Raw genomic sequence first — 60948 nt, forward strand, 5'->3', positions numbered from 1 at the left:
GCCACATGTTTACTGGAGATCAAAACTCTTTCCACACTTTTATTTATTATTGTCAAGAATTTTGTAGCATTTGGCGACATATAGCTTTCCTGCTCAGCTGAGCCAGAGGACATCAATAAACATTCTTTTTCAAATGCACATTGTGTTGGTCGAGGCTTTCAAATGTTGTGCATGGAAATACAGTGAAGTGATTTGACTGCCAAAATAGTAAATTCTTAAAATATTTGAACACTGCGAGTGCCTTTGGCACTAGCAAAAGTGAGTAAAATTTCAATGCGTTAATTTGTTTTGCAACGAAAAATTCAAAGACAAATTAAATACAGATTGGTAGCACAGGTTACATAGTACAGCACAAAAACATCTGAAGCTCTGAAGGTTTAGCCGATCGCCTGTAATGAAACTGTAAAATTCTAATCTTTTGCAACAACCTTCATGTTCAAGATAAAAACTGCTTTGGTAGTTGGCCAAAAAATATGTGATACATTATTAGATAGCTCTACATGTCTGCTATGCATGCGTGAAGTTAAAGGAGAAGGCATTATTTTTAAATGTGAAAAATTCTTTTTTGAATTTTTGTCAGCACTGCTTTTTCTCGGATGTGGGCACAAGCTTGCCGGCTGGGAATGCAGACGACAAAGCTGGCGTTGTCTGCAACACAGATAGATGATAGAGAAGCGGTGTTGGCGTCTGTATCTTATTGCCAAGAGACGGACGCTCTAACGCAAGGAGGCTTGTGCTTGGGTAAACCGAACAGTCATTGCACATAAAATATTGATACGTGTTAAATTCGTGAGGGAGTCCTGCAGTGCTAAAAGATTTGTTTCATGCAGTTTACAAAAAGAAATATCTGCTATTACGTACACAGTAAATCCAGAAAAAGCGCTGATATTGTTCATGCAAAGCATTTTAAAAGATATGTCGCACTGAAAGGCAACATACAGGGAGCAGGAAACTGTGTCCTGCTCCCTGGAAACCAATGACGATGCAAGTAGAAAACGTCTTCATAATTAAAACTGAAAACCCACACGAGAACGAACAAATTCTTCTGGAGTTGCATGTTATCACTGTTTCAGAGCCGGAACATGCTCATCTATAGAAGTCATATGTGCCGTGTTCAGTCAGATATGGTCAAATGTCGTTGGCGACCACTTTTCGCGTTCACGTAAAAAAAATACGAGTAGAGACTGCGGCACTTGACGTCACCTGCCTTTGTAATGATAAAAAAGGCAGTCACAGTTTGTTGACTAGTTTTGTGGCTAATTATATTAACAATCTTTCCTTGCTAGATACAAGGCTTCATATATTGATGCTGTATGTGATCCACAAATGAACATTATAAAAATAATTTATCCCACGAAAGATACCTTTTCATAACTTGTCACATACATAGCAGACATCTAGGGCTATGTAATGATGGGTGACACGTACTTTCGCGCCGGCCACCAAAGCGAATTTGTTCACCTTTAACATGAAGCTTCTTGCAAAACATTTGAACTGTAGCTTTTTTATGAGATAAACTGAACCTCCGAGGCTTCAAATATTTTGTGCCTATCTGAGGTCAACTAGGCTGCGATTCTATATTTATTTTGTGCCTTCTGTATTCCCCTGCGTCCAGAGAAACAAATTCAAACTTTGAAATTTTGACAGTCACACCACTTCAGTCTCTTGACATGAACACCATCTCAATATCTAGATCATACAATTTTCCTTTGAAAAGAAGCCTGGATCAGTGCCTTCTTGCTTAGCTGGGCAAGAACAATAAATTTTTGCTGAAATTCTCGAAAATTTTTAGAAAGGAAAATAAATGGGGAAATAGAATTTGGAGCTTCAACAAACGCTTCGAAATTTTTTCGTACATATCGGTGATGGTAAATAAAGATGCTGATTTGTTGCCCTGGAATGACTCAGGTGTATGTGAAAGCAACTTTGTCAAAAATTTTCTCATTGTACCTACTTTTTTAACATCAAGCAAACTTGAAATGGTTAGCCATAATGGAACAGTTTCTGACACAACTCGCATGAAATGACTGCAGATACTTAAAAAATATAATAAGGAAACACCATCCTTGCTGGAAATATGTCAAAAACTGACATAAAATGTAGTGAAATATAACAAAGCAGAACACTTGTGTTGTGAATTAAGCAATCCAATGTGGGCTTCTCAGGAGACTAGCATAATTAACATAAATAAAATTACCATAAAAATGTCAAGGCATACAAAGGCACAGCATTTGTACGCTCGTATGAGAAATTTGAATTGGGCTCTTCAGGAGACTAACAGAAACATAAACGAACATAAAAATTCAGAGAGTTACAAAAGTACAACACTTGTGTTTTCGTTTGGGCTGTCTAACTTGGGCTCTTCAGAGACTTTTGGTCCCATGCGAGAAGTGTGGCCGGAGTTATTTACATAGGCAATTTGCGACACGTGAAGCCTGCAAAAACAACCAAAAGCCATAAGTTTTAAAAAGCAACTTCCACATAAGAGAGCGTGGCATACAGTATGCCTTGGTTATAATGAAATCGATTTATGTATTTGTCTTGTTTTACTCCAACTTTCCACGGGTACAGCTTCACAGCATTACCATTTCAACTTATTCAATGTGGCACACGACTCCACCAAGTCTCAAATGCAGAAAATGGAAAATAGTAACAACATACTGTAGCAAAATAACTTTATTAATATCCTCAATATCGAAGATGTTAACTTTGCTTGCTTAGAAACAAAATGGTGAAAAAACAATTTCCTGTTCCAAAAGAAACCTAAACTATGGCAATTAAAATCATTTCTTGTAGCTTTCATAATTATAATGTGCAGCACTTTACTGCACGTTTCCATGCTCCAAATACAAAATTACCATGTCACTAGAATTGAGTGTGGCTTTATTTGAAGTTAGGTTTCACGAGTTCACATTTAATTGGACTCCACTTCTCGCCTTACAGTGGCTTAGGACTGTCTACTTTAAAGAAAATACTGCTTACAGCGAAGTCTTTTCTGCCTCAACGACTTAACAACTGTTATGAGGATTACCAGTATTTGTGCACCAAGCTGGTTGCCATGACATATGCAGAATGTGACAGATGCGAAGAAATTCTCAGTATTCTAAGAGCCATACGGCAGAGGACTGACTTCTTAAACCCTTTGAGGTTCACTGCTGTACATCTGTGGCTGTGATGGAATATTTTGAAAAATGTGCCTTTTCAGAACAAAGTATTGGGTACCATCACCCTGGAGGTGCTGCAACCTTCTGGGACTTATAGAAAATATTCTTGTTGTGCTGTCACCCCTTGGGTTTATCCAAAACTGACTTTTCACTTAGCTCCTTGGTGTCATCATTGCAGTAGTTCAGGAGGTTGCCACTTCACCTAGTTTACTATAAAACAAGGTTTTGTAAGTTTCATTACACAAAATGTTATGCTGCTGTATCCTGCATATAAAAATAAAACATGTAAAACTGCAAATACTAAAAGGGTTTTGCCGCTTTTTTGTCACTTAAAATAATTATTTACCAGTTTTTTTCCGAAAAGTCACTCTGAAGAACTCAAATCTGCAATAAAAATATTAGGGATGCGCGAATAGTGATTTTTGAGACAAAACCGAATAATGCCAGAAGCAAATCGAACATTAGATAGCTTCTGAATAATGAACAGCTGATATCGCTATTAGCATAAAATTATGTTCACATCCTATTATTCTTAAAGTTAGCAAGTTTCTGTCATTGCACACTATGTTATGAAGAGCTGCACATTAAGGGCACAAACGAGGCAGCAAAAAGTTTTTTTCACATGCACAGGACTCCTCAGTAAGCATAAATGATTGCTACTGCCTCTAAAATACAGCTACTTAAGTAACGTAGCCTGGTCCGCTATTCGTGCAAGTTCTCACATTTTATGTCTATACTTTATGTAGAGAGGCACGGGGATCGATACCCCGCACCATCACCACTTTGGTACGGGCGAAGGAGACCGTTTATAGCCCTTACGGATGAAGGGGACCGTTTACATTAAGTCGCGAAGGTGAGCGCAAGAGCGGCCAGCTGGTTGATCAACTCAGCGTCGTTCTCTTCTTCCTTCCCCCACTCGGGACCGCAAGCACGTTCACCGGTCTTCGTTTTCTTCATGCGTAACATTATTATTGGAGGTGAAAATTTACCATACTTTGGCTCAAATTTTCTTTTATTGGTGTTTTGAAATGTTTGAATAATATTCGCATTTACAAATAGTGACCAAACAAAGATCAAATCGAATAGGACACTGATCAATTCGAAAGTTTCAAGTATTTGCACACCACTAAAATGTATAACTCCTAAATTGGAGAGGCATACTTCTGCCCAAGATGTGATCCTCAACGGGAAAGCTAATGCATCTTGATAAATTTAAGCACATAATCTACTTAGAAATGGTTCATAATAAGCCTCTAAACAGGCAAGTGAAGTAAGGAAGCAGAAAACAATTCCAACAATTTCAAAATGGGAGTATTGGACATATCTGATGGTCTGCAGGAAGCTTTATACAGTATTCACGAAAGGCCTATTCTCAATTTATTGAAGTACACGCGGAAAAGCCACATAAATGTTTTTTTTTTCATATCTTAGCATAGAAAGTGATAAAGTGCGCGTTAATAAATACGAGTCGTAGGTTACGCGCTTAGAATAAGTAAACGCCCACTAAACATAGTACTGTTGACAGCGATGCTGGCAACTCTGTCCCTGTTGTTTCTTTGATTTAAAGAACCAAAAGAAAATTGCCACACAACTCATGTTCCCTCTGCTGAAAGGCTGGTGTCTCGCATCCCATGCACCTCCTTCAAGATAGGAGCAACTTTAATTCAATGTGGTCTGTTAAAATTGGTGAAGCTAATGTTTCACATCCCAGAACCTGGAGAGCTGTTTTGATTGCTGAAATTTGGTGAACCTGCTGCTCCTCGAGCTGAGCAGTAACCACACTTGAGCATAGCTTCCCCGCAATTTGTATTAAAATAACACTTTTAGGCTACTTAAACATGTCGCCCATGCCACTAGACTTGGAGCGTGCTTCACAGACAACTATTCGTTGCAATGACAGCCAAGTAGTACTGCTAATGCACAAATGCAGCCTCATTTCATCTGGTGGAGCCGCCAAAAACTTCTGGCAATGAAGGCAACCTTAAAATTTTAGAAGCTTGTGAGTGTGGTGGCATTAGGCACTTAAGATCATATGAACAGTCATTCCAAATAGTAGGCTATTGTAGCCCACAACTGCACACATGGGCTACTTGAAAGTCGTTTGTTATGCCAATGGCAAGTTGCTAATTTTAGATAAAAACGTGAATGTAAAAATGCAACCACAAAGGATATATGGTACTTGCCTATAACAGCGTTGACCCTGGTGGGGTCAAGAGCCTCTTTTGCCCCTTGGTGTTATTTCCAAAGCGCAAATGGCCCATGAGCTCCTCCGCTGTGAACATATGGTGAAGCAAGGCCCTTGCAAACTTCCTGGTCCACCATTACAGGCCATGGTAAGCTGTGCCAGGATAACCTTCTCAATGTGCCCTCCTCCAACCTATGTGAACCTGCATGTTTAAGTAAATGTTAGCAAAGCAGTTTTAAGCCTTTCAAGCACATTGCCACAACAGCCCTACTGCAAATAAATTAAAAAAGTACCTGTTGCGAATCTAGAATGCTAAACTTGATTTCTCACTAGCTTCTCATGCTGTCTGGATGCCACGTGTTTCAGAAAAACAATCCAGCACAAACAATAATAATAACCAAAGTATCCAAAACATCTAGTACTTGAAAAAGGAGGGTACCAGCAAAACACAAAGGACGCGCACACGAGGAAACGGCATTAGACACGGACGGGCGTTGGGACGGACCAGCGTCCGTCCGTGTCTAACGCCTTTTCCGTGTGTGCGCGTCCTTTGTTTTGCTGGTACCCCCTTTTTCATGTTCATCATGCACCAACTGGCCCAAGAGCTTGCGCTAAGCATATCTAGTACTGTTTATTGCGATTGCCATTCTTAGGATACTTCATATTTTCAGGTGCTTGTCTCTATTTTCCCATCCATTTGTGTCAATGGGTAGCCCATGGTCTAATGGGGAGATTGGGCTATGTTGAGGGAAGAGTTCAAAATCAACCGTCAGAACAGCTTGGGTTACTGGGTGTGCGACCCTGGGCATATGCCACTTTTCAATGAATCTCTTTCACGCTATCTTGGGCAACTGCTGCTGCTTGTGTTGGCAAGCAGCATTAGGAGCTCGAAGAGGGACATGACTGTCCATCATTATTAAGATTACCACTACACATCAGGTTCGCTTGCTGTGCTCCAAAAGTAATATGTGAGATTCGACTCTACTGTATGAAACGTACATAAGCCGCAAAAACAGTATGTGCCAATAACCCCCTCAATTATGTTAATCGACTGCCAAAGCACAGGTTGCACAAGATGACGGAATGAATTCAGAAGTTTGTGGACAGTCAGATGATGTCCTAGCCAGGGACCTCTAAGGAGACTTGGTCATTTCCCCGATTTGCATCATCGTGCGCCCACACATCGTATTACAATTCTGTCTGTCTCATTGTGCCACCGTTCTAATAATCATCACGTATCACCACTAAGTAAAATATAAATAGACACACATCTACTGTTTAATAATTCTTTATGGAAAATACTTTGAGCACGAGTTTTTGCAGGGATCACGATTCTACAGCATAAAGGAGCACTAAAGTAAAATTAAATTAATTAAATTCTGGCATTTTAAGTGTCAAAACGACAATCTGATCTTGAAGCTCGCCATAGTGGGGAACTCTGGATTAATTTTTACCAAATCAGGCTGCACGGTACATGGGCAGTTTTGCATTTCACCTCCATCAAAATGCGGTTGCTTGATCCTGTGACCTCGTGCTTAGCAGCGCTGTGGCAACGCCCCTAAGCAACTACGGCATGATAGAACTGAAGAGAAAATTTATTTTAGATATATCTGTAAATGACTTTCCTACAATTCAAGAGATTCACTCGTACCGTGGCAAGAGGCTGAGTAAACTGTAAAAGCAGGAAGAGGAAACATTGGTGGCAGTGCTGCCTTGAAGTTACCACACCTGTTTGCTGTGACGTCATGGATTTTGATGATATCTGTTCAGGTGTAGCAATTTCTTTTAGAAATAAAGATGTTCATCGTATTTCGAAAACCCAAAATAAAAAGCGTCAGGAATTTTTCCAAACCAGTACAGCCCAAGTTTGACAAAATACTTGGAATACACGATGTGTCAATGAGGTGACAGCACGAAGATTTTGGGGGGATACTCAGAAAATTGAACTTTGAGCTTTATTTTCTCTAATAATCGGGCAACTACCAAGAAATTTACAGAAGTAGATATTTAAAATGATGCTTTATATTAAGTTGATTTAGGGTGTCATTAGTGTCCCCTTAATACAAAACAAGGAATGCACTTGGCTGCGCAATAAGTTAACATGCATCACTGGTTCTCATTAAGGTAGGATTATCCGTATAGCAAATGGCATGCACTGGCTGCTCCAGAGGGGAGCCCTGCCACCTCCCCTCAACCTCCCAATTTCCAGTTGCTTTATGAGCAGTGATGCAATTTCTGTACATTAAAGAGACATAATGCCAAGGAGGTTCACGTCATGCTGGCTACAGTATGTGGTGACCGGCAGTTCACACCGTCCAGCTCGGCATCAATCTTTTTTGGAATTTGACCCATGAAATGCAGAAAGCCCTGATCACTGCTCGTTCTTCAGCCAACTTTCTCAATGGGTGCTGCTGTTTCGGTTTGATACCCCTAGCAGTGCAGTTCTGTGTGACATAGGGTATAATACCTTCATTCTGGTAAAACTATAAAGATGTGCACTCATGTAGGCCACTAATGTCCACATTAAGTTTCTGAACGCCCCTCTTATATCAGGCATATACACTAAATAGGGCACATTCTGCGTTTAATATGTTCACAAAGACACTGAAATTCACTCCCAGTCCCAGAGCAGTTGCAAAGTCTTTCGGCTGAGTGCTTAATGGCACGATGTCCGCTAATGAAGGCACTCTGCACCAATTGATCACTGGAGGAAATGCCTTGCATTTGCATCAGCAATGTTGTTTTTTCTGCTTCCTGCAGTACATTTTCACGGCATCACTTTATTTGATCATGGTGGCGCTACAGAATGGATGGCTAAAAAATTCACCTTTAGCGTTCCTGTTGGGGCCTCTCCCAGCTCATCTTGAATCTGAAAAAAGATGTCAGTATAAAAACGTGAAGCCACGATGCAGCAAAAGCAGCAATCAAAAGAGCTACATAGACCATTAGGCTGACATAAATGGACGGATACAAATGATTAGTCATTGAATACACTAAAGTGTGGCTGCTCTTGCCAATGGCAGTGCGAGCTTGTCAAATAATTTATTTCTCATTCCTCTACATATTTTAAAAATTATTTCCACGCATCTACTTAACTGTTATGGTCACATATTAAAGGCAGCTCTTCCGTATAATACCACAGTGTTACATTCTTTTACTCCCTGTCTACCTGATGCTACTGAAGTTTGCTTACTCTCAAAGAAAGTGTTTCACAGAACTGCTCTATCGACAAAGCATTATACCAAGCTTATGGCAAACCGTCGTCATTTAGTTAACGATGAACTCCCCTTTATATCTGTTCTTTCTATGGTGCTCGGATTCTAATCCAAAATTGCTTTTCGACATAACTGCTTCTATGGTCACAAGAAACTTTGCTAATTATTATGTTTGTGTTGCCGATAACGCATACATGCCGCCTGAAGACACAGTGGGACGACAAGGCGGATATGCCAGGCATCTCGTTCCTTTACTGATTTTAAACCTTTGTTAAATCAATCAGTTACTGAAGTGCGAAAAGCTGCAACTTTACGACATTACATTATTTTGAATGTTTTATCCCAGTAAAATAGGACCTGGAATGCCATGAAATCTGCCTTTCCGTGAATGCAAAGAGCGCCTACGCGAGGCCGTTTGCGCGAAGCAATCGATGGCGTCGAAACACACGCGGTTGGCAAGGCGTATAACTCGCAGCACTCTGTGGCACCACACCCTATTGTATCTCACGTATCGCATCGCATGTACACCATTGAAATTCTTTATTATTATTGCTCGATAGCCTCCTGTGTTTTCTGATCGCGCGAACGTCGGCCGCACGGCGTGTCAGCGGCCTGGAAGCAACACGGGGTCACTCGATCGTGAAGGGAACACCGCAACAGAATACATTTTTGCCGATCCCACCGCCCCTCGTTGCTACAAGCCCACTCACACACCTTGTACTAGACAGCTTGGAGCAAACGAATTATCTTCGATTACAGTACAGATCGCATGCTTTCACGTCGCATTGTTTTGCGGTCATTAATGAGGCTAACTCAATCGGCGCTCGAACAACGTATCAGAAATCATGGCGTACAACATGCCCTGTTTTAGCTGGCACCACATAGCTGCCTTACGTTGCCACAAGCGAAGTGTCAAGTTAAACTAGGACAAAACTCCATGTTATATACCACAAATCTAGTGCTGTACAACCAATTCTCGACACGGAAGGATAGTACTAGGAATGAAAACTAGAAAAGAGGCGCGCGGAAGACACGCACAAGCGCTGAACTCATTTCCGGGCTTCCTTTCACCGCATCGCAATGGACGAACAAGGGGAATTCGAAACACTCACTCACCTTTGATGTCGCTGAGTCGGAGGCGATCATGGCGATCTTCGAGGCAAGAAGCCCATACAAAGCAAGAAACACGCAGGAATATTCCGAAGAAGTTTTAGCGAAGCACACAAAGAACGCAGAAATCCCAGGAAGCTCTCATGCAAACGGCGTGCTCGAACTCCCGGAATGCGCCAAGCATCAACTGCGCAAACGCGCAATCATACAACTACACTCATACAAATACGCACTTATATTATCATGAATTGTACCACTTGATAACAAATTTTTAATATCATGTTGTTGCTGAACAATTGCAGCGATTTGCAAGTGTATGAAAGTTTGCTGCTTCGCTTTTTTGATGAACTACTTTCTGTAGCGCAGTAACGCAGTGCACCGGCCGAAGCTAATGGCATGCGCGGGAAACGGCGCCAAATTCAAACGTCGCAAACGCCGCGCCAATGTATGCGCGCACAGTTTTCGTCGTTCGGATTTTTTTAAAAAAAGTGACGCGTGCCGCAACCATTCGAACTGATCTATTGACAAGAAAAGTACAGACATGTCGCTGTTTATGCTTCTTATTTCGACGTCATGGCAAACTGCAGGCGTTCTGTCGTCCCATTCTTTAAACATTTGTGCATGTGCTTCTACGCTGTGCGATTTGTCACCGTGAACATATAGCAGCGCAGATTGTGCTTGGTGACCAAGCAGATTCCCAGCACAGTCGCCAGCACCCCGTCTATGTCATAGGGAAGAATTTGGCCTCCATGTGAAATATGAGCACCATGTTGTACATACCGGCCAAGCTATTCGTTTCGTTTTACTGCGGGCTAACGGGTAACATCTAAGCGAAACGCACTCTGTAAAAACGACATTCACTGCTTTCTCCGCCGCACCCGCCGTGGCGGCGTAGCGGCTGAGGTGTTGCGCTACTAACCCGAGTGCTTGGGATCTTATGCCGGCCGCGGCGGTGGCATTCCCATGGGGGTGAAATGCAAAAACCCCGTGTACTGTGCGTTCGTTGCAGGTTAAAGGACACAAGATGGTCAAAATAAATATTGAGTTTCTTACTACGGTGTGGCTCATAAACAAAGCGTAGTTTTGGCACGTTAAACCCCAGACTTGAATTTTGTTAACTTTCGCCGCCACCTTGACCATATTTAACATGGAAGCATGAAATGCCGTTTCCTAACACACAGCCAGGGCACTGGCCCCTTATAATAGTCGCCGACAGAAATGCAGGATGTGTCCACTCATCGGTTGTTTGTCACTGCTAGTAGGCACGCTTGTCTTCTCAAACCGCATATATATATATATATATATATATATATATATATATATATATATATATATATATATATTGACACTTGTACTTGTTTGCCTTTATTGGGCGACATGTTTCGCTGCCTAACAAATGTTAACGCACAGCGCAGCACGCGCCTGCAAGTATCGGAAGTTTCTGGAATGTTATCGCTGCTTCCATCCGCTGTCTGTGACCGAACCTTCTGTAATCTAATTCCATGTGTACGCGACGCGAATAATGTAGAACTTTGTGGAAGGCACGCGCGTCCCAGCCATAACTGTGGAACATTCGATGACTGATGTATAAAAGCCGACGCGCTTGACCCGCTGATGAGATTTTCGACGATCGCCGACCGTGTTCGCAGCTATCGTTGTGCTATAAGTGTAGCCTGTTTTTGTGGGCACAGGTTCGCCCAATAAAAGTTAGTTTTGTCTTTCACAGTATTGCTACTGTGTTCTTCAACGTCACCACCACGTGACATATCGTGGAGGTGCTTGCAATCATATACCGGAAGCCCCCGACAAGCCGTCACCAAAGCTTGGACCGCAAAAAGAACACCAACGTATTCCCGGACCATCGAGCAAGCCGCCGTCTTCAACAGCTGCCCCGGAGCACGGACTTCTACCTGAGAAGACCAAGAAAATTGTGGCCAAGGCAACTCCAATGGCAGCGCCAGCGTCCCACCATCGTTCTGCAGCAGCCCAGGGAGCCTCCGACGTTCCGCGGTTCAACATTCGAGGACCCGGAAACCTGGCTTGAGACGTATGAGAGGGTCGCTGTATTTAACAGCTGGAATAGCGATGACAAACTGCGACATGTCTTTTTCGCATTGGAAGACGCTGCCAGGACGTGGTTCGAGAACCGAGAAGCCATCTTAACGACGTGGGACCTGTTCCGAAGCGGCTTCCTGCAGACCTTCACAAGCGTCGTACGCCGAGAACGAGCCCAAGCACTATTAGAAGCCCGAGTGCAGCTGCCTAATGAAACCACCGCGATCATTACAGAGGAAACGAGCCGTCTATTGCGTCACGCCGACCCTGAAATGCCCGAGGAGAAGAAAGTCCGCCTACTCATGCGTGGTGTGAAAGAGGAACTTTTTGCTGGAATAGTACGAAGCGCACCGAAGACCGTCGACGAGTTTTTTCGCGAGGCCACCAGCATCGAGAAGACAGTCGAGATGCGAAACCGGCAATTCAACCGCCGCACGAACTCTACAAACTACGCCGGAGTTCAGTCACTGGCCACTAACGATCTACGTGAGACTATCAGAGCGGTGGTACGGGAGGAGCTGCAGAAGTTCTACCCAAGGTCGCAGTCTCAAGTGGATCCAATCGCTGAAATCGTCAAAGAATAGGTTCAGCGATCGCTTGGAGTCCCTGAGGTGCAACCACGATCAGCGCAGGCTCTCAGTTGGAAGCAATGACCTACGCCGCTGTCGCCCGCCGTCAAGGTCCCCTTCCGCGACAACGCCACGGCCCTGTAATAGTATGCCCAGACTAGCGACAAAAACGCGCGCGACACGCCGCACGCGGCAAGCGCCCGCGCGGCAAACGCATGCAGGCCAGTCCACAGTCGCGTTTTGCGGCACGCGGCAACGGCCCGTGAAGTCCCGCGTTGTCTCGTTCCACTCTATACTTCTCGTGACAACGCGCTCTCCGTTCTGCTCATTTCGTGTTCCATCGGAGGTGTGTGTGTGTGTTTTTTTTTTGCGCCACTGCCGGCCACGCTCAGGCATGTCGGATACGGACGAGGAACTACTGGTAACTACGAACACTATAATACTTAGCTGTTTTTACTTGTGCGACGCTTACGTGCCAGAAAGCGGACGAGAAAGTTTTGGGTGCGGCACAGGCACGCTGAGGGCCAGGCGCACACTCTGCTTCCCCGCCTTCACCAATTACTCACCTGTCATGCCAAACTGCTGTCCAATAATGTGCCCACGGTTGGCACGCGGCTCCATGTCCGATGTTCGATTTCTCATAGAGGAACGAATATCCGCGGACGGTTTCCAAAAACGCCTCCATTGCGAGGCGACTTCTCCGTCGACGTCTAGGTGGCAGTATGGTAAGGCTTAACGAAAACAGCCCCCTTGACTGGAAATGGCCTCTGAGATTTTACGGCGTGCGTGTCACAGTTCAGTCTCAGAGCCCATAGATTATGCTTATTCGCTTATGAGACAGGTGGCGCCACAACAGCGCAGCACGTAAAAGCGGCTCGCTTCTTACTGGTGGTAGTTTTGCGGCTGCCGCGAAAAATGGGTCTCGCACCCATTCGCGCGTTTGCCGCGCGTTGCTGCCGCTTTTTGTGAGTCTTGCCGCGCGCGACAGCACCGCTCGCCGCGCGCGTTCTTGTCGCTGTGTGGACGTACCTTAACGCCGCAATTCCGTCGTCCACCGCCGCCGCCGTGAGCACTCCCACCCGTCGCCGAGCGCCGCTATGCGAGGAAGGCGGACATTAGGCGAGCCCGCGACCACCGCCCGCTCTGCTAACACTGCGGCGAAGCCGCCCATATGTACCGCGGATGCCCATACCGCGACCTGGGATTGCGAGGGTTCGCCGTCAACGCACCGCGCGCTCGGGAAGCTGAACGCCCTCGTGACATCGCCAACTACCTCGTCGCTACTCAGTGGAGCCCTCGACGACCGTCGCGTTCGCCGTCACTAGGCCGCTACCTGTCACCGCTGCGCCGACATACATACACTGGCCCAGCCCGGGGCTGGTTAGCGAGCCCATATCCGGAAAACTAAAAGCAGCAACCGATGGAGGTGCGCTTGCTGTTCGTCGAACTGACGAAGTTCCTCCGCCGCCGACGACGAAGACGCCGAAGAGAATATCTCGACGACATAATAACGATACGCCGGCGTCCTGACGAAATCGGGAAGCCAAGACTACACCGACGAAAGATGCCTTGAAGACACGACTTTCCAGCTTCAGTTCAACACGACGCAGCCGTGATCCGACGCCAAGATCTAGCTGCAATGACAGACAAAGAACCACCGACCTCGACGTGGTTCTCGAAGGCCACGCAGTTACCGCCTTAGTGGACACAGGGGTAGATCACCGCCCAGTTGAAGAAAGTTAAAACTGCATGGGAAGGCCCTCAAATTCGGACCGCTGGAGGACACCTCATCACGCCGACTGGAATCTTCACGGCAAGAATTACCGTTCATGACCGTACTTACCCTGCCACCTTCGTTATCCACCAACAGTATTGACGAGACCTCATTCTCGGCGTGGACTTCCTGAAACAACACGGCGCAATCATGGACCTGAAGTCGAAGTCGATAACGCTGTCGGAAGATCGAGCGATACCGCCGGAGAGCTCTCGTAATCATCACGTCTAAAGCGTGTTCGAAAGTCAAGTCGGCATCCAGCCTCGCTCCAGCGTTGTCATTTCCGTCGGCACCAAAGCACCTGCAGACGTAGAAGGCGTCGTCGAGGGTGACCAACGTCTACTGATAGACCGTGAAATTTCCGTTGCAAGAGGATCGCTCCACTGCATGGAGGGAAAACTGAAGCGCTGCTGACAAACTTCAGTAAGGAGTTGAAGCACATCCACAAAGGCACGACGATTGCGTACATCGATGAAAATCTGGAAACCAGTAATGCGTTTGTCCTCTCGGATTCCGCCGCATCTACCTCGACGACCATGGTTCCCCCAAACCAGACTACGACATTAATCCAAGTTTCCCCGAGATTAAGCAACAGCAGCTCAGAAGTCTCCTCCGACGATACAAAGGCTGCTTTTCCACGTCATCGAAGGTTCGACAAAGACCAGTTGCAAAGCATCGCATAACAGAAGAGTACGCTCGACCACTCCGCCAGAGCCCTTAGCGAGTTTGGACGCGACAACGTGAAGCTATTAGGCAACAAGTCGACGAAATGCTGCGCGACGACATCATCCAGCCGTCGAATAGCCCGTGGGCCTCTCCTGTAGTCCTAGTGAAGAAAAATGACGGAACCCTACGCTTCTGAGTCGATTATCGTCGATGAACAAGATCACGAAGAAGGACGTGTACCCCGTTCCACGGATAGACGATGCATTGGATCGGCTCTGCAACGCTAAATACTTCTAATCGATGAGCCTCAAGTCTGGCTACTGGCAAATAGAAGTCGACAGGAGAGATCGTCAAAAGACCACCTTCATCACGGCAGACGGCCTCTACGAGTTCAAGGTGATGCCGTTCGGACTGTGCTCCGCGCCTGCAACGTTCCAGCGCCTCGTGGGCATGGTGTTAGCAGGATTGAAGTGGCAGACGTGTCTTCTTTAGTTGGATGACCTCGTTCTCTTCGCCGGAAATTTCAACGAGCACCTTAGGCGGCTTGCGACAATTTTAGAGGCCATCAAGTCATCAGGGCTCACTCTGAAGCCGGAAAAGTGCCGCTTCGCTTACGATGAGCTTCTGTTCGTAGGCCACGTCATCAGCAAATCTGGATTACACCCCGACCCGCAGAAGACAGCTGCCATCGCAAAGTTCTCGCAGCCAATCGACAAGAAGGCAGTGCGCTGATTCCTTGGCATGTGTGCCTACTATAGGCGCTCTGTCAGGAACTTTTCACGCATCGCGGAGCCGCTAATACATCTCACCAAATGTGATGTCGAGTTCAAGTGGGAAACGCCGCAGGCAGAAGCATTTCAAGAACTCAAACGACGCAAGCTATTGCGCCGGTACTTGCACACTTCGACGAGGACGCCGATACCGAAACCCACACTGACGCCAGTAGCGTAGGCCTCGGTGCCGTCCTAGTCCAGAGGAAAGAAGAACTTGAACTGGTAATGTCTTATGCTAGCCGGTCGCTGTCAAAAGCGGCAGGGAATTATTCCAAGACTGAAAAGAATGCCTCGTCATCATTTGGGCTACAGCAAAATGCCGCCCTTACCTCTATGGTAGGCCATTCAAAGTCGTCAGCGACCATCACGCGTTCTCTTGGCTAGCTAACTTAAGAGACCCTTCAGGACGGCTGGCGCAGTGGAGCCTCAGACTGCAAGAATATGACGTCACTGTAATATACAAGTCCGGAAGAAAACACTCTGTCGCCGACTACTTATCACGCGCCCCCATCGATCCCCGCCGCAAGACGACGGGGACTACGATGCCTTCCTTGGAATATTAAACCCGGCAGACTTCACTAAACAGCAACGAGCAGACCCGGAGCTAAAAGGCCTCGTCGAGCATTTGGAAGGGAACACCGATGTTGTCTTTACGGCATTTAAGCGCGTTTTGTCTTCGTTCACGCTACAAAACAACCAGCTTGTGAAGAACTTCTCAACAGACGGCGCCAGCTACTTTCTTGTTGTACCGTCAGCGCTGCGTCCAGAAGTACTGTACGCCCTACATGACGATCCAACAAGTGGCCATCTCGGGTTCTCCCGAACGCTGTCGAGGATACAGGAAAGGTATTACCGGCCGCGTCTGACCTCCGACGTCACCCGTTAAGTCAAGACATGCCGAGACTGTCAGCGACACAAGAGACCACGGACAAGGCCAGCAGCATTACTACAGCCGATCGAACCTCCTCGCCGACCATTCCAGCAGATTGGGATGGATTTGTTGGGGCCATTTCCGACGTCAATATCCGCGAATAAGTGGATCGTCGTGGCGACGGACTATCTCACCCGCTTCGCTGAAACTAATGCTTTACCAAAAGGCAGCGCAGCCGAAGGGGTGAAATTTTTCGTCGAGAACATCCTGCTGCGACATGGTGCCGCAGAAGTCCTCATCACCGACAAAGGAACGGCTTTTACAGCAGAGCTCACCCAAGCCATTCTACAATACAGCGAGACAAGCCACAGGAGGACAACTGCCTACAATTCGCAAACGAATGATCTCACGGAGCGCCTGAACAAGACCCTCGCCGACAGCCTAGCAATGTACGTCGACGTCGAGCACAAGATGTGGGACGTGGTCCTGCCGTATGTAACCTTCGCTTACAACACGGCGGTGCAAGAAACAACACAGATCACGCCGTTTAAGCTGATTTACGGCAGCAACCCGACGACGACGCTCGATGCCATACTGCCGCACGTCACTGACGAAGAGAATCCTGAGGTCGGCACTTACCTCAAACGCGCCGAAGAAGCCCGACCATTCGCCCGCCTACGGATCAAGAACCAGCAGCGTACCGACAGCCGACACTACAACCTCCGACGACGCTTCATCGAGTACCAGCCCGGCGACCGTGTTTGGGTTTTGACCCCGATACGCCGACGAGGACTCAGTGAGAAACTATTGCGACGTTATTTCGGACCATACATGGTCATTCGACGTATTGGCGCACTGGACTATGAGGTCTTGCCAGACGGCATTTCGCATTCACAGCAGCGCCGCGCACGATCTGAAGTGGTCCACGTGGTGTGTCCTAAAGCCTTTTACGGACGCTAGCGAACTTCGTTATTTTGTTCCTAATTCTCTTTGCTACGGGTGCTTTTCTTTATTAGTTTCATTTGCAGCATCGGGTCGATGCTTTTTAAGAGAGGGTATTGACACGTGTACTGGTTTGTCTTTATCGGGCGACACGTTTCACCGCCCAACAAATGTTAACGCACAGCGCAGGATGCGCCTGCATGTATCGGAAGTTTCTGGAATGTTATCGAAGCTTCCATCGGCTGTCTGTGACCGAACCTTCTGTAATCTAATTCCAGTTGTGCACGACGCGAATAATGTAGAACTTTGTGGAAGGCACGCGGGCCCCAGCGATAACTGTGGAATATTCGACGACTGATGTATAAAAGCCGACGCGCTTGACACGCTGATGAGATTTGCGACGATCGCCGACCGTGTTCGCCGCTATCGTTGTGCTGTAAGTGTAGCCTGTTTTTTTTGGGGGGGCACAGGTTCGCCCAATAAAAGTTTTGCCTTTCACAGTATTGCTACGGCGTTCTTCAACGTCACCACCACTTGACAATATATATATTGTCACGCGGTGGTGACGTTGAATAACACAGGTGCAATACTGTGAAAGACAAAACTAACCTTTATTGGGCGAACCTGTGCCCACAAAAACAGGCTACACTTGTAGCACAACGATAGCGGCGAACACGGTCGGCGATCGTAGAAAGTCTGATCAAGGGGTCAAGCGCGTCGGCTTTTATACATCAATCGTCGAATGTTCTAGACTAATCGTTGGGACCCACGCGATTTCCACAAAGTTCTACACCATTAGCGTCACGCGATGAAATCAGATAGCTCAAGGTTCGGCGACAACAGACATCGGATAAATGCATCGATAACTTTCCAGAATCTTCGGGTACATGCAGGTGTGTCCCGTGCTGTGCGATCAGATTTGTTAGGCGCCGAAACGTGGTCACCCGATAAATATAAGTGCACGTGTCAATACCCCCCTCTGAAAAAGCATCGACCTGATGCTGCAAATATAAGAGAGCGAAACACAAATGGACACTTATTAAACATAAGTAACAAAACAACGAAAAGAAACAAAGTCCAAAGGTCAGTTACGCGAAGTCCCAAAGTTCATCAATTCTGGTAGTACGGCTTGAGTCGCACAAGGTGGACAATTTCAGGTCGTGAGCGGCGCGGCTGTGACAGCGAAATGCCGTCTGGCACGACCTCATAGTCCAGCGCGCCAATCCGTCGCATTATCTTGTACGGTCCGAAATAGTGACGCAAAACTTCTCGCTCAGTCCTCGTCGGAGTCCTCGTCGTCGGCGTCGCTCAGTCCTCGGAAGCGTCGTCGGAGGTTGTAGTGTCGGCTGTCGGTACGCTGCTGGTTCTTGATCCGTAGGCGGGCGAGTTGTCGGGCTTCTTCGGCGCGCTGGAGAAAGGTCGCGACGTCAAGATTATCTTCGTCGGTGACGTGCGGCAGCATGGCGTCGAGAGTTATCGTCGGGTTCCTGCCGTAAACCAGCTTAAACGGCGTAATCTGTGTTGTTTCTTGCACCGCCGTGTTGTAAGCGAATGTTACGTACGGCAGGATGGCATCCCAGGTCTTGTGTTCGACGTCGACGTACATTGCTAACATTTCGGTGAGGGTCTTGTTCAGGCGCTCCGTGAGACCATTCGTCTGCGGGTGGTAGGCAGTTGTGCTCCTGTGGCTTGTCTGGCTGTATTTCAGAATGGCTTGGGTAAGCTCTGCTGTAAAAGCCGTTCCTCTGTCAGTTATGAGGACCTCTGGGGCATCATGTCGCTGCAGGATGTCCTCGACGAAAAATTTCACCACTTCGGCTGCGCTGCCTTGCGGTAGAGCTTTAGTTTCAGCGAAGCGCATGAGGTAGTCCGTCGCCACGACGATCCACTTATTCCCGAATGTTGACTTCGGAAACGGCCCCAACAAATCCATCCAAATCTGCTGGAATAGTCGACGAGGAGGTTCGATCAGCTGTAGTAATCCTGCTGGCCTTTTCGGTGGTGTCTTTTATCGCTGACAGTCTCGGCATGTCGTGACGTAACGAGCGACGTCGGCGTTCAGACGCGGCCAGTAATACCTTTCCGAGGTAGCCAGTTGTTGGATCGTCATGTAGGGCGTACAGTATTTCTGGAGGCAGCACTGCCGGAACAAAAAAAACGTAGCTGGCGCGGACTGTTGAGAAGTTCTTCTTTACGAGCAAGTTGTTTTGTAATGTGAACGAAGACAATCTGCGCTTAAAGGCCCCAGGTACTACGTCCGTGTTCCATTCCAAACACTCGACCAGACCTTTCAGCTCCGGGTCTGCTTGTTGCTGTTTAGTGAAATCTTCTGCGCTTATTATTCCGAGGAAGGCGTCGTCATTCTCGTCGTGTTCCGGCGGGAGATCGATGGGGGCGCGTGATAGGCAGTCGGCGTCGGAGTGTTTTCGTCCGGACTTGCAGATTACCGTGACGTCATATTCTTGTAGTCTGAGGCTCCACCTCGCCAGCCGTCCTCAAGGGTCCTTTAAGTTAGCTAGCCAACACAACGCGTCATGGCCGCTGACGACATTGAATGGCCTGCCATATAGGTAAGGGCGGAATTTTGCTGTAGCCCAAATGATGGCGAGGCATTCCTTTTCAGTCGTAGAATAATTGCCTTCCGCTTTCGACAGCGACCGGCTAGCACAAGATATCACCCGTTCATGTCCGTCTTTCTTCTGGACCAGGACGGCACCGAGGCCTAGGCTTCTGGCGTCTGTGTGTATTTCGGTATCGGCGTCTTCGTCGAAATGTGCCAGTACCGGCAGTTACTGCATGCGTCGTTTTAATTCTTCAAATGCGTCGGCCTGCGGCGTTTCCCATTTGAACTCGACATCAGATTTGGTTAGATGCGTTAGCGGCTCAGCGGTGCGCGAAAAGTCCCTGACAAAGCACCTGTAGAAGGCGCACATGCCAAGGAATCTACGCACTGCCTTCTTGTCGATGGGCTGCGGGAACTTTGCGATGGCAGCTGTTTTTTGCGGGTCGGGGCGTACTCCGGATTTGCTGATGACGTGGCCTAGGAACAGAAGCTCTTCGTAAGCGAAGCGGCACTTTTCAGGCTTTAGAGTGAGCCCTGATGATTTGATGGCCTCTAGCACTGTTGCAAGCCGCATAAGGTGATCGTCGAAATTTTCGGGGAAAACAACGACGTCATCCAAGTATACGAGACAGGTCTACCACTTCAATCCTGCTAAAACCGTGTCCATGACGCGCTGGAACGTTGCAGGGGCCGAGCACAGTCCGTATGGCATAACCTTGAACTCGTAGAGGCCGTCTGGGGTGATAAAGGCGGTCTTTTCGCGATCTCTTTCGTCGACGTCTATTTGCCAGTAGCCAGACTTGAGGTTCATCGACGAGAAGTATTTAGCGTTGCAGAGCCGATCCAATGCGTCGTCTATTCGTGGGAGGGGGTATACGTCCTTTTTCGTGGTCTTGTTCAGACGACAATAATCGACGCAGAAACGTAGGGTTCCGTCATTTTTCTTCACCAGGACAACAGGAGATGCCCACGGGCTTATCGACGGCTGGATGATGTCGTCGCGGAACATTTCGTCGACTTGTTGCCAAATAGCTTCACGTTCTCGCGTCGAAATTCGGTAAGGGCTCTGGCGGAGTGGTTGAGCGCACTCTTCGGTTATTATGCGATGCTTTGCAACAGGTGTTTGTCGAATCTTCGATGAAGTCGAAAAGCAGTCCTTGTATCGTCGGAGAAGACTTCTAAGCTTTTGCTGCTTGCTCGTGGGGAGACTTGGATTTACGTCGAAGTCTGGTTCGGAGACTATGGTCGGCGGGGTAGATGCTGCAGAATCTGAGAGGACAAAGGCATTGCTCGTTTCCAGAATTTCCTCGATGTACGCGATTGTCGTGCCCTTGCTGATGTGCTTGAACTCTTTGCTGAAGTTGGTTAGCATCACTTCCGTTTTCTCTCCGTGGAGTCGAGCGATCCCTCTTGCGACGCAAATTTCACTGCCTAGGAGTAGGCGTTGGTCACCCTCGATGACGCCTTCTACGTCGGCAGGTGTTTTGGTGCCGACGGAAATGACAATGCTGGAGCGGGGCGCGGTGCTGACTTGACTTTCGACCACGCTTAAGGCGTGCTGACTACGAGAGCTCTCCGGCGGTAACGCCTGATCTTCGGACAGGGCTATTCACTTCATCTTCAGGTCGATGACTGCGCCGTGTTGGTTTAGGAAGTCCATGCCGAGAATGACGTCGCGTGAACATTGCTGGAGGATAATGAAGGTGACAGAATAAGTCCGGTCATGAACGGTAATTCTTGCCTTGCAGAATCCAGTCGGCGTAATCAGGTGTCCTCCAGCGGTCCGAATTTGAGGGCCTTCCGATGCAGTCTTAACCTTCTTCAACTGGGCGGCGATGATGATGATGATAGCAACTTTAGTGTACCGCCGGATAAGGAGGTCCCTACTCCCCGTCCCCGGCACACAGGCCTTGGGGACGGGTCCGGAACCTCCGCGATTAGTAGCAAGCAAAGAGGCCTTGACTCTTCGCGGCTTCTTCCGCCAGGCGGATGGCGTGTTGCTGTGGAGTAGGGTCCTCGCTCCGCAGCAGGGCTTCCCAGGCCTCTCTATAATTTATGTTTGCTTTAGCGCCTGGTGAGCTAGCGCATTCCCAGATTATGTGATCGAGGGTCCCTCTCGCCCCACATTGTTTGCACTCATCGTTTTCTCTATCATGCATAACATGGTATGCCCAGACCGGGTTTACGAAGTTCCCAGCTTGCAGGCGCCGCCATGCGACTGCCTCTCAGTTGTTTAGACTTTTATCCGGTGGTGGCACCAGTCTCCTGCGCAGCCGATAATTTTCGACAATCTCCGCATAATTTTGCAGACGCTCGTCCATGTTCCGGCAGTCGGGCGGTTCCACAGCCACCCGGAAGTAGACAGTTCGGGCTAACTCGTGGGCCGCCTCGTTGCCAGGAACGGACGCGTGTGCAGGGGTCCAAATTAGGCTAATTTTTCTGTTCAGCCGTCTACTGGCCAGAACCCTTGCCGCTTCCGGCGAGATCCTACCCTGTCCAAAATTCCAGATGGCCGTTTTGCTATCGCTAATTATGAAATTTGCTTCCGTTCCCATGCAAGCGAGCGCTATCGCAACTTCTTCAGCCGTTTCCGAATTGCGGCTTCTAATGGTGGCGGCCGATACGGGGGCATCTCGGCCGTCGACCACCGAGGCAACCGCCGCACCCGACTTGCCACTTGCCGCGTCTGCGTACGCAACCGACTTGCTGTCCATTGAATCAAAGCGTGTGATTAGTGCTTCTGCTCTCTTTTCCCTCCTCTCCGTGTTGAATATGGGATGCATGTTACGAGGGAGGGGGGAATGATTACATTTTCTCGGCAGTCCAACGGGATGTTTGTCTTGCCTCGCAGTTCCCTATCTGTTTGCAGGCCTACCATTTCGAGGATAGCTCTGCCCATGGTCGTTTGGCTTAATCTTTCGAGCTGCGAAATTCTGACACCCTCCGCTTTTTCGTCCCAGGTATGGTGCACTCCCATAGAGAGGAGCTTCTCCGTGGAGGCGGTAATTGGTAAGCCTAAGGCCCTTTTTATGCACCGTCGAATGAGCGAGTCGAGTTTCCGCCTCTCCTCTAACCTGATGTTTAAGAAAGGCGTGGCATAGCAGACGCGGCTTATTACGTATGCTTGGGTTAGCTTAAGCAAGCTTCTTTCCTTCAGGCCTCGTCCTTTAAGCGCGACCCTTCTAAATATGCCAAGTGCTTGTGTGGCAAATCCCTCTAGATTTTTGGTTGTCCCATCATTATATCCGTTTTCCCGCATGAAAAGTCCTAAGATTCTGATTTGGTTTACCCTTGGGACTGGTTTCCCCTCTACTTTAATGTCAAATTCTCAGCTACGCTTGCACCGGAGCGACTGTGGATTGTAGACGAATAACTCCGATTTTCGCGGAGAGCACGAGAGACCCCTACTGGCCGCATAGTCCACGACAGTGTCCGCCTCCGCCTGGAGGCGCTCCTCGATGCTCGCATCGCTCCCCTGTTTGGCCCAGAGGGTGATGTCATCCGCATACATACTGAAATTTAGCCCCTGTATGCTTCTCAGAGCTTCGGGGAGGCCCCTCATCGCCAAGTTGAAGAGGAACGGGGAAGAACCGAGCCCTGCGGCGTGCCCTGCTTCCTAATTTCAGTGTAGGAGATTCAATATCTTGGAACTTCAAGCAGGCAGTTCTGTCTGACAAAAAGACCTTAACATAAACGAATGTTCGCGCGCCTACACCGATTTCTTGGAGACCGTGGAGTATCGCTTTGTGTTTAACATTATAAAAATCCTTTGTCAAGTCCAGGCCGAGGATTACCTTGGCGTCTCTAGAACGTGAGTCGATTATGTCATGTTTTAGTCGGAGCATCACGTCCTGCGTGCACAAGCCCGGTCGGAAGCCGATGATCTCGTGCGGCCACAGGTCGTTCTGCTCCATAAAGTGCGGCAGTCTGGTCTGGACTACGCGCTCCTTCAATTTCCCCATGCATGAGGCTAGGGAAATGGGTCTTAGGTTTTCTAGTTTAGGCGGTTTGCCCGGCTTTGGAATTAGGATCACGTTTGCAATCTTCCACTGGTGTGGCAGGTGGCCTTTAGTCCAAATTTCTTGCATGTACTCCGTCAGAGCACTGATGGGCCCGGGGCTGATTTGGTTTTTAGTCCCAATATTACTGCCCTAACTTCCGCCTCCGTGATGGGTGCGTCGAGCTCCTCATTTGGAGCTCCATCATACTCCGGGAGGGAGGTGCTATGCGTATCACCAATGTACATGGTGATTAGTTTGTCCATAAATTCCGCGTCTGTACCTTCATATGCGTGCCTGGTCTTTGATAATCTAATTCCCGATAGGGTTTTCGAATTGGTCGGATCTAATAGGTGTCTCAGCAGACCCCACGTTTTGGACAGGCTCATGCCCCTCTCCATCTCGTCGCATCTGCTGCACCAATTCTGTTCGCATAATTTGATTGCGTAATTTTCAATTTCTGTGTTCTGTCTACCAATCCGCCTTCTAAGATTACGGTTCCATTTTCACTACTTTAGTCTTCGCTCCATACCACGTTTTGCGTCCCACATGTGAAGCAGTTTGCTATCGACTATTTCCAGGCCATCGTCCCCTTCAAGCGTCTTGGTTGCCTTTTCAACGTGACGCGCGGTGACCTCCGTCCATTTCTCTATGTTTGTGGTTTTCCCTGTGGCAGCTTTCTCTCGCTTCTCCCTAAATAATCCCTATTCGGTGATCCTCGGTTGACGCGCACGACGCGTCTTCACCCCTTCTTTAAGGGTCGAGGCCAGAATGAAATGATCACTCCTGAAATTGAGCTCCGAGTTTTTCCAATTCAGATCTGTCATATTTTTGGAAAAGGTCAGGTCAGGGGAGGTGTCTGCGCACACGCTGTTACCCACCCTGGTCCGACTGCTAGGGTCCGTGTGGAAGGTGAGTCCTAGCTCGTGCGCGTCCTCCCATAGCTGCCTACCTTTTGGATCTTGTTTAGCGTAACCCCATTCCGGATGCGCTGCATTAAGGTCACCGACTACTAGCAGGGGATTATTCCCGGCTGCCTGAATAGCTTTGCGAAAGATGGCCCTGAATCGCACCTTTCTCTGCTGTGGAGTACTGTACAAGTTTAATAGGAACGCGCTCGGTTCCTCTTTTCGTCCCGTAATAATTTCCAGAAGCACTGCCTCAATGTCTCTCGAGTTGATTTCGTGCACGATTGCCGCAATATTCCTCTTAATAAACGTAGTGACGCGAGATTTCTCACCCCTGTCACTTGAAAAAGCTTGGTATCCCGAGAGTTGTGCTGGTTTGCCCGTCTCCTACAGGGCTATAGCTAGCGGTTTCTCATCGAATAGCGTCAAGTACTGTTGCACTAACGCTCGCTTGCGTTGGAAGCCGCGACAGTTCCACTGCCAGATTAAAGACTCACTTTGCGCGCCTCTGGCCGTGTTGGAGCTGGTCGAGTTGTTCCTCCGCTTTTAGTTGCCATTCTCCGATGGCTACTAATTCTGCCCTTTGCTTTTGTGCTTCATCCGTAAGGGATTGGATCTGGCTTTGAGTCTGCTGTATTGCTCCCATAATTTGGGGCATGAAAGAATCAAATTTAGCTTCGATTTTTGCTTCTAATCTTTTCTCTAGTGCCACCAACGGATCAACGACTTCCCCTTTGCGTTTCATTGGGGGTGGTCTAGCCGATTCGATAATCATATTTTCCTCGTCCGGTGCCCCAGGCTGCATGGGAGTCGCAGCCGTAGGGACCGAGCGGGTTGGTTTCTATACCAATTTTGGTTGCGCGTTGTGGTTGGAGGGGGACCCCGTACACGCCTGTAATTTTGGTCTAGGCAACTCTTGAGTGAGCTTATTAATGACCTCTTTAAGCTCCCCAACCTCTTTCCGTAATTTGTCGATCTCCTCATCTTTCTTATCTTTTGCCTGGGAAACCCCACTGCCAAAGCTTACATTGTTTAGGTCCCTGCTCTGCTTCCGCTTCATAGTCCATGGGTGCGCCGGGTCCCTGGGGCTCGATCTCCCTCTTTGTCTGGATCCGGAGCGCCCCCTGGTGCGGGACCGCGAACGGCCACACTGCTGGTGCCCTCCGGTGGTCTCGTCCAGCCTCGGAAAGGAGTTGGTTCTGACGCGAAAGTCCTCGTTTCCGCGCCTGACCTTGGAACAACCCCTGGGATTCACCTCGGCAGTCGCTCCGGCTTGCTGGTGCTGCTTCTGAAGTTGCTGCTATAGCATGTTGATGTTTCGTTCCCACTGCATCTTCTTCACCTCGTAAGGAACACGGTAGAGTTCTCTACATTTTCTGTCACCGAGCGGGTGTCCTTTCCCACACAGTTGGCACTTGGGTTCACACAAATGGTCTTGTGGTGGTTGCTCCATGCCACAGCCACGACACTTCACATTCGTGGGGTCCGGGCAGACGTCCTCGCGGTGTCCGAGCCGCCCGCAGGCATTACAAACTTCGTACTTCTTGCGGTAGATTACGCAGCGTTGCGCCACGGCCGTAAGTCTCACACACCGCGGCACCTCTTTGTCTTCGAACAGTATTAAAACCGTCCTCGACTTTCTTTCGAGTCGTCGTACTCCCAGGACTTGAGGATTCCCGTAGATTTGCAGCCTTTTCAAGATATCTGCGTCCGAGAAGGACAAAGGGACTTCATGCACGACGCCTTTTCCGCAGTCCTCCGGCATAGCGACGTACGTAGTCATTTGAATTTTTTCCCCTTCGAACACGAGGAGCTTCAAGTCGGCGTATTTTCGCTTCCTTTCCGCGCTGATAGTAGCGACTAGAATGTAATGTTGCTTCACATACATCAAGATGACGTCCTCTCCGGCAGCGTCTGGACTGACGCCAGCCGCCCTAAGTATTACGCCTGCCAAATACGCACTTCCGTATTTCATTAGACGTACGAGACCACCGTGCGGCCTAATGACTACTTTCTCGGCGCCGTCCGGAAGTCGGGCAAATTGCCTTTCAACCGACTTAGCCGCCATCTTCCTCCCTGCGAGCTTTCGGCGGCTCGCTGCCGTTGCATATGGCGTGCCTCGTTGTTCATTTCTTCTTTCTAACGTACCATTGCCCCGGCACGTTTAATTCTTGCGGATCGATCTCCGTACCTTATACGGTCTCCATCATAGTCTTCGAGCTGAGCCTCCGCCGCCGCCGGTCGCTTCTCGTCGCTGTGTCGAGCCTTAGGCTTAGCTCACCATGCAGCGCGTCGAACACTTCAAAGTCTCAATATCGTGGGAGAACAAGGGCCCACCTTGGAAAAATGGATATCCACGGTGTCCATTCGTCGAGTGCTGTTGATTCTAGCTAGAAACCAAGACCGTCGAATCCAACTTGTGCACGAGCGGCCGTTGTCGACGGAGTAATGGGCCCCTGTGTCGACTAAGGCGGTGACTGCGTGGCCGTCGAGAAGCACGTCGAGGTAGGTGGTTTTTTGCCTTGCGTTACAGTTAGGTCTAGGCGTCGGATCTCGGCGGTGTCGCGTTAACCTGTGGGTGGTATGGGACGTCGTCAGGTCGGCTTTCGTTGTCGTATCCTTTGCTTTCACACTTCGTCGGGACGGCGGCACGTCGTTATGTTGTCGAGGTAGTTTCTTCGGCGTCTTCGTCGGCGGCGGATGATCTTCGTCAGTTCGACGAACAGCAACCGCACCTACATCGGTTGCTGCTTTTAGTTTTCTGGATATGGACTCGCTGAACGGCCCCGGGCTGGGCCAGTGTATGGTCAGCGCTGCGGCGACAGGTAGCGGCCTGGTGACGGTGAACGGGACGGTAGTCGAGGGCTCCACTGAGCAGCGGCGAGGTACTCGGCAATATCGCGAGATCGTTCGCCAGTCTGTGGTCGCGGCGCGTTAACGGCGAACCCTCGGAGTTCCATCTCCGGGTATGGGCATCGGCGGTAGATGTGCCCGGCTTCTCCGCAGTGATAGCAAAGCGGACGGCGGTCGGGGGCGCGCCAAATGTCGGTCTTCCTTGGAATGCCGCGTGGGGTGACGGGTTTGCGCGCTGGCGGCGGGGATGGTGGTGGACGACGGCACTGTGTCGTCACTGGGAACTGCCATAGGCGCGGAGGGCGAACGTGACTGCGGGCTACAGCGGCGTATGTCATCGCTTGCGGCTGAGGCTGCGGCGATTGAGGGGCTACTCCGATTTGTTGGAGCTCCTCACGTACGACGTCGGCAATAGAAGCCACTTGAGGCTGTGATGAATGCAACAGCTTCTGTAGCTCCTCCCGCATGGCCGCTCGGATAATCTCGCGCAGGTCGTCGGTGGCCAGTGACTGAACTCCGGCGTAGTTTATCGAATTCGTGCGGCGGTTGAATTGCCGGTTCCGCATTTCCAGTGTCTTCTCCATGCTAGTGGCCTCGCGAAGAAACTCGTCGACAGTCTTCGGTGGGCTTCGTACCATACCAGCGAAAAGTTCTTCCTTTACACCACGCATCAGTAGCCGGACTTTCTTTTCCTCGGACATTTCCGGATCGGTGTGGCGGAATAGGCGGCTCATTTCTTCTGTAAAAATCGCGGTGGTCTCATTAGGCAGCTGCACTCGGGTTTCCAGTAGTGCTTGGGCTCGTTCTCGGCGTACGACGCTAGTATATGTCTGCAGGAAGCTGCTTCGGAAAAGGTCCCAGGCCGTTAAGGTGGCTTCTCTGCTCTCGAAGCACGTCCTGGCAGCGTCTTCCAATGCGAAGATGACATGTCGCAGTTTGTCGTCGCTGCTCCAGCTGTTAAATTCAGCGACCCTCTCATACGTCTCGAGCCAGATTTCCGGGTCCTCGAATGTTGAACCGCGGAACGTCGGGGGCTCCCTGGGCTGCTGCAGCACGACGGGGGACGCTGGGGCTGCCATTGGGGTGGACTGCTGGCAATCTTCCTGCTCGTCTCAGGTACAAGTCTGTGCTCTGGGGCAGTCCTTGCAGTCGGTGGCTTGCACGCTGGTCTTGGGCGATGTTGGTTTTGTCCTCGGGCTTCGGGCTTGGATCGCGGCTTTGCGGGGGCGTTCGGTACATGAACGCACAAGCACCTTCACCAGATGTCACGTGGTGGTGACGTTGAATAACACAGTTGCAATACTGTGAAAGAACACACTAACCTTTATTGAGCGAACGTGTGCCCAAAAAACAGGCTACACTTATAGCACAACGATACGGGCGAACACGGTCGGCGATCGTCGAAAGTCTGATCAACGGGTCAAGCGCGTCGGCTTTTATACATCAATCGTCGAACGTTCCAGACTAATTGTTGGGACCCGCGCGCTTTCCACAAAGTTCTACACCATTCGCGCCACGCGATGAAATCAGATAGCTCAAGGTTCGGCGACAACAGACAGCGGATAGAAGCATCAATAACTTTCCGGAAACTTCGGGTACATGCAGGTGCATCCCGCGCTGTTTGATAGGATTTGTTAGGCGGCGAAACGTGGTCGCCCGATAAATATAAGTGCACATGTCATTATATATATATATATATGAATATATATATATATATATATATATATATATATATATATATATATATATATATATATATATATATATATATATATATATATATATATATATATATACGCAGGGCGTTTCTGCTAATTTTAGCCGAGTGTAAACTCTATGCATTCTATGACGACGCGACTAAATGCATGTTGCTTACTTTTGTATGCAGCCTGTCGCGCTATTTTTGTATTTTGCTTAATTAGCTCATTAGTCCAGGATATTTAACCACCTTCTGAAGCAAGGAAGGTAGGAAAGAAATTCCAATTAGAAAGTTGCAGAGCAGTTGGCAATACGTCCGGATAAAGTTTCTGTCTTTTTATCTGCTAAGTATTAGTGTTACTCATCTAACTGCGGATGCCCGCGAGATACGAAAAAACACCGAGTGGCTTGCCCACCTGCGAGTCGTGATTGCGCTGCTTCTAAGCCTTCCGCGCACAAACGAACATAGCATTTAACCGTTGTGAACAGCCGTCTGCTTATCGCCATCATTAACCGCAGCGAGGGAAGCACGTCGCAGGCATCAACACGACAGCCAAAACCTTCGTCACTTCCCTGTCGCCTTTTAAGCAGCAACACACCCTGCTCGATGCTAAGGTGGTTTGGGAGCTCTGCAAGCACGGCGCGCAAGCGGGTATGTCAGATATTTTTTTTTGTTTCGCGGGCATCTGAAGTAAGCTGAAAAACAATAACACTCAATAGATAGAAAGTTAGAAATTGCCTTATCAGACGTTTTACAAAGTGCTCTAGAACTTTCTAAATGAAAGTTTTCGCCTTTGTTGCTTCAGAATGGCTAATTTTCTTCACTAATTAACAAATTAAGAAAAATACAAGAATAGCGTGACACAATGCATGACAAATGAGCAACATGCATTTTGTCGTATCGTCTTATGGTGCATCGGCATATTTTTCAACTCTGAGTAAAGTTAGCTGAAACAACCGGTATAAGAAAGAATTCGCATGAAAGAGAGAAAGTTGTTTTCCCAGAAGTACGCCAACTTTTCACACAGGACCATGCGGCAACCATACATGCCTCTATCCTGAAGTCATATGCATACATGTGCGTGTGCGTGTGTGTGTGCGTGCGCAGGGTTTTTTACGTAACTTAACACGTCTATATGAGAATTGTAGAGCGATATGAAAAGCTCCCGATGCGGTTTTCTGTTGCTCAATACGTGCCACATAAAAGTATTTTTCTGAGCGTGAAAGAAGCCCGCGAATACACGCAAAGCGCCTCGAGCGGCCAGTCGCGCGTAAATTTTGCGCGCATTTGCGGGCTACTTTAACGATCGAAAAACACTTTTATGTATCGCGTGTTGAGCAACAGAAAGCTGTATCCGAGGTTTTTCAGGGTGCTCAACAATTTTCTCATTGACACTTTTCCTCTAATTAAAATATTTGAAAAGTCGGACAATTCATTACTAATAATTATCTAATTAGACGTAATGAAAAAATAAATAATGTCAGTATCACCAAGAGACGGCAAGCAAAATTACCTTGGTTCTGTCTAGCCCCATTGCTTTCCCATATTTTTAAACTCTGACTGAAGTTAGCTTTCACACCTCCTGGCAAAGAAAACGTCTGTGAATGAGAGTGAGTTTTTCAAGAAGTCCAAGAACTTTTCAAATAAAACCTTGCGGCAGCTTTAGGTGCCTCGATCATGAAGGCATATATATATATATATATATATATATATATATATATATATATATATATATATATATATATATATACGTGCAGGGCGTTTCACGTAACTTAAACCACAGACACATCTACTGTGTGCACGGCATGGGTAACTGTCCCCCTGCACGCGGTAGATGGACAGGGCCAGGGCGCCAACCAGTAACGTGAATGGGGCACCCCCCCATCCCCTCCCCCGCTCTCTGAAGTAGGCGAGGGACCAAGTCACGTAATTTGAACTATAGGCGTATCTATATGGCAGGCAGGGGGCACTGCCCCCCTGCCCACTCGGTAGATACATCTATGGTTCAAGTAACGTGAAACAACACCCTGTATATATGCAGTGGTGACCAAGTGATCAGTAAAGCAACATATATGTGCAAAAGACGCACACATACTTATGTGCGTGTGTTTTTCACACATATTTCGAAACTCAATATTGCGCGAAGCTCAATGTTAATCAACGATAAGCTAACAGCATTTACTCAACAACTTTATTGTTGGAAACTACTCAACAATGGCTCAATAATACTCAATACTATTCAAGATATATCAAGTGAATTTAGTCAACGACTTTATTGTTGGAAACTACTCAACTACGGCTCAAGAATACTCAATGCTATTCAACAAAATATGTGAAGATAATTTAGTCAACGACTTTATTGTTCGAAACTACTCAACAATGGCTCAATATTACTCAATACTATTCAACAATATATCAACAGAATTTAGTCAACGACTTTCTTGTTCTGGACTACCCAACAACTTCACTGTTGAATTATTGCTCTGTGGTTTCAATCATTGTTGAAGTTTTGTTGAAAGGTTATTGAGTCAACAATTCATCAACAATATGCCAACAACATTTCAACAGTCATTTTCATAAGGGATCGGCTTCCGCATGGGTGTATCGACGTATGCCCAAAAGTTGTAGGTTCTTTGCTGAGATTACGATTGCTATACGGAGCACTCTGTTATAACCTTCTTTCTCGGAAGAACACATCTAGGGGTACTTCACAGAGCAGCTCTCCGCATTACACGAAGATCCCGAAGCACACACGTGTCGGGGATCTGCATCGATATGCGAAGTTTTCTAGCCTCCTTTCAGCCATCGAAGCATCGAAGGCAGGCTACTACGGCAGGCACCGCCTGGCATCATTCGTTGCGCGACGGGAAGCGATTGGCAGACGCACCGCCGAGCCAAGAAGAAGAACGCACCTTTCCAGCACGTAATGGATTAGACACATTCTACCTTTACAGATGGTGCCGACGACCCGACGGAATTAAAACTATCGTACCAAGAGGGTTTTAGGCAGCATGCATTCAAAACACAACGACATATTTGCGTTGAATGTCTACAAGTCGCGTCACACAGCCTCATTTGCAGCACTCCTTGTCAAGCAGGCCTTCAGGCGAGCAGAGGTAGCCGAAATCACTGCAGCGCTGCATTGGATCCCAGGTCACCAGACAGTTCTCATTCCAACCTACTCCAACTGCTTTACCTCCAATCGCTTTGTCTCCCGAAATACTTCAGCGACGCGCAGAACCGCCACAAGCGACATGACAAAAGAACAATACCACCAAGACAGAGCTCAAAGAGCAGTATCAATCCGTAGCAAGAGAGAACGCCGTGCGATTGTCCCCGAAGACCCAGATCCACTTCCCGTGGGTGATCCTTGGGGACAGCGGCCCGCGGGAGCGGCGCCAGCGGCTCCGGGCGCGCCAGGAAACATGCCCTCCTTTCCCGTCTCTTGACTCCCTTCCGTCGCCGGAACTCGGCCTTGCTTGTGTTATATCAAAAATTAAAGTGACTGCTCTCACTTCCTCGGAGCATGTTGTTTTGGTATGAGTCGTAGCTCTTGTAGGTGTGTTTATTATATTAGAAGCTGTACAATACAATTAGTTTTCTAAATCCCAGAGTGCTCGGAGTGTCGGATGCCATGCAAACATTGAAAGCGCCAGCCAAGCTACGGTTTATGAAATATTTGCTTTTTCATTGCTTAATTCCTTAGAGAAGGCAGGCAATCTGTATAATTGTCTGTATGGGCTGAATCGTAGGTCTCGGGACGTTTGCCCTGTCTGCTCGGTTAAACACATTTAAAAATGCCAAAACCCTCACCCTTACCATATGTAGCTGACCATCAACTGGATTATGTGAGAAAAGGAATTTCCAACCTACGATGACGCAATGATGTTACCGCCTAATAGGGTCATTGACGCCCATCTATACTCTTTTCCTGTAGCTGGGCCAGCCAGAGTTCGCCGTTGAGCGTAGCGTGCTACGTTCCCCGTTCGGGTCTCCCTACTTCCGTATCCGGCACCGCTACAAGTTGTTCATCTTCCGCTCGGCTCAGATCATGGGCTCCACAGTGGCTGCCGCGGAGCTCGTGGTCAATGACATCGTCCAGTTCGAGGGAAAGCTTGCCGCGGTAAGCGCATAGTCAGACAGGGGAGAAAATTGCCCCACCTTCAGTTTGCACGCATGTTGTAATCCTTTTAAGTATAGATGAATATGAGCGTTTTTATTGTAATGAACAAAAACTAGCCTTAAAAGGAAGCTTTAGCCCGGGCCCAACTCTGACGCAGCTTATTCAAGTACATGTAAAGGGCAGGAATACTTTTCTGAGATAACCCCTGTATCGACTTTAATAGAATTTATTGCATTTCAGAGAGAAAGTTAAATTCTAGTGACTCTTGGAAGCGGAATTTCGATTTACGGTTTGAATTGTGTTAAAATAATTTTAAACAATTGGAAAGTTCGAAAAAATAGAAGCACAATGTTTACAAATTATTAGCTCCGCATCACGAGCAGATATCGCTGTTCTGTAAATGGAATTCATGATCATTCAAAGCGGACAACTGGAAATTAACATCTTACGTGAATTTGTGACGTTTTGTACAAGGGTTCTGCAAAAGCTGTATTTATGCTACATTTGTTTTTTTCATATTGATGTGTAACATATCTATTTTGTCCGCTTTAGAATTACTATTAGATTCAATTGACAGATTTGTGATATGATTTTTGGTTGCTTAATTGCAGAGTTGTAAACTTGATAAACTCGTTTTCTAAAAATTTGCGACATTCGGAGTTTTTAATAAAAATGGATGATTTAAATAAAAAATTCGAAACGAACAGTCACTAGATGTTAAGTTTTTGTTCTAAACGCAACAAACCTCGTCAAATTTGGTGTAGTGGTTGCCAAGAAAAAGGAATTTTCATTTTACAGGTATACACATAGGAGCCCCTGAACTAAAGCTTCGTCTTAAGAGTAGATAATGAAGAGCTTGCACACTTTGCGTGCAAGTTCGGATTTTTAAACATGAGCATGTTGGGCCCAGTGGTTTAATAGGGTGCGCAGTGTAAAGAAGGAAGGAACTACTCGTCTGCCAGTTGTAGTGTTCGCTGCGATTGCTTTAATCGAACCCCGTTTTCCCTGTCCGTGCGCGTGGCGATTGTGCACTTCTTCTCTTATTCTCAACACGCTGCCACCCGCGAGGAAATGGACGACTTGGTCGATGATGACAGTGCACGGTTCGGTGACCTCTACTCGAGATTCCTCGGATACCTCATAAAACCGTACTTAAAGGGACACTAAAGGTTACTATCAAGTCAACGTGGACTGTTGAAATACCATCCCAGAGACCTCGAAACGCTTGTTTCATGCGAAGAGACTTATTCTAAGAGAAAATGCGTTCTGAAGCGTCCGCGTACCACTAGCGCAGTTCAAGTCACCCGCCCTCCGATCGAGGAGGGGTGACGTCATGGTTTCATAACCACGTTGCCCAGTCGGCGAGTAAAACGGCACCCGCAGACTGCGCTACGGCTTTTCTGCACAAAAGGCAAACGCGCGACCTGAAACACAGCCAAGATAGAGCCGACAGCAGCGCGAAAGCGGAACTATGGTGGCTAGCGTAAGGGAAAGCGCACGACGATAAGCTGGTTCTTTACTTTATGACACCAACTTCGACGCTCGTTGCATTGGACGACCCTGAAAACGACACATTGGCTCGAGATGCTGGGCTCGACTTCAGCGTTTTAAACACTGATGAACGTGACCTGCTGCTGAGGGCTTGGGCTGCCGGCGTCGTTGCGTACTACTACGACGGCAACTGTATGTCATCGCTGTACATATTCGCACATTTGTAGCTTTTCCTTCGTGAAAACCGAATGCCGCATTTGCTGCCCCGTATTCGACCTGCAGTTGTTCTGTCGCTTCGGCTAATGCAGGCAAGACCTACGGAACAGCGCTATGGGAAAGAATTGCTTTGATAGGCACTCCACACGACTTCAGTAAGTCGGCGTTGAACTCGTAATCCTCTGGCCGAAAGTGGAGCGATTTTTGGCTCTTTGTCACGCGCCGTGGCAGAGATACGGCACTTAACCACTTCGAACGGAGAGGTTCACTGGTTGGCACACAGTGATAAGTAACGTTGGATTCGCCGCTGCAACTGCCCTTGGCCAAGTTCCGCGAACCGCTCGCGCATCCCACGACATCACATGGACGTGGCATTCTCACTGCTTGTTCCATATGCAAGTTTTCCGAGCCATCAGAACCAGCGTATCACGACGCGATAACGAAACAACTGAAACGCCAAGCACGCGCGGCGCAGAGTGGAGCGAAAACGAAACCTTTCGACCTCTCATGCTACTGAAGGGTGAAGTCACAATGTTATTTTTTCTTAGAATCGAATAGAAGTAGACAAGTAGCATTTTCTTCTGTCTTATAACCTAATAAAATGATCTTTTTATTACGAGTAGTTGAGTACTAGTGACATAAATTATGATGATGAGTGCCTTTGTCATCAGGCTAGTACCGGTATGTCGCGGGGGGGTCTCAAATCATGCCAAGCATTTACCTCAATTTCTCGGTTACTAAAGCACTGCTCGCGATTATATTCACGCCTTAGACGTTCTAGAACATTGCTTTATCACTTTAACTTGACTACATAGTAAACTTTAGTGTCCCTTTAAGCACTATCTTCTAACATTACGTGCTCTTGCCAGAGTCAGGATAGCAAAGACGAACAAGATCGGCACGTTCATCGTCCAACCACCCTTCCATGGATGCAACTGCAGTCTCCAGTTGATCTCAGACGCTTCTTTCCCTTCCGTTGTTTTTCCTTCGGCTTTTCCTTAATCTCACTAAAAAATAAGTTATGAGATTTTTCGTGCCAAAACCACGATCTGATTATGAGGTACGACGAAGTGGGGGACTCCGGAAATTTGTACCATCTGGAGTTATCTAACGTGCACCTAAGTTCCTTAACGTGGCGCGGTGACGGCGGTTGCTACTGGCGTCCCGCCACGCTGTAGCGAAAGCCCAGGCATCGCACGGCGATGCGCGAGTGACCGCAGGAGTCATCGGAGGGGTTTGCTTACTTTGCTTTTTGGACCACTTCATTAAGAGCAGGTCGCCCATGCCGTTCTTGTTCTCGATGTAGGCACCGGTGGTGCACCGGCGCGGCGATCTGCTGTAGATCATGACAGTTCCGCAGCCATTACGAAGTCGACTTTGACTTTCTGGAAGGTTTAGTTCGGCTGCTCCTATCTAAATACATGTAAAAGGAGAATTCGTTTTTCTCGGTAACTACTGCACCAGTTTTGACGACGTTTGTTGCATTTAAAAGAAAAACTTAAAATCAAGTCACTGTTTCTTTCTAATTTTTGAGTTAGGTCATCAATTTTTTATAAAAACTTGTCAATAATCGAAAATTTTCAAAAACGAAACTTTCATGTATACAACTCTGTAACTCAACAACGAAAAATGCCAATACAATTCTCTGAATTGCATGTAATAGTACATCTAAAGCGGACAAAATTGATGTGTTACACGTGAATCTAAAGCAATTTAGTAATATTGAAATACAGCTTTTGCAGAACCTTTGTTACCAAGATAACCAATTCACGTAAGGTGTAAAATGACAATCCAAATTGACCGCTTTGAATGATCTAATGGATGCCGTTTACAAAACCGCGATAGCTGTTCTTGATGCAGAGCTATGAATTTGTAAACTTCGTGCTTCTATTTTCTTTAAACGGTTGAATATTTGAAATTCTTTTTAAGAAAACTCAGGACATAAATCGAAATTCCGCTTCCATCAGCCACTAGAATTAATTTTTCTCTCTGAAATGCAACAAATTTCATTAAAATCGGTCCAGGGATTTTTTCAGAAAAACGTTTTTGCGCTTTTACATGTATTTGAATAGGCCGCGTCGGAGTTGGGCCCGAGCTAGAGCTTTCCCTTAAGTCGTCCAACGGGCAGTCTGGCGGTAGCGGACAGTGCGAAGTAGCAATCGGGAATAGCTACGTCGGTCGAACAAGGTGACCTTTTTGGTTGAAGAGATCGATGCAGTCGGATAGGTCCTCGACGGAGTAGTAGCGGTTGCGAGGCTCTGTTCTAAACCAGAGTGGCTGCACGTAGCCGCCTTTTTCAAGAATAACGTAATCATTCGCGGGATAGTTGTTGTGCGTCCTTTTTGTCTTTTTTGTCGTTGTGGAAGGGCATAGGAAGCCTCGAATTTGTCGTCGATGTGTTGTACTCATGGGGCCCTATGATGTAAAACTATTACAATCTGTTTTTATTCCAATATCCTGACGCCAAATTTACGTAATCCCCGACGCAAGCATTGGGCGACGACCCGCAGCGTTGTTTGAAATGCCCCATCAAACGCGCTCCTCGTTTACGGAAGGCCAGTTTTCTTTTTTTTTTTTTCAATGCTCATAGCATTGCCTACATTGAGCGTTTTTTTTATCAAATTGACTGGCAAGATGCGAGGAGCACGCTCAGGTGCAGAGGGTTTCAGTAGGACCGAGCCATCGCAGTGAAAGTAGATAACGGGCTGCAGAGGGTGGTGCCGGCGTCTGTTATTGATGCGCTTCCCCCTACTCAGTTTGCGGAAGCTGATGAAAAATCGCGGTGGCGTGCAACGGAACATTAAAAATGCCGCCAGAACGGATCCTCAACAAAAAAAGAGTTGGCAGCGTGATGTAGTATAGGTACGGAAAGGACTCAATAACATCTTATTGCCACCGAAAAATGTTTATTATAAGCAAATGAATCCACGCTCCTCGCCCACTCCAAGTAGCTAGTGCCTGAGCAATCTACAGGCAACTATTTTCTATTCCGTTCAGAACGGGGCTGTCTCTGGCTATTAAAAAAAAAGATCTGTTCTACATATTATTGCGTCTTTAAAGCGTATACTTCAGTTTGGTGCGGTGAGTTTTCGTGGTTTATTGACGTCGCGTGACAGTCAGAAAGAAGTGGGCGCAGTCCGAAAAGGCTTGATCAATGGTCGTGTAATATGGCGATAAAAGCGTCCAATCAAAAATAGTTTTCTTACTCTCGGTCCTATTATGCATAATCAGCGTGCACACATCATATCAGATAAGGTGTTTACGCTCTCTTAGGGATGTCGTGTGGGAGACAGGCTAATTGAGAGTGGGGCGAACATTTTTTGACCAGTCACGAAGGGCTTACTACAGATTTGGAACAGAAAAATTTCGGATACCTTTCGTTAAAACACCCATGGGATGCTGTAACGTAAACCTAAAAGGTCAAATAAAATCAAGTCCTCACCCACTACGCCTGTCTGTAACGCGATGTCACGAAAACTACGAGAACACCCAACCTGATATGACATGTGCCTGCCTACTGATTACGCATGGTTAGACCGAACGGAAAAAAGTTATCATTTCTCATTCGACTCATTTTTCGCCATTAAGGAAAAACGGGTCGTTCAACCAAATGCTATTTGCCAAAGTTTTTCGTGTTGCGCCCATTTTGCCGGTCCATAGCACGACGACATAAAACCGCGGTAACTTACCGTGTGAAAGTGACGTGTACGTGTAAAACACGAATATACCGAACAAAACTTAATTTTTTTCTGAATAGCTGGAAATTATCTGTTCCTAAAGGAAAAGAAGATGATTGCCCATCAATCGGTGTGGCAGTGGCTGCTGTGAGCTGCCGGGGAGCTTGGATTTATTTGCGTATAAGAAGAAGTTCTGCGTGGAGTATGGCGTTATTGAAACCTTTCGGCACGAGTACATTTCTCTAATGCGCGGAACAAATGCCGCTTACGGAGAAATTCTCGGTGTTGCTCTTGCAATTCGATACGCCATCCGGGTTCCTGAGGATGTGTATATATTGACGGACTCGCAACAGGCATGCCGGGCGTTCCTATCAGGACATGGCATCCCGAGAGCGGCGCACCAAATTCTCAAACAGATCCCGCAAAATACACTAACCACACCTCCCCGCATCCACTTACTCTGGACCCCTGGTCATACCTCGCTGCCGGGTAACCAACACGCACATGCGGTTTCCCGAGAAATTTCCCTCCGGGCGACTCGGCGTGGTGAGGCGACTAGTTCAGAGTGTGGGGATCCCTTGCTCCGTTATAGACATAATCCGTCATTATACACGCATTCGTCGCACCCACGCCGCACCACCGCCGTCCTTCTCGCGGAAGGAAGCAGTGGCATTACGCCAGTTACAAACCGCAACTTTTCCTAATCTTGTCTCTCTCTATACATTCTACCCACACTGTTATGCAGATCGTTGCCCTGGCTGTGGCAGCTCGCCCACAATCTTCCACGTCACGATTGAGTGCACTGCAAACCTCTTTCCTCCCTTGCCTACTCTCCTTTACCCCCTACGCAACAAAAAGCTGTGGGACGATGCCCTCCTCGACGGACCTCCCGAGGTCCTCCGAGCAGTGATACAACGGGCTCGAAACATCGCCGCAATCATCTTAGGGACCCTGGACTGAGGGTTCCTCCCACACTGCTCTCGCCATTCAGATATTATTAATAAAGATGTTTTACTCTCTCTCTCCCTCTGCCAACTCAACTTTGTTGAGGATCCATTTTAGTAACATTTTTTAAACTTCTTTTGAATACTGCTGCAATTTTGGACGAGCCAGCGCGAGCTAAGTAAGGGGAAGCGGACCAATCGCAGACGCCGGCACCAACCGTCTCATTTACGGTTATCTCCTTTCACTGCGATGGCTCGGCACCATGAAAAGTATTTCAAATGAGCTTGCTCCTCGCACCTTCTCAGCTCATTAGATAAGAAAAACTGCTCAATGTGGGCAATCCTATTCGTTTTCAAAGGAAAATAAAATGACATCCTATAAAGGAGAAGCGCCTTTGATTGGGCTTTTTGAACAATGCTGTGTGTTACTGTCTCATGCTTGCATCGGTGGTCACGTAAGTTTGACGTCAGGAGATTGGAATCAAAAGAAATATGAATAGTTTTTCGTTATAGAGCACCTGCTTGTGCTTCCGAATATGACATCGTCGGTGGTGTTGGTTCTCCTCGCTGCGTTGGCGGTGGTGGCAGGTGCAAGAGCAATGGTCCACGTGACGTTTATGTTTCCGATGATCGCGAGAGATGCTCCGAATCTGCCGCACCGCGCGCACAATGTGGCACCAGTGGGCATGTGTGTACGGATCGTCATCGAACGTGGGGTGTGCCATTCGGCTGGTCGCTGACACTGAACCCTATAACGTAAAACATTTCCAATATGTATTTATTTAAATCACCTGACGTCAAATTTGCGTAAACGCCGACACAAGCTGGGGGCAGTGACCCGCAGGGTTGTCTGAACAGACCAATCAAACGCTCTCCTCGTTCATAGGCGGTCAGTTTCGTTTGCTTTAAAAACGAATAACATTGCCTACAGTGAGCCGCTTGTACTATCTAATTCGTTGACAAGAGGCGAGGAGCACGCTCAAGTGGAGAAGGATTCAATGGGGCCGAGCCAGTGCACTCCAAATCATTAACCGGAAGAAGAGGATGGTGCCGGCGTCTGCGATGTGTACGCTTTCCCTTACTTAGCTTGTGCTGGCAGGACGAAAATGGCGGCGGCATAGGTCGGAATGTTTAGAATGCCGCTAAAACGGATCCTCAGCAAAGAACAGTTGGCAGATCGAGGTCGTAAATGTGCCGAAGGTGCGCGAAAACGTTACACGGTAACGCAAAATGTTTTATTAGAGACTTTTAGCGCATCCCCTATTCCGGCAAACAGGGGCGGTTTGGATGTGCGGTGGAGTAAACGTGAGCGGCCGCAGTGGTGCAGCCGACTGGTGGCATAGAGTTCACCCAGACAAACACAAAGCTAAAATTGCAGTAACCCGCTATATACTGCTTCGCTGCTTGTGCAAATTTTCGGGAGAGGCGCAATAGGGAACACGATTACGCCGCTGTCAAAAATATACACCAACAACTAAGCGGAATATAATAATTGGCTTTGTGTTGTGTGGTTGAGCTTTGAAGCACCAGCTGGTGCCACGAATCTGGCTGCTCACTTTTACAGCCCCGCGTAACTGGAAAACCGCCCGCGCTTGACGGAATACCGGACGCACAAAAATTCACTATTGTACCCAAATAAACCCATGCTCCCCGGCATGGGCGAGTCGCCAGTGCCTGAGCGATCGGCGACAGCCATATTTTATTCCTTTCGGAACGGGACAGCCTGCGGCTACTCAGGAAAAAACATTCAGTTTTGTTCGGCATATTAATTCATCTTTAACAAGTTACTTTGACGCGGTAAGTTTTCGCGGTTTGATGACGTCGCGTGAAAGGCAGGTAATTCGTCGCAACCCAAAAGCTTTTGACTAAAATCCTAGGGCTAATGGCCAAAAGACGTCTAATCAGAAATAACTATTTTTCTTTTGTTCGGTCCAATGATGCATAATCAGTGTGTACGTGTACCCAAAAGCTTTTGACCAAAATCCTAGGGATAATGGCGAAAAGACGTCTAATCAGAAATAACTATTTTTCTTTTGTTCGGTCCAATGATGCATAATCACTGTGTACGTGTACCCAAAAGCTTTTGACGGAAATCCTAGGGCTAATGGCGAAAAGACGTCTAATCAGAAATAACTATTTTTCTTTTGTTTGGTCCAATGATGCATAATCAGTGTGTGCGTGTAATATCAGATGGGGAACCATCGCGGCTTTCGTGTCGTCCCGTGACAGACCGCTGAAGTGGGGGTGCTTCAAAACAGTTTTTGACCAATCGTGGAGGACTGATTGCAGAATTGGAATAGAAGCGCTTGAACTTGTTTTACGGTATAGCGCCCACTGTTCCCCGCAGGTTGCATGGCTAGTTCTTTGGACTAGCGAATTCTTGCAAAATATTCTTGGCGGTTGAGCAATTGGCAGCTCGTCCTTGCTTTCTGTTCTAGCTGTGATCTCGGCCTCGTGTCGGCAATCACCTTCTCTTTGTTCAGGATGAACTGACGCTGTACTCTCGCCTAGGTCTGGAGCTTTGTTTGTTGTAGTCGTGGTGTCGGTGGTCTTACGTTTGCGCTGTCGTTCGCCTGCTTACCAGAAATGCAGACAAAATGTAGTGTCTGCTGTACTCGCATAGGGTTGACGTCGTTCGGTAGTGATCCAGTGTAGGCGTAGGAATGAAGGCGAAAAGGAATCCGGCTGATGGTGTGACGGATCTTTTCGTGGTAATAAAGGGCCTGGGTGAATTCGGCTTCGTATTCGTCATCGTCGTTTACGACGTATTCGATATTGACCTAAATTTCAGTGAGACAACGGTCTTTGTCCACGAGTTCGGTTAAGAGCACTGGCGAGTCGGCAGTCGTCGGTTCGGTTGTGGCGAGGCTTTGGTTGCGGCGCTGACAACGCGGGTAGCGGCATTTCGAATGACGTGGCGCTGACGACATAGTCGGTCCATAATTGATTGTGCGGACGGCAGTCTCTTTGGCGCGTTTCACGGAAACAATGTAACGAATGAAGCGACGGCGCGTCCGTCGGTTATAGCAGCTCGCTGCGACTGCTTCAGTGCAACCCCGTTTCCCTTCTATGTGAGCATGGTAATCCTGTACTTCTTTTCCTTCTGTTCTCAACTGATCCCTGGCCGCGGGCATGGCGTCCCACGATTCTTGACAGCCCTCATCGGTCTCCCGTTCTTCTTTCTCCATCTTCATTTCCTTGACTGTTGAAAGAGAAAGCGCGTTCTGTACATCCACAGCTGGTAAACGTGCCAACTGCCAGCGTTCTCGCTGCTTAGTTGCTGTCATAATTTTTGCTACCACAATCACTGCGTCTGCCACGAGAAGCAGTCCCCAATGTAGTACGTGTCTGGTTCGCTTTCAGCAAAATTTAGGTGCACAAACTCCACTCGATGGTTAGGCTGCCAGTGACTGCGCCCGTCGTATCAGCTTAGGTTGGGGCTGAGCTGGGTGTAATGATAATTGGTTGTGCGAAATATGACTAGAATGACTTCAAAAATAAAGAGTTTACCTCCTGTTCGTACAAAAGAAAGAAAGAATGCTAACCTCATAAGAAAACAATACATACGGACATTGTATCGCATACTTTATTGTTTGTATTAGCAATATGGTTTGAATAAAGCAACGATATAAGCAATTTAGTGTCTTTTGCAATCTGTAGGGAAAAAACAACGCAATGATTACATACATTAGGAATGTGAACCATAGAATTCTCAATATATGACCAGGAAAACCTTTAAATACCAGAAAATAATTCAAAAGTTCTACTGTACGTCTGCGACGAGGAAAGCATATGTCGCCTTGAAGAAGATAAGTCCACTTGTCGAAACGCTGGCTCCTTCTTTCACCTTGTTCTTGCTTTGCTCATCTTACTGCACGTCAGCACGTTCAGCGCAGAATATTTTAAAGCGTTTACATTATATGCTACAAAGTGATGTTTATTTCCAACTTATTTAACTGCCAACAGCGTGCAAGGACCGATTCTCGCCCATTGCCAAAGTTTTGCGTCTTTCGGCATTGTTTTAACGTTCGCACATATAACGGTTCACGTTACGTAGGCATCACATGTTGCAGAATAGCGAATACATACCTTTCCGGTTAAAGGAGTTTCTTTGATATTTACAATTTGCTTCGGTTCCTTGACACTGGGTGCTTCTAGTAACCACACACACCCACAATGCGGGTCGTCTATGCTCAGCCACGTTTTTAAATGGTATGATCACAGGTATTGCACAGCTTGTTTTCGTTATTAAGGAGGTTTCGTCAAGGAGACGTTAAAGGCTTTTCATTTGCCCGCTCAAAATAAGTTTGTTCACAGCTAAGGTTCTTGCGCCACAGAGTAAATAAAACGTTCACGAGCGTACTTCATTGGAGACAGCTCTGGTAGAGGTAAATGTAGTATGCTATTAACTGTAGTATGCTATTACAGCTCTGGTATTAGTAAATGTAGTAATAAACTATTATTTGGCTCTCCACGTGGTTGTCCATCTTTTGCACCGTTGTGGTCGGCGCTATATTTAATCGCAGCCAGGCAGTTGTCAAAATCTTCATTTAACCGTGCCGCATCAAACATGTGATTTTTCGTTGAGGAGTGCTTCCATATCTTTATTCGTATGTGATTCTAGGTAAGGAACACCTATGCATAAACAAATTTCACTAAACCACAAGGACTAGCATCACATCATCAAAATGAATTACCTACTTAATCTGTAGACAACACAGAAAACAAGATGGGGAAAGCTAAGCTTAAATTACTTCCTATTTACTATGCAGAAGGGAAAAAGTTTAAAGTAATAGGGGAAAAGAACTTACCGCTGGCGTTAGCCGAACTCACATATTCAGCATTATACGTGTGATTGAGTTGAGGCGACGGCTATTATGAATTCCACTCGTTCGAATATATAAGGAAAATTTGAGTCTCTCAGTTTCTCCTTCGTTCATAACACAGCATGGGTATAAAGTCTTGCACTCTTGGTGCTTCCAGGTACAATGCGAGGGTCTAGCCGTCAGTTCGCTTGCATCAAACTTCACCTATTACTACTACGTGCCACCTGCTGCTAAAGAAGGACGTTCCACACCCACCGTCATGGCCATGAATGACGCTCGCTAACTCTCTCAGGCTCAGCTCTTCTAGGCATACCTAACACCCAAGAACGGTAACGCGTCAGTGGCTAAACTGCTAGAGCATGGCACGCGTGATGCGAAAGTTGTGAGTTCGGCTCACACTGGCGGCAAGTCGTCTTTTTCTGTCCACTTTTATTTACCTTTACGTTGTCACTTCTACAGTTCATATATATATATATATATATATATATATATATATATATATATATATATATATATATATATATATATATATGCGAATAGGTCTCTCAGTACTTTTCTTTGCTTCATTACTTGGGGGCTTCTTATGGATTTGGATAACAAATATTGGCCCCTTGGTTATCCTTCTCTGACATCCCGATAAGTTTGTAGAACTTGTTGCTTGTTGAGTTTGTAACTTCTTCGCAAACACATGCACATGCAATATATAGCGTACGAAAAATTATAAACGAAGGAACAAACAAACTAGGAGGCAAAGAAATGTAGCACCATTATCAAATGAAAATTTATTTCATGCGAAAATCTTTTTATGGCATAGGAACTCCAAATGCGTTAAATTCCTGAGAGGGGCGCGGATAGCATTCCGAGGAGGCGAGGATGAAAAACTGGCGGCGAAAAAGAAAACTGATATGGTACTGTTCGTGGCACAGCATCCAAGAAATCAAATTTGGCGTCTTACAATGAAAGAGACGTGTAGCTGACACACATCGCTCACATTTCTTTATTTTTGTGATACGCCGCCGCCTTTACTTTTACCGAGAAGCCTAAGATTCTGAAATCGTGTTTCACACCTACAGTTATTTATGTGCGTGCCTAATTGCACACCATACACGTTTCCTAAATTTTTCGCATGCTTCCTTATACGGTCCATGAAAAAAACTTCAGTTAGTAGGGATGCTGCGTATGTATGTTTCCTTTATTTCTGCGTTTACGCCATACATATCCGCGTTTAAGAAACGCGGTTTAAGACGAAACTAGGTGAGCATGTTTGCTAGTCATTCTTGCATTGCGTACGTTTGATATTTGCTTATGCTCACATGTTTGCTTCCAAATGCGCAATGAATGCTTGGTTTTTTTTAATTGTGTCACGCTCGTACATTTTTCAATGTTCTGAGTTTATCACGCGCAGGTAAAATACTATTATACTTGACACAAATTTCATCAAGTGGTAAAATTATACACGTAGCCTTTTGCTAAGGTGTACTCCATAACGGGCTACGTACTTTCGTAAATTTTATAATTCGATTTTCTTATCGCTCACGCTATACTATCGTCAAAATCATTATAAACCGAGCAGTGAAGATTATCTGCAGCGTGTGGCATAACTGGGCCAGACTAGCAGGAGTCTTTCACCTTACTAAATTGCCCAGGACAAGACAGTAATGCGTAGTTTTATTCCTTGCAGATATCCGAGGAGCCCGAAGATTTGCCGAATCCTAAGAAGTCGTTTCACCTTATATCCTTGGAATCACTTGAGACCGCCATTCCAGATGTGAGCATAAAGAAAAAAAAGACCTTGGCAGACATATGCCAATCTGATAAACTGGTGCATAAGATACACGTAGCTTGTATAATAAGCTTCATTTGGTAGCCATGAATAATTAGTCTTCTAGGGATGTATTTGCGATTCCAATGAAGATAGCGTTTGAAGCTGTTCTCCTTATTAAAAATTTGATGCCTAACACGCCGCCACACACCGCACAAGAACGCTTGTCCCCTTGACAGTCGCGCTTTAAGATCACGCCGCTAAAGAACCACGTGTTGAAGAGTCAAACTGCCGGTTCTCGTTTAAAGCGTTTAGCTTTCTTGGGGAACTAACAATGGTTTCGCCGTGTTTGAGCGTTTCCGTGGGTCACCAATTGGTAGAAAAAGTAAAACCTGTTCCACACAGTGAAAGCTGTCAAAACAGCAACGCTGGTGGTCGTTTTCTCAACATTGAACTCGTGTTTCGTGCGATTTTCATGAAAGTCTTTTGTCTCGTTGTCGTCATTTTCCTAGACTCGTGCTTCAGCTCCGGATTGCGCACACTCTTCAGTTGGGTGAAGTTATGATCAAGCCACAGTCTATCACACATCTTGCAGCTATGGCCACACTCACTGCCGAGGAATTCTCTCTTGAAATGTCCATCGGCACCCTCTGTGGGAGGAAGTGCTCTCCTACTCTCGAAGTCAGGGGTTAGCTTGCCTCTGCTGGCGCTTGGCTTGCGTTGCCTTCTCTTGAAAGGGAGGTGGGGGAGGGGGGTTGGCTTGCTTCCACAAGCGCTTGACTTGCGGTTCCCGTTCGCGATCCTCTGCGGTAGCGGCTTGCCTCTGCTGGCATTTCGCTTGCGCTTGTCGCTCAAGAAGCCCGGGATTAGCGCGACGTCGGCGCTGCCGCTGCCGTGCGAGATCCGAGAGCAATCCACGCACCGAGAGCAATCCATGCGGCGAATGGGCGCACGCTAGCGAAGCACCTGCTCTTATACCCCACTGTCCCCCTCCCCCGGCGCGCACTCTGATTGGTACGCTCCTCCTCCTCCCACGGCGCGCCCTCTGATTGGTCCGCACACATCCCGGAGGGGCCCCGGCCATGGATGGATAGATGGATGGATGGATGTTATGAGCGTCCCCTTAGGAACGGGGTGGTATGTTGCACCACCAAGCTCTTGCTACTATACTGCCTAATGTCCTACCCAAGTTAAAGAAACAAAAATGAAAAAGTAAACTATAAACTCTCACAACTACATTTTCTGACGCCCTAATGCGAACTTGCTTTTGTACGTCTCCGTTTTCTGTCGTTTCCATACTTCCACCGATCTTTCAATGGCCTCTTACTTATTTCTTACAATCTTGCAATCGCCCCACTGGTACTTTCAGTGCGCCCTCTGGCGGTGAGCTCTGGAACCTGCGCCCCTGCGTGACACCGGACGCCGAAAGGCGAAGGCTCGACTTAGAACAGTTCCGCTCTTTAAAAAATTATGCCTGGCTCTGCAATAGTAAACACCAGAAGGGGGAAGGCTGGGGGAAGGCCAATCAAATAGTGCCAAAACGCACACAAGACTCACGAGTGACGGCAACGAGTCCCTAAAGCTGGAACCGTATGGCGCGTTTATCGCTAGCGAAAAACGCGACTCGCGGCAGACGCCCGCGTTTACGCCGACGCGCGAGCACCCGCACGAAAAAAGGGAGCGGCGCTTTGGCGTTGCGTTTTCCGGGTTGCTAGACAACATAACTCCTAACGACATGAATTGTCTCTGTTACCGCATATATAATATGTCCTTAAACTTACAGAACACTACAACAAAAATAATGTTAGTGTAATTAGACAGCGAAATTTTTGTCCGAAGTGTATTGTGGGGACTGCGTAGCCCATTTCGTTGCAGCGCCATAGCGCAGCCCGTTTTGGGCATAGGAGCCGCAGCACGGCGAGGTCGCTTTCGAACTTCGCGTGCGCGGTCCACCGCTTTCGCTCTCTCTCGTTCCTCCGAGGGCGCCGAATGGCAGCGGGACCGTAAAACACTTGCTGCTGTCCGTCCCCGAACGGTCTAGGGGCTCACCCGATTGGTCTTTTTGAGTGGGAACCCGCGTTCCCTCTCTCCTGGCGACTCAAGCCGACCGAGGAGCGGAAACGCGGGGAGAAGCTCTCGGACAGCGAAACGGTGCGTACTGACTTCCGATTCTCCAGGTCATCCCTTTGGTTGGCCGGTCTTGCCGAAGGTCCTCGACCCGAGGCGGTTGCGTACCTATTCGCTGCTGCTGTTCTGAAGGCTAGGCCAAAGAGACGCGGCTCACTTGACGTGCGCGGTCGTACTGCGCCGAGTCATCCTCGGAGGCTACTCCGAGCTGAAAGAACGTTGCCCTGGTAGCACGGTCGTTGGGAGCCACCCACCCGTATAGCGGCTTGTTACCGCGTTTTTAAGATACTGAGTGTCACCCTTGAGTTACGGTAGCTTCGGCTCAAGGGCCCCGCGCGCCGATACGGGTGTAACAGCTATCCTGAACGCCAAAGTGGTCGTATATAAACAGCCTTCCTTGTACTCTGGGCGTTCTCCTTGTGGCGCTGTGTTTCGCTCCCAGAGAAGACCGAACGAGCGGCCGCTTCGGGCACCCGCTACACACGCGGCTGAGCTGATCAACCCCCTGAGGGACTCGGATCCTCAGACCCGCGTGGTGGTCTAGGTGACTCCCGGCGGAGCACCGCTATAGGCGAAGACCACAAAGTGGCGCCCAACGTGGGGCCAAGGGCTCATTAAGCCCTTGGCCGCTTGATAGCCGAGCCAGAACGCTTTAACGATTAGGCTCACCGCGTCAGGTCTGGTAGCAAGAGTGGCCCTTTGCTGCTTTTCGCTATCGGACGACTCTTTGCAAGGTACCGAACGAGCGTCCACTTCGAGCACACGAAACACATGCAGCTGAGCGTATCGTTCCTGTGGGATCGGATCCTCGGCATGCGTGGTGGTCTATAGGTGGGCCCCTAAGGAACACCACTTGAGAGAGACCACGAAGTGTCGCCTGCCACACACGCGGCTGAACGTATCCTTCCCTTCGGGCTCGGATCCTCGGCATACGTGGTGGTCTAGGTGGTTCTCATAGGAACACCACGTGAGAGATAACAAAGTGGCGCATAAGTTCGTTGGCTGGCAGAATCCTTCTCGCGCACGCTCGCTGCAGCCCACATTGGGGTGGAAAGACAGCGTGGTGTTACGCTATCGCTCCCACTGGAGCGGACGTAGCACGTTTGTGAACGGAGCCTTGCTCTTCACGAATTGTGCGTGCCTGCACATTTGCCCGTAACGGTTCCCTGCGGAGCTAACGGTAGACTGTTGTCGCATATAAGACCTGGCAACTTATACGGAAAGCCTTAACGCCTGAGCAATCTGGCTGACCGCACCATGTCTGCTAACCAGAGCGGCCGTTGTGCCCTCATTACGTTAGCAAACGTCGCTTTGCGCGAGACGAGGGCCTTGTCCCCCCTCGAGCCGAGCATACACACACGCTCGCGTACTGCCGCCCCCAGTGGGGTGAACACGACGGCGAGGCGCTATGATACCGCTCCCACTGGAGTGGACGTAGCTCAGTACGGGAACGGAGCCTTGGCGCTCCCCGAACCATGCGTGTCGGCACGGCTGCCTGCAGCTGTTCCCAGCGGAGCTAGCGGCACTCTGTTGCCACTTCGCCCCTCATCGGCTCCCTGTGGAGCTTACGGTGGGCAGATTGGTACAGTGGTCTCAGCCATTTCCGACTTCTGCCCGTTGGCTGCGAACACTTGGAGCAGTCAGAAGGCACCGTGGTCAGCTGCGACCCTCTGTGGGGCACCCAGCCGTTCCACAAACAATTCTGCTTCTAAGGCTCCCTTTGGAGTGCATGGTGCAGCGTCCAGTGGCGCAGCATCGGAGCAGCGACCCATTTTGTCAACGCTGGTGGAACGTGGCTTAAGCGACTCCGCCACTTTCGGTAGCGACGGAACACAACGGGTCGGTCCCCCTAGGAAACACATTTGTTCGGGGGCTGGCGTGAACGGAACCCCCTTGCAATCCGCGCCGCTTATCGAGTTGGGAGCCATAGCTCCTTCGCTCGAGAGGACCTGCAACGCTCCAACAGTTTCCTGCGAAGCTGGAGCAGACACGTCGCTGCGCAACGCTGCAGGCATGGTCCAAACCCTCTCTGAGGCGGTGAAAGCCCTTGTCGCTACGCCGAGGCTCACTCGCCCTGCGGTAAAGTTGGCCATTTCGATATACCGTGGATACGGCGGCCTGGTGAGTGCCCGAGAATTCATAGAAAACCTGGCGCATTATCAGAGAGCAATGGGATTGGATGAACACGAGGTGCTGGGACGCGTCGTTCCCGCAGCACTGACTGATGCAACTGCCAGGTGGTATCGACTTGTCGGCCACCGAACAGGAAACTTCGGGGAGTTTCCCGTGGCTTTCCTACACGAATTCCTACCCGCAGACTAACTCCCATGGTAGGATGCGGCGAGAGCTGGAGCGACGCACGCAGGCTCCGGATGAGTCATTACAGGAATATGTGCGAGCGATGGAAGAGTTGTTCTCTTTCGCTGAGCCCCAAGCCTCAAACGAGGAACGCGTCGAGCGGGTAATACGGCAGGCATATCCGACTTTTTCGGCCTACCTGCGTGGCAGTCGGTTCCGTGATTTAGAGGAACTGGCCACCGAGGCGAAGCGCATACAGGGTGACAATCTCTCCACTCGCGCGTACCGCCCGCCACCACCGGTCAGCGAGGCCCTTGAGCCGCGCTGTGCGTGGGGAGGAGCCATGCTCCTTTCCCCCCGGCGCCCCGCTGAGGCTGCCTGTGCAGGAACAAGCGGGACGAACAACTGGGAGCTGAGCGAACGAGCTCTAGACCCGTTCTCCTATGAGAAGCGCGTGGCTTTGACTACGCCGTCGCTCGAAACGCGCGTAAAGGGACGTCATCCATCTTATCGCGTTGGGGAGCCTCAAAACAGAGAGCCTCGCGGCACTCCGTGGAATCAACCCGGGAGGAGAGCAGCTGATCCAGCCCGTGATCGAGATCGGGCTGGAATGCGCTGTTTCCGCTGTTCGCAGCGGGGTCACATGCAAGGGAGTGTACCGTTGACAGGCCTCCGGCGAGGCAGGGAAACGGAAACCGCGGTCGCTCGTGAGCGCACGATCGGCCGAACCCTTGTCAGCTTCCTGTACGTACCGGGCAAGCTGTGATGCTGGTGCGCACGCGCCGTTTATTCCGATCACCCTTGCTGGTCGTGAATTTGCGGCGCTACTGGACACGGGCGCTAGCGCCTCGTTGTTCGGCGATGAGGCCTTCTTCCATTTGAGCAAGCACGCAGTGCGCTTGAGAGACAGCCGAACGACTTTCAACCTTGCGAAAGGCGTGGCCCCTTCGGCAGGCGCCGCAAGGCTGACCGTCAGATGGGGGGAACGACTGAGACGCACGCGTTTCATTCACCTCCCAGGGCTCAGTGTTCCTGTGATTCTCGGACGGGACTTTCTCCTGAACACCGGGATCGTAGTGGACATTGCTAATGGTGGCTATCGCGACGGACCTTTTTCCTCGCTTAAGCCGTTCATCAGCCCGCCGGCGCCGACCCTTGCCCGTGCAGAAGAGGCGTTCGGACCGTGCCGCGCGCAAAGTTCGGGGGCAAGCCCCTGCGCAGTGCGCTCGCCTGCTCCTAGCCCCCATTGTCATAAAGCAGCACGGCACGTTAAGGCATTACACCCGTTGGCCGCCAGTACGGTTCACTTTGGTGATGCACAGAAGGCTCGGTTGTCGTGACTATTACGCCAATACGATGAGCTATTCCCCGATCTACCTGGCTGTACCGATCTAGTGAGCCACAAGATCGAAACCGGTGATGCGCTTCCACTGAAGTGCAACCCTAGGCCTGTCAGTCTGGCCAAGAGGCAGGTGATTGACGGTTTGCTGGATGAGATGCTAGCGACGGACATTATCCGACGCTCTACCAGTGCCTGGGCGTCTGCAATTGTGTTGGTGCCTAAGAAAGATGGCAGACAGCGCCTTTGCGTAGACTACCGCCGTCTGAACGGAGTGACTCGAAAGGATGCCTACCCGCTCCCGACGATTAGCTCCATTGTAGGAATCCTGGGCAGTGCGAGGTACTTTACTACGCTAGACGCCTCCAAAGGTTACCTACAGGTCCGGATGGATGATTGTGACCGGTGCAAGACCGCGTTCACGTGCCACAGAGGGTTGTTCGAGTTTACTCGTATGCCCTTTGGCCTCTGTAATGGTCCGGCGACCTTTCAAAGGCTGATGGACCGCGTTCTCGGGGAAGCCAAGTGGTCACACCGCTTATGCTACCTCGACGACATCGTGATTTATTCACGAACCTTCGAAGAGCGCTTGAGCCATGTTGCCGATGTGCTCGAGAGGGTGTGGGCTGCCGGGATGACTTTGAATCCGGCGAAAGCCCAAATCGCGCAAACTCGAGTTCAATTACTCGGGTTTACGCTGGGCAGCGGCTCCATTGAGCCGGACGGGGAGAAACTTCGAGCCATACTCGATTTCCCCGTGCCAAAGGACGTACGCGGCCTGCGCCGCTTTTTGGGAATGACCAACTACTACAGGTCTTTCATTCCATCCTGTGTTCGAGTGCAGGCACCCTTGACCAAGGTCTTGGGAAAGTCTATCGAGTGGCATTGGGTACCTGAGCAGCAAGAGGCGTTTCGCCGTGTCTTGTGCCATTGCGGAGACAGCGCAGCTCTGGCTCCCCGACCTGACCAGAGAGTTGGTTGTCCAGACTGACGCGAGCGATTTGGGATTAGCAGCCGTCCTCCTACAGGTATGTGATGGCCTGTTGCAGCCGCTGGCCTTTGCCAGCCGCTCCATAACACCCTCGGAGAGCAATTATTCCGTGACCGAGAATGAATGCCTCGCCATCGTGTCTGCACTACGTAAGTTCGGTGTCTATCTTGACGGGACGAAATTTGTTGTGCAAACAGACCCCAGTGCGCTAAGCTGGCTGATGCGGCTCCGTGAGCCTGCGGGCCCGCTCGCGCGCTGGGCCGTTCTGATACAGCATTATGACTTGTCAGCACAATATCGAAAGGGGAGCACCAACGTGGTAGCTGACGCGCTATCTCGTGCTCCATTGTCCACCGGGAGCCTTCCTCTAGGTGCGACAGCCGATGGCGGCGCCTTTGCGCCATCAAGTATCAGGGGCGAAACGGTGGCCGAGCCGCCGAGCGGTGAGATGGGTGAGCCCGCAAACGGGCAAATCCGGGCCGCCATCAAGGCAAGCAGCGCGCCGCAAAGCAGGCGAGAGGGGGAGCTTCTTGAAAGCGAACCCACGACGCCGACGCGGGCGGTACGGATGGCTGCAGTCCTGAGTGGGGACGAGACAAGACCTCCTTGTGTGGGTACTGTAATCGCATTCAGGCGGAAATAGCTACTGACGGCCCAGCAAAATGAGCCGTTTTGTAGCAATTTGAGCGACGGTTTCCGGGAGACAGAGCGCCGAGACGCTGCTTGTGGAGGCGGAGCCAGCGTGTGACGTTGTGGCCTCTGGGGATTCATATTTGCGGGATCATGATGGGCTCGTGCTGAAGTACATAGCCACTGATGATGAGTCTGTAGACGTCTTTAAGGTGGTTATCCCCAAGAGTGTGCCGTTTTATTTTTTGCTGTTTCCTTCATTATGTAGCGCTTTTTACTTGCAGTTTTTTCATGTTTGTACGTTTCCTTTAACATTGGTCGATCACGCAGTTAACAAACTTTTTATTTCTACGGTTACTTATTCTCACTGTTATCGGCAAGTTATTGCTGCATTACTATTACTATTTGTTTGTGGTTTTTATGTTGTCATGCGAAAAGTGTTTCTGTTTCTTCTATTTTGTTCTGCGGCGAGCTGGGAACTAGTCAAGCTGATTTCTCAGCTTTTTCTCCCGCACTCCCTCACTTCATGAGTGAAATAAAGATTATTATTTTTATTATTATTCTGTAAGGCGCACTGTTGCGATTGTCTCACGACGAACCCTTGGCCGGTTATTTGAGTGGCTCCAAAGTTTTTACAAAACTGAGCCAAACTGTGACCTGGCCGGGCATGAGGCGGGATATACTCCGCTATTGCCGCTCCTGTCATGTCTGTCAAATGGTGAAATCGCGAGGAGGCAAGCCACCTGGACTGATGAAACCAATTGACAGTGTGCGTCCGTGGCAGATAGACACCTGGATCTAATGGGGCCTTTCCCCAGGAGTAACCAGGGGCATAGCGACTTGCTGGTAGTTGCTGATAATTTTTAGAAATGGGTTGAACTGTTTCATCTTCGGAAGGTGACAGCATGGGCGATGCTAGGAAAGATCCTAGAAGTGTTCAATCGGTTCGGCTATCCGGAAAGGCTGATCACGGACAATGCGTCCTATTTTACAGCTCGGGTGTTTGGTGCGACATGCCGTTCCTTTGTAATTGATCACCGCACTACTTCGCCCTACCATCCCCAGTCGAATCTGACAGAGCGAATGAACAGAACGCTAAAACCCATGCTCTGTGCCTTTGCCGAGCGCCAGAAAGATGGGGCGAACCATTTGAACAACCTCGCGTTCGCCATCCGAACCTTTGAAAATCGTTCAACTGGCTTCTGTCCTGCCTTCCTTAATTTTGGGAGGGAGCTGGCGAATCCTATGACCAGGGTAATTCGCCGCCAGCACGAGGATGAGAAGGCGCAGGCAGACCGCTCTGCTTACGCATCGAAACTTCGGGACCGTCTTTGTCAGGCTCTCAGCAGAGCAAGGCGGAGCTTGACGAAGGCCAGAGCCCAGCAAAAGGCTCAGTATGGTCGCAAGCACCGGCACATTTCATTTAAGGTAAGTGATCTGGTCCTGAAGCTGAACCACGCGCTTAGCGATGCTAGTAAGGGTTTTTCAGCTTCGCTGGCACCTAAGTGGCTTGGTCCGTACAGAGTACAGAGAGTTTGCTCTCCGCTCGTGTACTTATTTAAAGGTCCCCCTTCGGGGAAACTTAGTGATGTCCATGTCGCAGACCTGAAAGCCAATGTCTCTCGGGCTGGCGATTTCACGCCCGAGCCCGTTCGCGCAAGGCGACAACGACAGCGCACATCCGTTGTGGCCAACCACAAACGGTATAGTCTGAGGAAGCAATCACCTGTGTGATATCGCGCCGCATGGCGGACCCTCTCGGCCACCGAAGAAGGCCCTCAGGCAACGCGCAGCCTATGTAGGCAAACTTCTTTCTCGACAGGCGTTCCCCGAAAAGAAGTCTTTCCGTAGTCCATGCTAAGTAATTTTGCTCTGAGTGTATGTTCCTTTCATTGTGTGTATGCGATTGCGTGTTACTCCTACGAAAATACTCTTTATTGTTGTGCATGTAAGTGTTGTAACTTTCCAATAAGCATGTTTGCGTCCTTGTTTTGCCTTGCTGTAGATAGTGACGAACCGCAGTTTTCCGTGTAGTTAACTGGCCGCCACTGATGTGTCGCGGGTTTTCTTAGCTGGCCCATTCGGGGCTGGAGCCACTGCGGGAACGCGGCGGGGAGTCGCGGTTTTGTTTTTTATGGGCTTTTTTTGGGGGGGGGGGGAGGCCAGTTTGCACCGTCGGCTACTGCTTTCCACTCAAGGGGGAAGCTGCGGCCGCCTGGCTATTGCTTCCGGATGTGCGCATGCGAGAGGACCGTCGCGATGGTGTGGCAGGGTTGTGGTGTGCTTGCGTGGCTAGTTGAGGGCGGCAGCGGGGAGTGACAGCCGAAAGGGCGTGCAAGACGTTTGTTGTGTTGTTCTTCTGTCGGGCTCTGCAACGCGGCCGCTTTGTGTGCGCGCGTCTGGCGGCGTTTCTGTGAACGTGTTGCGTGGGGGTCGTGTGTGCGTGTGTGAGTGCGCCTGTGCCCGGGGCGAGTGTGCGTGCGCGCTTCGTTGGACGCCCTAGATCGGCGGTAGGATCCCCAACTTTGTGCCTCTATCGCACCTCCCCGGGGAATGGCGAGCGAAACCCAATGCGGCCCGCGTCGCGAGACCCACCTCGCTTCCCCCGGCTGTAGGGGGGGGATGTTTTACTGCATCGGTCCTATCTAAGAGTAACGGGATAGGGTTGAGGCGGCGGTCCCAGCCCAATTCCTTGAGCGCAACCTTGAACCGCCGTTTGTGTGTGTGTGTGTGTGTGCGTGTGTGTGTGTGTCTGTGTGTGTGTGTGTGCGTGTGTGTGTGTGTGTGTGTGTGTGTGTGTGTGTGTGTGTGTGTGTGTGTGTGTGTGTGTGTGTGTGTGTGTGTGTGTGTGTGTGTGTGTGTGTGTGTGCGTGTGTTTGTGTGTGTGTGTGTGTGTGTGTGTGTACTGCCATGTGTGCATTGGTGGCCGCCTCGGTGGGCGTCGAGACGGACGGGCAAATGGGGAGACTTCCCGCGTTTTTCCGGGCGCCACCGTCACTCTTGCGCGTGGTGCTCGGGCACTTGTCTCCGTGACCTCGAAGCGCAAGGTGCACCATCGATGGCTGCGCAGTCCTCCACGAAGGGCGACCGTCGCGGCGACTCCGCTCGGCAGCGTCCAGGGCCAAGGGCAAACGAAAGGCTTGGCTCGCAACGTGACCTCGTTGAGGCCGGCCCTGCAGCCGGACATATAAGAGGAACCGCCGGCCGGGCCAGACGAGTGCTCGGCGGTAGGACCGGGCTGCGAGTAGTATGGCCACCTGGACGTGCCAGCAAGATGGGGCGCCGCCCCTGACCTCCTGCAGCAGCGCCCCATGGAAAGCGCTTGGCGGGTTCGCCAAGATCGGGAGGTGAGCCTGGCGCCCCATCCATTCCGTGGTCACACGGTGACCGAAAGGAGTGGCCCAGCGGCGGTGCAGTTCCCGCTTCCGGACGGCGTCCGCTGTTGCCGGCTATGTGCCACGCCGGTCTACTTTCACAGCCATTTCCGAGGAGCCCTGCACCGGGCTCCAGAAAGGGCCCTTTTCGAGGCCGGTGCTGGCGACCGCAATCCGGCACTAAGCGGCCCTCGGATTGCGGACTCGGATTAGGCAGCCCTGTGCCGGCAACGCATACGGGAGAATCCCGGGTTCGCTGCAATGGTCGGTGCGGCGACAACGGCGGCGGCTATCGGGGAGAGCACGGCACTGGGCGACGAGACCTAACTGACGCGCTGCGGAGCTTCCCCCACGCCACCGCGTCATGCAGAAGAATTGATGCGCGAACTGGGTGGACTCTCGTGGCCGTGACCGGGCGTGACCGGGCGGAGGGGGGGCACAGGGGAGCGTGGGCACGGACATAGCCTTATCGGACTCCAGTGAGTGTAATTTTCCTTGTTCGAGCCACCATTATTATTATCATTTTGTTGTGTTATGATTCTGCCGTTTGTGTAACTTTTACTACAATATACGCGCTTTTGTGTGTAACTCAATAATCTTCGTTGGCGTGGAACATTATTACGGTTTCCCCCTCTCCTGTGTTTCTTTTTTCGTTTGTTTATTTGCGCGTGTGTGTTTTTCGTTTGGTATATGCCGTGACTTATAATATTAAACTGATGTAACTATAGAATGGTTTCCGTTCGTGTTTGCTTTGTATCTATCAGTGATTATATTTTTTCGTGGTTATCCTAACATAGACATGCATGGCACTATTTACGAGTAATGATAGAAATTTCTTTGGGCTGAGCTGAGGCTTGCGCGCGCGCCGCTAGTCTGACCACGTCAGGGCGGTAGGAGGGCGATTTAGGAGGTGATAGTGTGGGGACTGCGTAGCCCATTTTGTTGCAGCGCCATAGCGCAGCACGTTTTGGGCATAGGAGCCGCAGCACGCCGAAGTCGCTTTCGAACTTCGCGCGCGTGGTCCACCGCTTTCCCTCTCTCTCGTTCCTCCGAGGGCGCCGAACGGCAGCGGGACCGTAAAACACTTGCTGCTGTCCGCCCCCGAACGCTCCAGGGGCTCACCCGATTGGTCTGTTTAGGTGGGAACCCGCGTTCGCTCTCCTGGCGACTCAAGCCGACCGAGGAGAGGAAACGCAGGGAGAAGCTCTCGGACAGCGAAACGGTGCGTACTGACTTCCGGTTCTCCAGGTCATCCCTTTGGTTGGCCGGTCTTGCCGAAGGTCCTCGACCCGAGGCGGTTGCGTACCTGTTCGCTGCTCCTGTTCTGAAGGCTAGGCCAAGGAGACGCGGCTTACTTGACGTGCGCGGTCGTACTGCGCCGAGTCGCCCTCGGAGGCTACTCCGAGCTGAAAGAACGTTGCCCTGGTAGCACGGTCGTTGGGAGCCACCCACCCGTATAGCGGCTTCTTACCGCGTTTTTGAGTGTCACCCTTGACTTGCGGGAGCTTCGGCTCACGGGCCCCGCGCCGATACGGGTGTAACAGCTATCCTTAACGCCAAGGTGGTCGTATATTAAACGCCTTCCTTGTACTCTGGGCCTTCTCCTTGCGGCGCTCTGTTTCGCTCCCAGAGGAGACCGAACGAGCGTCTGCTTCGGGCACATGCTACACACGCGGCTGAGCTGATCGTCCCCGTGAGGGGCTCGGATCCTCGGACCCGTGCGGTGGTCTAGGTGACTCCGGGCGGAGCACCGCTATAGGAGGAGACCACGGTATTTATCAAGCTTAATTTCAAGCAGCAAGATTCTGTGCAAAACTGCGACTATGTACCATTCGCATGCTGAGAGGCCGCTGCTTGTATACAGCTTCACATAGAAAATAGGGTTTCGGCCGCTTACTACCGAGCAGAAGACGCGATTGCTACTATTAAGGGGGATGCTGAGGGCATCTGCTATACCGTCTACGCTGATTCTATCTGCTATAGCTCGCCAAGCCTGGTCACGTTTCATGTTTTCTTGTAATTGCAGTCACGTACGTCCCACAAGACGCGACACTTCTCCACTTAAGTTATTAGGGCCTCGTTGAAGGTTCCTTTGTCCATTTTAGGTGAACACGATGCGCGAACCAACACGGTACGCGAACGAAATCACGGTAGCGCGTGCTTTGACGCACGCGCCAGTTCTGGCGAGAAAAAAAAATTACCGACGATTACGTTACTTCCTAATGCGAAATTTGAGCGCAGCAAATAAGCTGTTTCACCTTTTGGATAGATTGAGGCAAAGAAATCGAGCAACACATGTATGCGCTATCACAGAATTTTTTTTTATATTTCACACGTATTCCTTTAACAAAGACTCCACTAACAGTTCTTGACAGTCATGAAGGAAGCTTTGTGGTCGGAGAAATAGACTGATATATGTTCGACTTGGTACACCAATGCTTGATTCTCAAAGACGAGATCTATACAAGTGCCTCGCGAGGTTGTCACAGCCGTGGGGGAAGCAGAGGCTAAGCGCCGCCGCCGAGAAGACCCTGCCGTTCGCGCCGCCGAAGCGGAGGCTCATTGCCGCCGTCGAGAGCAACCAGCAGTAAGCGAGGCTGAAGCAGAAGCTCATCGCCGCCGCCGAGAAGACCCTGCAGTTCGCGCCGCCGAAGCGGAGGCTCATCGCCGCCGTCGAGAGCAACCAGCAGTAAGCGGAAGCGGAGGGGGGCGGCGTGTACACCCAGCGGCAAACGATGGGGGCAGAAGCGCGCGCAGCAAGCGGACAACACGATAAAGGGAGGAGGGAAGAGATAGCAGCGACTGACTGATGCCTTTGACTGATACTCTTTCTGCATGGCGGCGACGGTGTTCTATGCAGTCACGTTATCTTGACTCTCTAGCGGCGTCAGCGGCATCCAGCGGTATCAGTCGGTCGCTGCTAGCGCTGGGGGGATGAAAGGGGGGCGGAGCTGGTTACGAGGCCGACGACAACGCCGACGACAACGCCGACGACGACGCGAAACCCAGGAACGGACGCCAAAGAGCTGCGCTCTAAAAATTGCGCCAGGGAAGTTCCGTCGAGATGTGTAGCGTTCCTGTATAGACAAGAACGGCACCGAGAGCGGCGCTGCTGCGCCGGCGTTGAGAGCGCCGCATGCGAAGCAAAATTCTATTAGCGGGTGGTACCCCTCTCCCATCTCTCGTTCGCGCCGCCTTGATTTCCTCCTGCACTGCGCGTGTTTGGGCACGTTTCGTGCCACGCGCGGTGTGTGCCTACGTGTGTGCGCGTGGACATTTCCTTCGAAAGGCGGTGTACAGTCTGTTTCACATTTAGGGGAAAACTCGAAGCGCATTGCATCGCGATGCGGCGAGCGCTTGAGTCAGGCAGCGGCAGCAGCTCGCGCAGGTGCTCGAGGGGCGGGATCTTGAACGGCGCCGTCTGCTACGGCGGCGCGCGCTGGCCGCATTGTCGGGAAACGTTCTACTGTCAGGTGCAGGGCGCCGATCACATCGTTACTGCGTGAAATGAGCCGGTATTCTTTGCTAAGCGTTGCGCGACGCCCACTGATACGCCTCGAATGTAAGTTCATCGCTGCAGGGCAGTCATAGACGACGTACTGATTCCATATATTCTTGACGGCCCGTTTCTGGAAGGCGACTATATATTCTAACGCGATAGGACGCCGATCCACACAGCTCGTGCTGTGCAAGAACTGCTAGAAGAGCGCGCAGTCACTCTCTTGGAGCGGCCGCCTCAATCCCCGGGCGCCAACATCATTTAATATGTCTGGGGCTCGTTGAAAGTATCGCTGGCGCAACATCC

General features: G+C 49.4%; 1 protein-coding gene across 1 annotated transcript; it reads left to right on the plus strand.

Moving 5' to 3' along the window:
* The first annotated feature begins 32356 nt into the window (after positions 1-32356).
* Positions 32357-49055, plus strand: LOC142586082 (uncharacterized). The gene is made up of 4 exons (XM_075697342.1): positions 32357-32461; positions 33283-33468; positions 46304-46444; positions 48954-49055. Exons 1-4 carry the CDS (start codon positions 32357-32359, stop codon positions 49053-49055), a joined length of 534 nt encoding a protein of 177 aa, XP_075553457.1.
* The last annotated feature ends 11893 nt before the right edge of the window (positions 49056-60948 follow it).

The sequence above is a fragment of the Dermacentor variabilis genome, chromosome 6, assembly GCF_050947875.1.
Source record: "Dermacentor variabilis isolate Ectoservices chromosome 6, ASM5094787v1, whole genome shotgun sequence".
Classification (NCBI taxonomy): Eukaryota; Metazoa; Arthropoda; class Arachnida; order Ixodida; family Ixodidae; genus Dermacentor; species Dermacentor variabilis.

Coding starts and splice junctions, on each gene's coding strand:
- LOC142586082 (XM_075697342.1), top strand. CDS start 32,357: ATGCATTCAAAACACAACGACATATTTGCGTTGAATGTCTACAAGTCG. Junction 32,462..33,282: donor AGGCCTTCAGGCGAGCAGAG/GTAGCCGAAATC, acceptor CTTTTCCTGTAG/CTGGGCCAGCCAGAGTTCGC. Junction 46,445..48,953: donor TATGCCAATCTGATAAACTG/GTGCATAAGATA, acceptor TTTCGCTCCCAG/AGAAGACCGAACGAGCGGCC.